This window comes from Lactuca virosa, chromosome 5, assembly GCF_052849685.1.
Source record: "Lactuca virosa cultivar CGN04683 chromosome 5, Lactuca_virosa_CGN04683_v6, whole genome shotgun sequence".
NCBI lineage: Eukaryota > Viridiplantae > Streptophyta > Magnoliopsida > Asterales > Asteraceae > Lactuca > Lactuca virosa.
Genome location: NC_136430.1, coordinates 33,140,751 through 33,212,839, shown reverse-complemented (window position 1 = coordinate 33,212,839; position 72,089 = coordinate 33,140,751). Strand labels below are relative to the sequence as shown.

The 72,089-nt window shown below is 38.2% G+C and overlaps 1 long non-coding RNA gene and 1 other non-coding gene across 2 annotated transcripts; both read right to left on the bottom strand.

Annotated features, from left to right (window-relative positions):
- Nucleotides 1-43,606: 43,606 nt before the first annotated feature.
- TRNAD-GUC (transfer RNA aspartic acid (anticodon GUC)) lies at nucleotides 43,607-43,680 on the bottom strand. The gene has a single exon. It is a non-coding gene; the product is annotated as a tRNA-Asp (tRNA).
- An 18,372-nt stretch (nucleotides 43,681-62,052) lies between these two features.
- Nucleotides 62,053-63,298, bottom strand: LOC145112511 (uncharacterized). Its single transcript, XR_013710534.1, has 4 exons — nucleotides 63,005-63,298; nucleotides 62,845-62,895; nucleotides 62,377-62,448; nucleotides 62,053-62,181 (listed from the first exon to the last, which is right to left on the bottom strand). It is a non-coding gene; the product is annotated as an uncharacterized LOC145112511 (long non-coding RNA).
- Between the last annotated feature and the right edge of the window lie 8,791 nt (nucleotides 63,299-72,089).

The window sequence follows — 72,089 nt, the reverse complement described above, 5'->3', positions numbered from 1 at the left end:
AATAATGGCCCTATTGGGGTCCAGCCAATCCATCCCGATAATAACCTTCGATCCTCGCAGAGGAATCAACACCAAATCAATAAGGTATCTCTCGCTGAACAGGTTCAGAACACACCCATGATGAACCCTCGAAGCACTCACAGAACGATCATCAGCAATATCGACCTCCAACGGGTAATCCAGAATCCCGAGAGCATTACGGAGCTTCTTGCTAAGCGCAAAAGACAAAAAGGATCGGGTAGCACCCGAATCAAAAAGAACATGATCAGTCATACCATTGACCAAAAAGGTCCCTATATAAGATCAGATATAATCATGATCATAAATAAGGAAAGCAATAAAAGATATGAATAAGACACATACCAGTAACACATCTGGTGATGTGGGGGCCTCATCGGTGGTCAGCTGAAATGCCCTGCTCTTCACCACAAGTGACTCCGCCTTACCCTGGCGACTATCAGTAATCCGCAACGTGGCTGGTATAGGTGCCGCCACTGCCCCTCCTATCAATCTTGGACAATCGGCCTTTTTATGGCCAGTATGATTGCAATGAAAGCAAATCAGAGCGCTCAGGGAGCAGTCCCTAATCATGTGGCCCGACTGACCACAACAAAAACATACAAAACCCAGCACCCGACATATCCCACTGTACGGCGTGCCGCACTTGCTGCATTGGTTACGGCCCTGCTGGCCCCTGGTACGCGAGTTAGAGGTCTTGGGCCTCTTAGCATGGCCCACTCCTGTCTGAACCTGTCACAACTAGGAATTTCTGATACGTTGTAAACACTTAACAAAGATAACATTGTAGCTAAAACTTGAAAACATGTATGGTGCTTATTCAATGACCACAAATTCCATCAAATACTCTATACAAACTTTCAAATAGTCCACAAAAGTTGGAAACCCTAAAAATCCCGGTTTAAGCCCATTTTTGGACTAGGATTTTCTTATTGGGCCTAATGGACCAATAAGCTTCCAATTTGACTATTTTGGGCTTAGAACTATTAAATGGACCCTAATTGGACCCATTTGCATAAAACTTAATATTTTGGGCCTTATAAGCCTAAAATGAACTAGGTTATATTCAATGGTCCTTATTGGGCCATAACAAAATCTAATTAGCCCTAATGAGCCATAAAACTCATCCCTTGATTTATTTTGGGCCGTGGACCATCTCCAAAGACCAATTGGGCCAAAAATCATCTAAATGGGCCATAATATTAAGCACAAAAAGGCCCAAATTCTTTTCTTTCTTCTCCCTCTCTCGGCCCAACTACAAAAAAAGGGGGGAAAAGAGTTGACTTAATGGTGTCACCTCACAATTGTACATGGGGTATCCATGCACTCTTCTCATGTTCCCATGCATGTCCACTCAACTCACTCTCTTCTCTCTCCCCTCCTCTAATTTCGGCCGAGAACCGATCACACACACCCACACTCTTCCAAATTCTCTCAAACACTCACAAGAACACCCTTACATCTTCTCTCAAAATTTCGAGAATCACAAGGGCTACAAGAAGATCTTTTCTTAATATCACTAATCTTTGGTAAGTTTTTGCTTGATCCATACTTTAACTTCTTGATTTCCTTAAAAATCCCCCTTAACTCATACAAAAATTCGTGATCTTGACTCTTAGAACACATCTAAGCCAAAGATCTTCCAAGAAGCTTGCTAGGCCGAAAATCACATCACTTTCTTCCATTTTTCTTCAAAACCGTGATCAACTAGAAAAGGTGAGTTCATACCCCTCTCTTTTCGGTTTTCCTAAGTTTTATGGGGGAGGATACAAGTAAAATGTGTAGGTCTATGTGAATGTGTATGTTATGTATGATTTCATGTATGTATGTGTGATTTTATATGCTTATGTGTTGAATATGTAAACAAAAAGGAAAGAAATCTCGAGATCTATGGCATAAGAAGGAAAACAAACATGATCTAAGGTATATTACTCTAAACAAGTCAAGGAAAGTTACCCTCTAAGATTAAAATCAACATATTGCAACATAAAACCAATTTTTGGGCTTAATTTGTCAAATAAACAAAAGTTTGGTTAAAATTGCCATTCACGGTTTTTCTTAAGGATCAAAAGGGTCAAAACAGTTAAAATACAAGTTTTTATGAATATTATACTCTTCAAAGGACTAGAAATGTAATTTGTAGCTTAATGGGCCAATTTTTGGGCTTTTCGGCCCATTGAGCCCAAAATTGCGAAAAACCAAAATTTCAAGGGATTGAATGATAAACTTCACAAAACAGGAGGTAAAAAGGGTAAACAAAACCAATTCAGGGGTTAAAATGATTTATTTTCCAAACAAGAGTCAAAAATGTAAACTTTTTGGATTTTGGGCCAAAATTGTAAAAGTTACGAAAAGTTTGGGTTTTAACTGAAAATTCTGTGTTGGAGGGGCTGAAACTGCCAAAGAGTAAATTTTGAGCTAAAAACCTTTATTTAAACAAGTCTATGGGTCAAAAATGTCAAGAAAATGAGTTAAGGGCGTAAAATGTCTTTTCTTTATGTAAGGGACTAAAATTGTCATTTTTATTAAAGAAATGGTTGAATGGGTCAAATCAATATTTTGAGTCAATTATTTTGGTTTTAAGATATTTGGGTTAAAAAGAATACCACATTACAACTTATGAAAATAGAATGAAAAATATACATATATTTTCAAATATCTTTATAAACAACCGACAAGTTTCGTGTCGTTGAGATTTTAACAATTTTTCAATCAAACTTCCGACCATTATATTACACCTAAAACAAGTAAATATTCAAATAGTTGGACTTGAAAGATCTTAATCATGCTTAATGGGCCTTCGTGACCCATTAACGTGACTTTTGGGTTCGACAATAATAACACATGTCTATTGGGCCTCTTGTGACCCAATTACATGTTTAAGGGACCCTCAATGGCTTATATGTGCTATTGGGCCTTGGTGGCCCATTACCATTGCTAGTAAGGTCCAAATTTAATCAAATATGAAATGGGCCAATGTGTCCTTCGTATAACCAACAGCCTTAAATAACACGCGTAATTAGCAGGACCTTGTATTCCTCTTCTCCGTGTCGGTTAGGCTTATTTGAAATCAAAGTAAACAAATCCAGGTCGTTAATCAACAGTAATCAATTTTGTTTGGATTAAGTGAGTAATAACGGGCGACACCTCTAAGGGTCGTTCGTAGTCTGTAGTTATAATCAAAGTCTCCTGGAAGGAGAGCGAGAGTTTGTGTATAGATCTATACGGGGGTGACTCCCCCACACCTCAGCTGTTCGCTACAGTTAGACTCGGCCAGTCTAGGGTGACAAAATCTTAAAATCAATCCCGGCATACATTAGGATGCCAAGACAGACGAACTAGTCATTATTATGCATGGTTATAACGACTCACATAATTAAATAAATCCAATACCATCCAAGTAATCAAGGAAGAGTAATCAAAACCATTCGTTGTGGTGATATAACAATTTGAAATAATTATATTATGTTATCGGAAAACATCGGGTTTTTCGAGGAAATCAACATCACTCGCTTGTATTTTTCAACGACTATAATGCAAAACTTCCCATTTATACACGTTTTGAAATCATTCATGCATGAACATATGGATCTTCACACTTTGGTAAACAACTGTCTTTTCAGAAAATATCGGATTTTCTGGGTTTTATAAATTATACAAATCATTTTTATCACAACCCTGCTTATGAACTCACCAACATATCATATGTTGACGTTTTTCAAAATAACTTGTATTCTCAGGTAACAGGTAAGCTGCAGGGTAATATCAAGTATGTTAGAATGTTATGTTTTGAAAATTCTCAAACAATGAATGTTATGGATATGTAATATTTAAACAATGTACTGGATGTGAACAATGTCAATCGTTATGTATTAATGCATGGTGAAGTTTATGTTGTGTTTCATGTATAATCATTGTGATGATATTCAATTTAAGTCACACGAGCCCTCGGACGTTTCCGCCGTCTGGTTCGGGGGTGTGACAGAACCTGCTCCGACTTTCACTTCGACCGAAGCTCTAGCTCAATCTCCTGCTCACGGGCTCTCTTGATCATATCATTCAGGGTCTTGCACCCCGAAAAGCTAACAAAATCCTTGATATCATCCCTCAACATGTCATGGTACCTCATCTTCTTCATCTCCTCATCCGCAACGTACTGCGGTATCAACAAATCTCTCTCTCTGAACTTGGCGGTGATCTCTTCCATAGTCTTAGTAGTCCGACGAAGGTCCTAGAACTCCTTCTCCAGCTGCTACACTTCAATAGCTGGTGCAAACTCCCTCTGGAACATCGAAACAAAATCCTCCCAGATCATGACTGCCACAGCCACAGACCCCACAACTCGACCAACTTCATCCCACCAGTCACGTGCCCGGTCCCTCAACAGGCAAGATGCAAACCCCATTTTTGCCTCCTCAAGGAAAAAGATCGTCCGCCGAGTATTCTCCATTTCAGTGATCCATCGCCGACTAGCAATGGGGTCCTTAGCCCCAAAGAACTCAGGAGGTCCACATGCCTTGAACTCCTGAAATAAGGGAGTCTGTGCTCCTGCCTGACCCGCAGTGACTTTGGCCCGAAAAGCCTTGATCCGTTCCTCCATAAGCTCCATGATACCCTACTTGATGATACCGAATATCACAAGGGTACCATCCAAAATGCCACGGGTAACCTCGGCCGCAATAAGCTCACGCAACCTCTCATCACTCGGTTTTGTGCCCGAGCCAGAACCTGAACCAAAACCTGAGCCGGAACCTACTCCTCGAGTAATCACCACCATCCTCAAACTCAAACACAACATAAAAACAATCAACATAAGACTCGATGGGGATTATCATTATAAATGTCTCCTTAGAGTCTCTAGGTCTATCCTTGTCTCAAGTATAGATCTTGTGCTTACAGTAGTACAAGCCCGATACTACCTTCCACACCTATCTATAGCTTCCTCAAGAATCGCCATGATTCCTCGGTAGTCAGCTTAAATGCGCGGCTCTTCACTGTTGGAGCATCCGCCTTAGCAAGGCGGCCATCAGTAATCCTCATCGTGGCGGGCGTAGGCGCCGCCACCGCTCCTCCCCCTCCCTGCAACCTCAGACAATCGGCCTTTTTATGGCCAGTCTGGTTGCAGTGGAAACATATCAAGCCCTTCTTGGGGCAATCCGTGATCAAGTGGCCCTGTTGGCCCCGCTGGACGACGTGCGATTTACCGCACTTGGCACACCGGCCCCGACCCTGCTGGCCCCTGCTGGAAGTGTATGAGGTCTTAGGCTTTTTAGCCTGACCCACTGTTGCCTGTGCCTGCTCCGGCTTCCGCTTGGTGCGGAATCATATCCATTTCCCGCTCACGGGCCTTCTCCACCATCTCGTTCAGGGTTTTGAACCTTGTAAAGCTCACAAACTCCCGGATATCATCCCTCAGCATGGAATGATATCTCGTACGGCTCATATCCTCATCCATAACATACTATGGGATCAACAAAGCTCGCTCCCAAAACTTGGCGGTGATCTCCGCCACAGTCTCGGTGGTCTGCTGGAGCTCCTGGAACTCCCTCACCATCCGTTGCACCTCAATGGGTGGTGCAAAATCCAAGTCGAATCGCCGAAAAAACTCGGCCCACGCCATCTCAGCCACACCGGCTGCTCCCACCTGACTAGTCACCTCGCCCCACCAGTATCGGGCTCTGTCTCTCAACATGCATGAATCGAAACCCACATTTTCTGCATTCGGGCAAGAACTCGTGCGCTGGTCATTCTTGATATCCGCCACCCAGCATCGGCTAACAATGGGGTCCCTGACCCCGAAAAACTCTGGCGCTCCACACGCCTTGAACTCTCGAAACGAGGGAGTTCGGGCCCCGATCTACCCTGCTGCAATCTCGGATCTGAATGACCTGAGCCTCTCCTCCATGATCTCCATAATACCCTCCTTGACCATCCCAAAGATCACTGGGGTAGCGTCAAGGATACCCTTCGTAACCTCGACTGCAATGATCTCGCGCAGCCTCTCATCGATGAGCTCTACACCGCTGCCTGATCCGGATCCAGATCCTGATCCCCCTGTCCCAAATCGTGTCACCACCATGCTGAACTGAAATGTCATAAACCATAATAATCAGGACATCTATATAGCGGATCTTCCCACACCGGTCCTCCTTAGAACTGTCAGATCTAGCAATGGCTCGGGTACAGGTCCTGTGCTTTCAGTAGTACGGGCCCAATACTACCTTCCACACCTACCTGTACCTTTCCCCAAGGCTCTACCTGATAACTCCAGTTCGTCCCAAATAACCATACCCCACAGACTACCGCATATCTCAAATCCTAGGCTGCCCTAGGATTTGCTCTACTTACGTCAATCAGACCAATCATAACAGGTTTCCTTTATGCATGAAAACTATACACAGAAAAAGATCAAATAGACTTTCGAATAAAAGATTCTACCCTAGGACCACAATCAAACGAGGAATAGGAAATAAGGCCAAATCAATCATTCTAAGGCTATAAGCTCTTGACTGTATACAACTTTAAAAGCATACACATAGCAAGTTCCATACGATTATCATAGCTCAAATATCAGTATAACATGGCTAACATATTTGGGAACTACTTACTTGGATCGACTGATCACGCGCGTTGCACTCTCATCTTTTCCATTCCTTCAAATTTTTTAGCTTTTATTTTGAAAACAATTTTACCATTTCCTTAGTTTGAGTCCTGAGACACCCGAGAGTGTGCCCGAATCCCTCAAACCAAGGCTCTGATACCAACTTGTAACGACCCAATTTTTCAAAGAAAATTTTCATTTTTAATTAATCAAAACGCATTTCCATAGACCGTGGAATCCAGATACAATTGTTTTCAAAACTCATATCGTTTACAGTTTTATTTCAAAACATCAGAAGGTCCCATAAAAGTGTCTGAGAGAGTGCACGTCGTGCCATCATGCCTTGCCCTTGCCCTTGGGCTCAGATGTACCTAAAACAAATCCACAAACTGTAAGCTAATGCTTAGTGAGTCCCCCAGAGCATACCCCATACATAATCCACATAACACATATCATATTAGCTATAAAAGCTATCTCTACCATATAAGCCATGCATACAACATATAAGGATGTCGTGGGCTCCCCCCAAGGTCTTATACCATCATGACATGGGCTCCCCCACATGGTCTTATATCCGACTGTCACAGGCTCCCCCCGGGTCTTCCATGCCTATCATATAATCAACTAGCATATCATATATCACAGAGCTATCTATCATATTGCCTAACACGTGCATAATCATAAAAGGATGCTGTGGGCTCCCCCTAGGGTCTTATACTATCATGCCATGGGCTCCCCCACATGGTCTTCGTCTAGGAATGCCACGGGCTCCCCCACATGGTCTTATATCTGACTGCCACTGGCTCCCCCCGGGGTCTTCCATGCAATAACTGTTGGATTTTAGTATACTACAACATCCTATGGTGCACATACAACCCTAAATACCTTGGATCTATGTTTTCCCTATTATACATGCAAATATGAAGTTTCCAAGGTATTACCCTATACTAGCATACAAATATCATATACTACACAAGAATCTAGTTAGGATAACATACCTTATGGTGGAGCTTGAAGTCTCTATGTATCTAGCCTTAAGATCTTAGCTCCAATAGTGTGGAAGCCTCAAGTGGAATCACAACACACCATGGACAAAGGATGAACTTGAGAGAGAATCTCCATGCACCCAAAAACACCCATGAACTCCAAGAACTTCATGTGTAACCACAAGTGGCGTTTTTAGGTCATGATGCATGTATTTATATGTGTGGTATTTCAAGAGTCATGAGTATAACCCAAATCCATACCCATGGGTTTTATGATCCATGGTTCATGTGGCCCAACTCTTTATGTATCCATTCATAAACTTGGTCCAACATGGATCATAAGCCCAACACATATAAATATAACTAATTAACTTAATTAGTTCCCATAGATTTAATTAGTCTCTTTTGATCACCAAATTAATTCTTGATCAATACTAATTAACTCATATGATTTCATATTAATATATTATAACTTATAATATATTAATAAATCATATATAACATCTTCTCTCAAAAGTCCATCCTAACAAATTGTCCTGATGATATGCAACCCAAATGGACCATGCTACTCTCGGGTCAAGTACATACCAATAATAGTTATGGGCTTAGACATCTAATCCAACAGTCTCCCACTTGGATAAGTCTAAAACTATTATTGCAAGTACGACTTCATAACCCGACTAGCAATCGTAGCTCTTAAAGCCGCTGTCGAACTCTGAACAAATCAATGACGCATCCATTAGATAAGGGATCATATATTCCTCCATTTTAGATATCATATGGACTGAGACATGGATTATAATCATTCTCTATGTCCATTTTTTTGTTTCCCGATTTCCGATTTATGACGACTGACTAATTGAACAAATCAAATTAGTCCAGGCTTGGCCAAGCACTTAGGGGTGTCATCACTAAATCATCGAGGGGCCCACAGATATCGCTTTTATCCCGAAGGTAAAAGGAATGGATAAACTTCGACTTATATGGCTTGTTCTACTACTTGTTGAATCATACACAAAGTCACGTTTTATAACATCGAGTTACCAATGCGTTTTCATGCAATCAATGTATAACCAACTCATAGTAACAACTCATATCTCTTGGTTTGAAGAATATAAGATATTATCGTCTCATGATCACTCGTGATAAAATCCATGAAGTGATTCAAATGAGTGTGGGTTGAATCCAATACTCAGAACTTATGAGTACTCATGAGTGTTGTAGCATCTCTTGCTATGTCCAACATCTTAGACATCTACAAGTCAACTCATGACAGTCTTGATTCATATCTACTTCCAACATATGACCGACTGTGGATGGTTTGAATAACTTAGTCATCCGGGAAGAATGACCTAGTTTATTCTGGAAGTCAAAACATGCAAAGTGAAACACAAGAATAATACTAATCCTATATGGCCCCAACACTTTGAGTGTAAATAAAAACACCTTTTATCTAAGCACCATATTGATTACTCATTATTTATGTTTCGATTAATCAACTTAATACTTGAATAAAGACAATAGTCATGCCATGCTCCAAGCATGCACACTATGTTTGTCCAAACAATAGATATGCCATACTCCAAGTATGCACACTATGTTTGTTTATGGTCCCTACTTTGTGAAATAGATCAATTGAACATGATTACAATGAAGCTCATATCACAATCCCAATACTTATTGTAAATGTAAGAATGCCAAACTCTTGCCATTACATTATACTTCCAATTGTCTATGAGCAACCAATCTTTGGTAGACCTCAGATTGTCCTCGACAATTGCTTAATCATTTTAGTCATATGGGAGCCGAGTCATGCTACAAAATTTTTATTTTCCATGTTCTCACAATTCGAACTATGAAGAGGTATGTCGCAATCATAATCGAATTTTGAGAACGCAAAATATATAGAATTTCCTTATGTTGAACCATTCCAACATAACATTCATATATATCCTTGACTAAAGTTGATTAAAGTCTCAATCTAAGTTTTTAGAATTGCAATGAAGTATATCCTCTCCCTTAATTATAGCAAAACAACTTTTCAAAACGAATTGAAACTTTTGTTTTCTATAATTACCATTGCTAACTTGCAACATTAGCATAATAATCATGCTCCCACTAGCACAATGATTATTATCTTACTAGCATAACACTTATGCTCCCACCAGCTTTGACATGTACCCAAAAATCAATTGGACTTCTAGAAATCAATACTTTATTGACTTCCTTACCAAAGTTCAGATTTCTGATATGAGATTGCTTTGACAAGACTTTATCAAAATCATACACCTTATCTTAGATAGCTCACAGGTGTGTCTAAACAATTTCAGAACTATAAAAAAAATGCCATAATCATAGTCTCAATTGTTTAGACCTTTTTCATTTCTCACAAGTCCATGTTAGTGTGCCGGTTAACCACGCACACTCTACTAACGACTTTGAGAATGTAAAGATCACAATTGTTATCTACTTAAAATCTACTTAGTGAAAGTGTTTCCTCGCCATCATTTTCATGAATATGAGAGAAACCTTATGACACTTAGATTTTTAATGGTGTATGTGTTCCCATCCATGTGAATTTGTCATAACCATAATCACAAGACAAGGTTAGTGACAAATCCAAACTCATATGGACTGAACTTGTTCAATCTTAATTTCTTGCCACTTGGTAGCACAAGGCCTGCCATTGCTTCCAAGTAGCTATGTAAACAACTGAGAACATGTAGAACTCAAATGCATAGCCAACTTTAACTGGAATGGGCACAGAAATAAGAATATGTCAACATGATAGGTTATAAACCTCTAGTCGTGTGCTAGTGATGAAATACAGGTTTTATTATTGATTAGTTCTTGAAACTATTTCAGGATCTTTTAGACTCTCACTGTCCTCTTGACATATAAGACTCTCTTGCCAAATATTCAAGAAATAGTGTGGATTCTTATCAAGACAAACACTTCACACAATTCGCCTTATTTGGTCTTTGTTTTATCCAAAACATCACAACTTACCAATTCCAAATGTACAAGAGTAAGAAACATGTTACTCTACATTTGAAAAGTGTTACAAACCTTTCTTAAAATCATGTCACTCAAGTTACAATCTTAGAGTATGACTCTAAGACTTGTTTTTGGAACGAAAGATGAGTTATCTTTTGATTTAACCATTTCAACAATTCACGATTCCTCTTCTTAGCCAAACAAATGTACTAAGGTGTCCTTAGAGGATCAATTGTGATATGGTTTTATAATCATTAAGATAATCATAAAACAAGATACTTAAAGTACTCTCCCATCTTTTCAGATTTGAGAAACTTTTATCTTTCTGCCTAATTTGATTCTTCTCATTCGCTTTGCCAATCATTGAAACTTTTCCAATATTTCAGAATTACTCTTAAACTTGTAAGCATAACCATATTTACTAAACTTTAGTAAATCATGACGAATAGTCTTATTGATCTTTTGTGGTGGACTTTAACTAGTGCACAAGAATGTGTACTTGATCCCTTAGTCCTTCACTTGAGTCACATATACATGTGGACAAGGACTTAGTCTTAATTTCCCAAAGATGACAATTCTCATTCATCACACAATACAACTTGCATGATTCCAAGTTTCTATCCAACTGAAACTTAGGTGATGAGAATCTTTCCTTATTTGGTAAATTATGACACTACCACAAATGAAAGAATCAAATCCATTTTCCAATATTGATATCAATGGAAACATGTAAACAACAATTTTTCACAAATGTCATTGTAAGGATACTTAAAATAAATAAATCAAAACTGTTTTTTTTTTATTTTAAAACTTGCGGAAAAATCTTATCCTTACAATGCAAATACATATGAAAACTATGTTGATATCTATTCCTAAGCAATCTATCGTAACTCTTAAGCAATTGCTCAAAATTCTGATCACCGAACCAACTTCGTGATCAGAATCAGTATACTCTTTCTTTAAGCTTTCTTTGATTCTCTAAAACATCAAAATGTAATTAGATTACATTATGTATTAAGAATCTCCAAAAGATACTTAATAGAGTTAGATAATGGACTTTACCTGAAGTAGAGTCAAACTTTTGACTTTACCATATCTTTTAGGTAAATCTGGCAGCTTCGCAACCAATGCCCCTTCTTTTGGAAAAAGAAACATATTGACTCTTTGGAAATGGTACATGAGACTATCTCAGACTTATCCTTTCTCTTTACCATTAAGTCAAATGACTTGACCATGGCTGATCCCTTTCCATTGGGAAGAGAAAGTTTTTCTAGACTTCTAATGTTACCATTGTCAATGTCCATGGAAGTTTGGGAAGTTGATCTTCATATCAAATTTTGATTTACCAGTCCCCCAAATCATTGATGATTTAGCAGCATCAAGCAAACAGGTAAGATCATTAAGGTTCATGTCTTGATCTGTCATCAGGGTGTGCCTGAAGAACCAAGTCAACAGCCAGCTACCTCGAGACTTCGACACCCGACTCTCCCGGCTTGCCAATAGGGATTGAGTGACCTTCAACTTTTCAAGTATTTGAACTTGTGGGATAGGGAGAATAATTGGAGGAGGTGGAGGAAGTGAAGCATGATTTCCAGTCCCATTAATGCTCAACAAAGGGATTAATCTTTCACCTTGATTGCCATGTGGAATATCATCTTCATCAGGAAAGCTTTTTCCTAAAGATTTGGGAAGACCATAGTTGTCTTAACTAGACATATATAATGGGAGAAATTTAAGTTTAGTTGATTTAAAGTCCTTAATATAACACCCAATATGAAATATTAAGGCTAGGACCCAACAACCTATTTATAAGTGGAAGAGGGATGCCGTAATCCAAGTTATAAAATAGTTAAAGGTAGGTAAATGACGATTTACCAATTTCCACCATGAAAAACGAAATATAATTAAGTTTTAATTGGATTTGAAACTCCTTGAAACTCCTAGATCTTTTGAGATACATTGAACTTTCAATGGCATGTTTGAATCTCGATTGTGCCCTCTCAAGTTTGTGACTGGGATGCCGAGGATCACAAACAAGGTGTGAATAACCATGCAAATTAGCTTGGTACCCTTAACTTTATCACCTAATTGATGTGCCGGTTAACCAGAAACGCTCCACCAATCTATGATAAACTTAAGTTACCCTTTGCCACACATTGTCAGTCCCATGTTAGTGTGCCGGTTAACCACACACGCTCCACTAACGACTTAACAAAGGTGCAAAGTGCAATTTCATGGGTTAGCACCATTTCACATTTTCCTAAGTAACTAAGATTGGGAATTTATAAGTGTTTAGTTACTTAGTATTTATCATTATACTTTTAATGAAGGGAGAATTATAGTCCTATCCTACCTGTTCGGCTAACGACCCTCCACCAGTCAAGGAAGCGGTGGGTGAGAGTAGACACCTATTAAACTGCCATTTTATAGGCAGTAACCTTATAACCCCCCCCCCCTTATAGACCGGCTTCGTGAATGAGGCCTACTAATGGTAAGACCAACTTTTTACTTATACATATATTATACTAAACTTTTTATATTATAATAGTATAAGGGTGTATTTTAGACATTTAAAATACTTGGTGGTTTAATCTATTAATTAAACTATACTCTTAATTTAATTAATCTTAAACCATGTCTTTATGGAATTATTAACTCTTTTAATTAAACACTTTAATTAATTTAATGAAGTCCATAAAGTTTGAATTTTAACTTTTAAAAATTCTAAGGGTTGGAATTAAAGTATACATGGGGAGTTAACTTTACAAATTCCAAAACTTGAGGGTAAATTTTGAAACTTTTCAAAACTCTTGGATTTTCATAACTTATGAGTTTAATTATGGTTTAATGAAAAACCTTTCAAGTTCCATAACTTGAGGACAAGTTATGAAAGACATAAAATCATTTAATGATGACATTAAAAATAGAGACACTTCCATTTTCATAACCTATGAGACTTAATAACATTTTAAAAAGAAAAACTCTTCATTTTCCATAACTTGAGGACAAATTATGGAGTTCATAAAAACCATTAAGATCAAATATTCCAATTAACACAATAATCAAATAATTTTTCTATGATCTAGATTAAACTTATAAGTAAAGATAATTCACATCAACAATTTTCAAGAAATTAGCTAATCATATAAACTAATACAAACCTTGAAACTTTGACAATTATCATTTGAAGACTCTTGGAATTCATAACCTAAAGAGTTAGTGAATGAGACATTTCACATCCATAACTTATGGAAGTTTCAAAACTCTTAAGATCACAACTTTTAAAAAAAACTTTTGAGCTCCAAAATTTTATGACAAAATTTGTAACTCCTTAAAAACATTTAGATCAAACTTTTAAAACTAATAAAATAATCATATCATTTTATCTTTTACTAAATTTGAAATAATTCAACCCATATAGCAAATGATTCAAATTTTACAAATAAATAGTTTTTCACAAAACAAGTAATTATCTTAAATTTTGACAAACTTCATGTTTTTTTTTCAACTTTGAAAATCAAACATTTGCATGAATATAACAGAGAACAACCCATGACTCTGATACCACTGTTGGGTTTTAGTATACTACAACATCCTATGGTGCACATACAACCCTAAATACCTTGGATCTATGTTTTCTCTATTATACATGCAAATATGAAGTTTCCAAGGTATTACCCTATACTAGCATACAAATATCATATACTACACAAGAATCTAGTTAGGATAACATACCTTATGGTGGAGCTTGAAGTCTCTATATATCTAGCCTTAAGAGCTTAGCTCCAATAGTGTGGAAGCCTCAAGTGTAATCACAACACACCATGGACAAAGGATGAACTTGAGAGAGAATCTCCATGCACCCAAAAACACCCATGAACTCCAAGAACTTCATGTGTAACCACAAGTGGCGTTTTTAGGTCATGATGCATGTATTTATATGTGTGGTATTTCAAGAGTCATGGGTATAACCCAAATCCATACCCATGGGTTTTATGATCCATGGTTCATGTGGCCCAACTCTTTATGTATCCATTCATAAACTTGGTCCAACATGGATCATAAGCCCAACACATATAAATATAACTAATTAACCTAATTAGTTCCGATAGATTTAATTAGTCTCTTTTGATCACCAAATTAATTCCAAATTAATTCTTGATTAATACTAATTAACTCATATGATTTCATATTAATATATTATAACTTATAATATATGAATAAATCATATATAACATCTTCTCTCAAAAGTCCATCCTAACAAATTGCCTTGATGATATGCAACCCAAATGGACCATGCTACTCTCGGGTCAAGTACATACCAATAATAGTTATGGGCTTAGACATCTAATCCAACAATAACATACATAATCACTAGCATACCACTTAGCATAAAGCTAACTATCATACCACATATCTCTACTACATATAGTGTACCACATATCATAAAATGGGTCGGCCTTGGTGTCGTAGACCCATTGGTATGGTGAGAAGACTCACCTCTCGGATGTTGAACTGACAAGCTAGAATCATATATATCCCACGTGCTGCTCCCACTCAGCTATCTATAATCATTATGTGATTAACTTGTCATAATCCCATAATTGCCCTTAAGGTCAACCCTAGTGAAAGTCACGGTCACCGGTCAAGGTCAACAGTCCATGTTGACCTCAACTCGTCGAGTGCATCCAGCAACTCGTCGAGTTTCTGAGTAATTCATCTACTCGCTGAGTTACCTGTGTAACTCGCTGAGTCCTTCCTTGTCCACAACCAAAAACTCTTGACAACTGAAAACACTTTGGAGACCCGAAAACGGGTAAACCCTACTCGACTCGTCGAGTCAGCTAAGGGACTCGACGAGTTCCTTCAGTCTTCTTCAAGTTCAGCCCTTTTCAGTGGGATCTAGGGTCCCAAACTCCATATCTAAGCTCTCTTAATGCAGATACCACATAAAGTTGCAAACTTTACGTGCATGCAAGGTCCATCAAGGCTATAACTTCAAAACTAGGCTTCTTACAAGGTTTTTTGTGCATGGGAAGAGACTAAACTGCATAAAGGAAGCAACTTTATGGTATTTGGGACCTAAAGAGGTCCAGATCTGGAACCCTATCCTTGTGATAAGTCCAGATCCAAGTTTGACTCCATTTTGCACCAAGAATGGCCATTTACTTCCAAGAAGGAGATCTAAGTAACTAGAGGTCAAGATCAAGACTTTATACCTTAGGATGCTGGCAAAAATGATGTAGATATTGGATCTACTGTTCCTCTCCAATATCCTTCTTCTTCAAGCTCTAAAGTTCTTCACAATCACTTCAAGGTTGCTCACAATTGCTCTTTCTTTCACTCAAGAGGGTGCAAGGTCGATCTAGGGTTTTCTCTGGCTGATAGGGTGCTAAGGGAGGCCACAAGAGGCAGGATATGTTCTTTAAATATGGTGCAAACCCTAAAAATTAGGGTTTCTCTTTACAGCTTCTACTCGTCGAGTCGCCCTTCTGACTCGTCGAGTAGGTCTCGATCCCGCGTCAACCGATAATGCTTCTACTCGACGAGTTGAACTCCCAACTCGCCGATTCCATGCACAAAACCTTAAACTTAAATAAATTATTTAAGTAATGCTTGGAATAGGTGTTACACCGACCTACCCTCCGGTTTATCTCACCCGGTTACGGGGTCTAACCCATCCATCCTACCACTATCACATAATATCATAACATACTAGAACATAAAGCATAACAGATAGTGGCATTCCAAACAATTATCACAAAGACAATCATCTCTACTATAATCAGCTACTAGTGGGCCGACATTGGTGCCTTCGACCCACTTCTACAAGAAGGTAACTCACCTCATACTGTTGAAGCTCGCTGCAAGAAATCCTTAGTTGCTGCCCTGTCAACTCCTCGAGCTATCACTACCAAAATATCACCCAATTGGAAATTGGGTCCCAAACCATGATCCATAATCCATACTTGGGTAAAATGACCATTTTACCCCTGGCCCAACAAGATTCATAACTGAGGCCTAAGCCCAAAACCAAAGAGGCCCAAAACTGTAAAATCCATAAATGCCCACTAATGGCCCAATTTTCCAAATTAGGCTCAAACCCTTGCACGGGCCTTACCCCTAAGTCCAACAACTTATTCTGAATCCAAACATACATCCTTAGCTGGTCCAACAAAATCCATGCACTTACAAGCCCATAAGAAAATCTGAATCCGAAATGGCCCACAAGGCCCAATAAGGCCCAAATCCATCATGGACCTAACCCAAGAAGGATCAATGTCCAAAAAGGCCTGAAATACTAAATGGGCTACCCTAACTAACTCCTAGTCCATGGTCCAAGGCCCAAAAGGTCATCACAACAAAGTGAGTCAACAAGGCCGAGTACGACCTGCGTACTCAACTGGTACGCCCAGCGTACACCCCTTTGGGCCGGTACGCGCAGTGTATCAGACGTACACCCAGCGTACTCCGCTGAGTCCCAACCCTCCTCCAAAAGTTCTTAATCACTTAATTCATTGCCCTAAACTCTCAGATATGATTCCCATGGATGACTTAATACGTAAAGTTGGCAACTTTACTTACAAAAATGACTTAATGGGACTCTAAAGCTCAAAAGAGCTTAATGAAAGGTCTTAACAATTGCATGAGTCCAAATAAACCATAAAGATTGCATTTTTATAACTGTGGGACACCTAACACATCCAGATCCACAATGTCAACTTCTGAAACAACTAAAGCCCATAAGAAAGACCCAAAAGATGCTAAAATGGCTAAGAACAAACCCAAAATAGGATCTATGAAATGTAAAGTCAAGATCAAAGCTTTTTACCTCCAATGGGTTGCAAAAGATGAGAACTTTCTGGATCTACAAGCTCCATTCAGGAAATGAGTCCTCAACTTTCTTCTCCTATTACACTAAGCACCATAAACACTCTTCTTCAAGCTCCAAAAGCTTACTCAAGGCACTCTAGGGTTTCTATGAAGCTAAAAAGTTTGGAGGCTGAACTAAACTGACCCAAGGGATGATATAAGGTTGCTTATATAGGGCATAAGTCGAAGAAATAGGGTTTTGGTCTGAAGGGAGTACGACCCGCGTACCCTTTTGTACGCCCGACGTACTTCATGAACCACCCACGACCAGATGACCTTATACGCTGGGCGTAACCCAGCTTACGTTGGGCGTACCCAGCCAAGCGCGTGCATGCTTCTTTGCATGCATGGGACTGATCCGCCAAATCTTTCCATTAGGGGCTAATTCTGCCAAAACCTTCAAAGTGTCATAACTCACTCGTCCTAAGTTCGTTTCCAACGAACCTTATATCAGCGAAAAGGTAGCAAGAAGCCCTACGCTCCTGGCAACATGCTCAAGCCTTAAAATCTTCCGATTAAAACCCAAAACCATTAAAAGACCGAGATATCAATTTATAGTCATGCCCTTGGCTTCCGAAGACATAATCGAATACATGGTTTACTTAGACTGTGGCAACTACACCCGATATGGGCTAAATCCTTCCTTGCACAAAGCTCCTAACCGCATGACAACCGATGATTGGGTCGTAGCCCCAAGCAACGAGGCAAATCTGAAACCGAGTGTTACACTATAATTAGGAAGTGAGTGACTCCCATTATGTAAGGAACCATTTGGAGTGTTAGACTAGAGAGAGAATTTGTACAAGACCCACTTTGTATGTTCTTTCAAGATCTAATATGAGCTTTAAAATATTTATTTACTTGATGTGTTCTTGATTTGTGTGATGATTCACTAGATCTTTTCTTATTCCGCACATGCCATCATAATCAACACCACTACAAAGTACCCTTTTATTTTTAGCAAATGGGTACTCATAGAACCATTCTCCTATTGCTTGCAACCTAGAATAGATTGCATCACCTTCAAATCTATTAGTTGGAGCTTGCTCTTGAAACATGTCTTTGAGTTGCTCGTTCATGTCGTACACCCGAAGATTCTCACAACTATTTTGAAGTTCAAAAGACATGGTCGCCAACATTAGACACAAAACCTCGATAGAGTGATAGTGATGCTTTTCATACTTATTAGCCTCTTCTTCAGTTGCATCTTCAGGAAGCTCCTCTTGCAGATACTCGTCCAAGACATACTCTTTTTTATCGTACCTCAGAGTGATCCTTAAGTTACGAATCCTATCAAGGTAGTTTAGATCGGTGAGATTTCCTCACAAGATGAGTTGGAGTAGTGAGAAGTTTGATGAAGAGGTTGGTGCAGAAAGAGGAGTGGCACCCGAACCAGGAATCATTTATTTAAGAAAAAGAAACACAATTAGTTTGATCAAGAAATCCTTTTAATATAATTACCTAATATCAAATTATTAAACAAAAATGATAGGATCCATATTTGGCTTCACAATGTAAAGTGGAGTAGCCGAAAATTACACAATGAAGTTATTTTGGTGGACAAACTATTGTTGATCTCAATCTCTATGAGATTCCTAGAAAACGAGATTTATTGACTAGTGTCAATTGCATGTTAATCTCTTCTAATGCTCACTTAGCATTCATGACTGGATCAGTTGAGGTTCATGAATCCAAATGGTGAATTGACCATGTGAAGTTACAATGAGATTCGGCTAAAGTAACGCTTGAGAATTATGATCACCATATACCTTTCTTTGACTATACTCTTCTCTTGTCGAACCGGTAAACCACACACGCTTACGTCAACAAGAATATACCACAAGGAGTAATTTTCATGGGAATCATAAGATTCACATTATTATAAAACGAGATTTTGTTTTACTGCTTATCAGGTTAACACTTTTAACTTTGCATAATTGTCCTATCAAACCCTTTTGGTAACTCTACTTCAAACGCAAGAAGACGGTGAGGGTGGCGGACACTAAATGCCACTTAAAAGCCAACCTCATTACGAATCAAAGAGACCTACCTTAACCCTTCCTTACATAAATAAAGTAGGATAAGCCTAGTCGTGGTAAGACTAACAATGCACATTAAAAAACACGTGAGGACGCAATGTATGTATTTGTGTGATACATATAAATATAATTTTAATATATATACACATTTGGAATTTATATGTCTTTTAATTCTATTGGCTAAAAAATAAGATGTAAGTCAACAATTAAATTATTAAAGTCCTAATCTTTTGCCTTTTAATTAATCTTATAATTAAATCAAATTTACTTTATTTTTTAGTATAAAGGCAAGTTTATATGTGTTTTAAAATATCGAAGCAACAGAAAACAAGAAAATAATTTTATAATTTTGGAATATCAGGTTCCACGAAGTGGGGAATGGGCAACCACATCATGGAATACTGGAATAACGATACGATTATTAAAATATTAGTTTAAGTTTTTAGCAGCTCACCACGACGTGTTCAAGTAGGGACCACGACGTGGCGACAAGGCAGACACGATCCATATTCAACATCTGCATGTACCACGACGTGGTGGAGGACCAGTCACGACATGTTGAAGGGGCAGAACGACCTGAAAGTCGATTTTCAAGTCATAAATAGATCCCATTTTAACAAGACAATTTTCTAGACAATTTAAAACAATTTAGACATAGAAATCCTACACATACAAACCCTAACATACGATCCAAGATAAAGTATAAGTGCAATAGACTTGAGTTAACCTGTAGCATTCGAGATTATTGGTATGTTTCTTTTTAACCCTTAATGTAAAATTTCTCTCATTTTAGTCCCTAGCTAGTACGCGGGACATACTTTATGAGTACGCTTAGCGTACTAGCTCATTTATGGATCGCGGATGCACCCACGTACGTTGGGCGTATGTGGGAGTATGCAAGGCGTACGAAATACAGGGGAAACCCTTAATATTTTGGGTTTGTGCCCTATTAAAACAACTTAAGACACCCTTGGACCTCCTAATGAACAACCTCCATCTCTCTATATCGTGTCATTTGTGAGATTTGATCTTGAAAGTGAGTTTTGGTGTTGTTTTTCGTGAAGTAGAAGAAGAAGAACACTTGGAGGTTGATTGGGAGTGGCTTGATCTTGTAGATCCAAAGTCTTCTTCATATTAGCAATCCATTTGAGGTAAAAAGCTCTCATCTTTATGGTTCCTTACGCTAGATCCAACTTAGGGTGTTATTTGTGCATTTTTGGGTCCTTTAAGCCATATTTGAGATTATGGTCTACTCTAGAAGCCATGGATGTTAGATCTTAGCACCTTTGGGCTCCTTTGTCCATAAAAATGCAACCTTTATGAGTTAGATTTGTCCATGCATGTGTTAGGATCCTTAATATGGTTCTTTTTTAGTTTTGGGTCCCATTAAGTCATGCATGGGAATAAAGTTGCCAACTTTACGTGTTAAGTCACCATTTAGGACCAGATCTGAGAGTTTGGCTTGATAGTTTAACCGATTAAGTGCTTAATGAGTTGAGTTGGTTTTCTGCGGAGTAAGCGGGGCGTACCCAGCTCGTAAGTTGTGCGTACTCGCCCCGGAAGGAGTACGATGACCGTAAGTCTGAGTATGCCTAGCGTACTCAGCAATTTGACTTTCAGTTGACTATCACGGGTGTGGGCCATATTTTGGACTTTTAGGGTTTGGGCCTTATTGGGCCATTGTACTTTTAACTTTAGGCTGTCATATATTTAGGCCTATGATGGATTTTGGGCCCAATTAGGAGGTTGGGCCATATTGGGCTTTGGGATGCCATTTAGGACTTTGGGTTTTTTGGGCAAATGGGTTGGGCCTTGGTTTTAGGCCAAGTAAGAAAAGGGTAAAACGGTCTTTTACCCTGGATATTTGACAAGTAATTTAGATTCTTGAATATGGGTCGAGACCCAATTATTATTTGAATATTATTTGATGGTGTTAGCGCGAGGATTTTCTGGATCAGCAGACCGAGATTTTATTTGAGAGATTCAACAGCTTGAGGTGAGTTTCCTCATTGTGTTTGGCGGGTCAAAGGCACCAATGCCGACTCATGGTTTATTATGATTAGGATGCTAGTTGTCTGCATGACTCTGCATGTATGTTTTTCTGATATGTTTACCGGGCGGGGCCCGATGTCGGGCGAGGCTTGATGATTATATTGTATGCTATTTATCTTTGTGATTCTTGCATGTGTTTATGTGTTTGCATGTATATCGGGCAGGGCCTGATGCCAGGAGGGTCCTGGTGACTGAAAGATATGTTCCGAGCGTGGCTCAATGTCGGGCGGGGTCCGATGTCGGGCGGGGCCCATTATATGTTTGATATGTATGGTATGTGGTATTTTGGGGAACTCACTAATCTTTATGCTTACAGTTTTCAGTTTATGTTTCAGGTACTTCTAGTTCGAAGGGGAAGAGCTCGGGATGACTGCATTGCACACACCATATTGTTCCGCATTTTATGTGACTCTAATGTACTTGGATGTTTATTGATAGACTGTGATTCACTATGGTTTTATGAAATTGTTTTGGATAATGGTTTTATTAATATAAAAAGTCGAAATTGTAGTCTTAATTTTTGGGATGTTACTTAACCAGACGCTCCGATACCACTGATGGGTTTCAAGCCTAGTTGAAGACCAAACCATGACAACGGAACCAACAATTTTTCTGATCTATAGACTCGAAACATGCTGGTCTAACTTAACTAAACTATACAACTTAGATAAACATAAAAAAAGTAAACATACCTTTGTGTTCTTCTTGGACTTCTTTGGTCTAGCCAGTTGATCAAAGTTGAGAACTCAATGTAGAGTTTCTCTCTTGTGATCACACCCAAGGCACAAAACTTCACATATCTGAACTTCCTCGAACAACAGCAACTACCATAATCGATCAGATGATTATGCGACGCGTTATAACGTGGGAACTGGGTTTCGACGAAACTAGGGTTTTTTTAGGGTTCCGAACTTTGGTGATTGAAGTGTACTTTTCTCATGTACTAAAACCGGGTTTATATCCCTCTTTATATAGGGATGTGATTTGAAATCTTAAAGATAATTACTAAATATAATTATAATTATATTGACTTTTCAAATCTTTATGGAATATTCCAAATCATTTATTTTCTATTAATTAATTAAACTATTAATTAACAAAACAAGTCCCTGATATAAATATCTTTTCAGATTTGCGTTATTTTATTCTTGAGTGTAACCCAAAAGGACATTGTTATTTATAGTAATGTTACCGGTTTGTTATGGCTATTAGCAATATTCTCCATCAAATTCCCCCTGAAAAAAAAAAGATTTCTCTTCGTCACATTCCATTTCTAATTAGAAATTTTAACATGGTGACCCTCATTTTCACCACACCCACCGCCACTGAAACTAGAATCTAATTCTAACTTCAAATCAAAGCCAAAACCTTAAACTCAAAATTAGACATGCAACTCAAATCTTACCCTCAAATCTAAACATGAAAATTAAAGTTAAAAAAAATCTATTGTATGAAACATTGATGAATTAAATACATACACATGTAATAGAATCCCTATATAATCCTAGTCACATATTAAAAATCACAGAGTTGAAGAGGTTTTCCCAAATTCATTGAAAATTTTAAATACCACTTCGATTTACACGATTAAACTGAGAATATGCTTCAAAGGTTGAATCATAAAGATGATCAAGGCAACAACGTTCCAGGACAAGAAAGGGATCAGGGTATTTGAAACATGCAACATCACCCTAAGATACATGACCACCAATTTGATTTATAAAAATCGAGGATGGAAGTAATGGGTGTGAAGGAATTAGACGATCGGAACAATAAGGAGATTGGTAGATCGAGAATTGGGAAATAAAAGGTGGTAGCGGTTGGTGGTAGAAAATAGGGACACGTGGAAGGTTGTTGGTGGAGGTGGTGGTGTCGATGGGGAGAGAACATCGTTGTTATCTGTATTTGATTTATCCAAGATGATGCTAACAATGGTTTTCGATTTAGGGTTCAAATGGCAGCTTTGACAATGGGGATGAATGAGGAAGATGAAGATTAGTTTCAATGGAATGGGAGGAATTAGATTTAAGGTTGAAATGTTTAAAAGCCTGATAATCCCCACATGTTTTATTAGCTTTTTAAATATATTAATAATAAAAAAAAAGTGGAAAAAAATACAAAGGGAAATTTATTCTTTTCAAATGTGTCAGAAACCAACAACACAACAAAATTATACCACAAGAGAGGTACGAAGGGAAAAAAAATATTAGGGAGCAAACACACAAATTTAACCAAACCACATGACAGTGACGGAGCTAGGGTCAAAGTAAAGGGGTATCCCAAACCGATGGTTTCGGCTTCTCGGATTTTCAAACTCGATTTCGGGCTTAAACTCAAACCCATTTGAAAGTTTAACTTGATGACACTTAAGAAGTTTGTGTTGCTTATATAACATATGTATAGGAGCTATGTGTCATGTTATGGCCGATGTGGGACAATTTTAGAATTATAAGAAACAAGTTGAAGGGATATATTGAAACGACCCAAAAATCCAAGGTGAAAATTTCATTTTCATTTATAATCAAAACACTTAATTGTAGCTTGTTCAACATTGAAAAGCATTTCACATAAAGCAATTATCAGAGTTCATTCCCAAAGATCACATAATGCGGAAAACACGGGTGTATAAGCTACAATCGTCCTTGTAACAACCCAAATTTACCAAAGAAATTTTTATTTTTAATTAATAAAACACATTTGCGTAAATCATGGATTCCCAACATAATTGTTTCCAAATCAACATTCATTACAACTTAATTAAATCATCAGAGTGTCACCAAAACATATCAGTGAAAGAGAGATAGAGTACACGTTGTGCCATCATGCCTTGCCCTTGCCCTTGGGCTCAGATGTACCTGAAATAAATCAACAACCTGTAATCGAAATGCTTAGTGAGTTCCCCAGAGCATACCACACACAATACACACGCATATCCTGTTAGCTAATTAAAGCTACACACATATCACATAAGCCATGCATACATAAAACCTGTAAGAATGTCATGGGCTACCCCACATGGTCTTTACCTAGGACAGCCATGGGCTACCCCACATAGTCTTACATCCAATGCCATGGGCTACCCCACATGGTCTTTACCTAGGACAACCATGGGTTACCCCGCGTGGTCTTACATCCAATGCCACGGGCTCCCCCCCCCCCCCCCCCGAGGTCTTCCATGCAAAACACACATTCACATGACGTACCAAAACATACATATATCATAATCACATAACGGGCCGGCCTTTGTGCCTTAGACCCATGGGTATGGTGAGAAGACTCACCTCTCAAAGGTTGAACTGGCAAACTGAAGTCAGATATATCCCACGCTGCTCCTCCCAAACTGTCTATAATCAATGAGTAAATAACTCAGCATAATCCCATAAATACCCCCATGGTCAACCCTGGTCAAAGTCAAGGTCTATATACGAGGTCAACAGTCCATATTAACCTTGACTCGTCGAGTACAATCAGTCACTTGTCGGGTTCCCTGCTTAACTCATCGACTCTCCGAGTCACCCGAGCGACTCATCGACTTCCTTTATGTTTACGACCGTAAACTCCCAACCGAACACCCTTGACCGTGAACCCTTGGCCGTGAACCCTTGGCTGTAATGTTTACGGCCTTTTCCAGTGGGACTCAAGGTCCCAAACTTCAGATCTATCCTCTACTAGTGTAGATAACACGTAAAGTTGCAAACTTTACGTGCATGAAAGGCCTCACATGGCCATAACACCAAGACTAACCTTCAAACAAGGTTTTCATGCATGGAGAGGGAATAAGCTTAATAAAAGGTGCAACTTTATGATATTTGGGACCTAAGGAGGTCCGGATCTAGAATCATATCCTTGTGATAGGTCCAGATCTAAGTTTGCTTCCATTTCCTCAAGGTTGGCCATAACCTCCAAAAAGAAATCAAACCTTAAGGTAGCAGATTAATACCTCAGACAGATGCCCAACACGAAATAGATGCTTGATCTAATACTTCCCCCTTGATACTTCCTCTTCAAACTTGGAATCCTCCCCAAAATCTCAAAGATAAGCTGCTAATTGTTCTTACTTCACACACAAGAGGGATTGCGGCCGTGAACGTTCTTCTATGGTGTTAAGGGAGGCTACAAGGGTTTATAACAATATTTATATAGGGGCAAACCCCGAATTTAGGGTTTTATCTAAACAGCTTTGACTCGCCGAGTCGGGCCTTCTGACCCGCGTCCAAGACGCCACGACCCAACTCGACGAGTTGATCTCCCAACTCGCCGAGTCCAAGCATAAATCCTTCCAAAACCAAACCAGGTGTTACAAGTCTCCCCCACTTGAACTAGACTTCGTCCTCGAAGTCTGCTGACCTAAACAAATCGGGGTAATGTTCTCGCATCTCCTCTTCCGGTTCCCAAGTCCATTCGGAACCCTGCCGATGCTGCCATTGCACTTTCACCAGTCTTACTTCCTTGTTTCGAAGAACCTTGGTCTATGTAATTCAAGCTCTCATCCACCTGAATGTCATCCAACGAGACAACCGCAGCCTCGTCGGTGACACACTTCCGAAGCTGCGACACATGGAATGTGTTGTGAATCTGACTAAGCTCTGCCAGCAAGTCCAAGCGGTAGGCTACCTTACCTACCCGGTCAACAATCCGGAACGGTCCTATATATCGGGGCCCTAGCTTGCTCCTCTTCCGAAACCTGATGATCCCCTTCCAGGGTGACACCTTCAATAATACAAAATCCCCCACCTGAAATTCCAGGTCTGAACGTCGACGGTCGACGTAACTTTTCTGACGACTCTGCATAATTCGCAGTCAGTCGCGCACTGTGCTGAATCAGTCTGGTAGTCTTGAGCACTACCTCAGTGCTCCCCATGACCCGGTGTCCAACCTCATCCCAACAAACCGGGGTCCTGCACCTTCGACCATATAACATTTCGAACGGGGCTCGCTCGATACTGGCATGATAACTGTTATTGCATGAAAACTCTTCCAATGGAAGATACGTATCCCAACTCCCTCCAAAATCCAACACGCATGCCCGTAGCATATCCTCCAGCGTCTTAATCATCCTCTCGTTCTGACCGTCGGTTTGGGGGTGATACGCCGTGCTAAAGTGTAGCTGAGTGCCAAGCTCCTCGTGGAATTTCTTCCAGAACCTAGATGTGAACCGAACATCACGGTCAGAAACTACCGACACAGGCACCCTGTGACTAGCCACCACCTCACGCATGTAAATATCCGCCAACTTCTCTGCGGATATACTCTCGAGATATCGGAATGAAATGGGCACTCTTCGTCAGTCTATCCATAATCACCCATATGGAATCCACAGCCCTCGCCGTCCTTGGCAACTTCGTAATGAAGTCCATCATGATCTCCTCCCACTTCCACGTGGGAATGGGTAGCGGCTGGACCTTACCATGAGGCCGCTGATGCTCGGCCTTGACCTTCCTGCAGGTCAAGCACCGTTCTACAAACCAAGAAATTTCCCGCTTCATACAGGGCCACCAATAATTGAGCCTCAAGTCCCTATACATTTTCGTAGCTCCTGGATGTATAGAGAACCTGCACTTATGCGCTTCCTCCGATATCTTTTGTCTCACTCCCCCAGTCGTCGGTACCCACACCCGACCACACTGTGTCAAAAGGCCTCGACTATCCTTAACAAACAAAGGATATTGTCCTCGGATCCTCTCTACCTTCCAATTCTCTTTCCTCACTCCCTCAACCTGAGCCTCTTTGATCATCTCCAACAATGGAGAGATCACCGTCATCCTCAAACACACATTCCCAATTGGGGAACCTGCCGTCATACGGCTCAAAGCGTCGGCCACTATGTTGGCCTTCCCTGGGTGGTATAGAATCTCGTAATCATAGTCTTTTAGCACGTCCAACTACCTTCTATGTCGCATGTTGAGGTTCTGTTGGTCCATCAAATACTTCAGACTCTTGTGGTCGGTGTAAATGGTACACCGCACTCCATACAAGTAATGCCTCCAAATCTTGAGGGCAAACACCACTGCCCCCAATTCTAGGTCGTGAGTTGGGTAATTTTACTCATGAGGCTTCAACTGCCTCGAGGCGTAAGCTATTACATGCCCCCTCTGCATTAGTAACGCACCTAACCCTGAAATCGACGCGTCGTAGTACACCACCAAATCATCTAACCCCTTAGGTAGTTTTAGAATCGGAGCCTCGCATAACCTCCGTCTCAGGATCTCAAAAGCCATCTGCTGATCCGCACCCCACCGAAAAGTCACATTTTTCTTGGTCAAGCGGGTCAATGGCACAGCAATCTTGGAGAAATCCCGGATAAATCTTCGATAGTAGCCCGCTAAACCCAAGAAGCTATGAATCTCTGATGCATTCCTCGGTACTTCCCACCGCATTACAGCCTCAACCTTGGCTGGATCAACCGAAATACCCTCCTGATTGATGACATGCCCCAAAAACTGTACTTCCCGCAGCCAGAAATCACACTTGAAAAACTTCGCATAAAGTTTCTCCGCCCTCAGGGTCGTTAATACCTCCATCAGATGCTGCTCATGCTGCTCCCTGGTCTTAGAATAGACCAGGATATCACCAATAAAAACGATCACCGACCGATCCAGCATCGGTCTGCACACCCTGTTCATAAGATCCATGAACGCTGTTAGGGCATTGGTGAGACAAACTGTTGGGTTTTTAGCAAACTAACACCCCTAAGGTGTTCATGCAACCCTAGAAACCTTGGATCTATGTTTGTCTAAAATACATGCAAAATAATTTTCCAAGGTTCATAACCTATCTAGCATACATGGGGTACTTTTAAACATAAAAGATACTAGAAGAATTACATACCTTTGTTAGTGAGTTGATTCCCTGGGAGTTTGAGAGCCAAGCACCAATAATGTGAATGCCTCAAATGGAAATCACAAATCACCACAAACTTGGAAAACTTATGAGAGAGCACTCTAATACTCTAGAAATCGGCCACACCTTATGCACACACACATAGTGTCTTCTCAAGCACCATAAGCCTCTTTATATAGTGTAGATGATTAGGGTTATGAACCATGCAAACCCTAATAACCCATGTCTTTTCCTATTCCAAGGATCCATGGGTTAAAAGCTCCATGGATCATCCATGGACTCCCATTCAAGCTTAGCCCATTTCCTTATGAGTGTTAGCCCACACTATATAAGTACAATAGCCCATTATTTAATTAGTCACCTTATGATCACTAAATTAATTCATAATTAATTTAAGATCAATACTAATTAAATAATACAATTTCATATTAATATATTATAACTTATAATATATTAGTAGGCCGCAAATATACTCTTCTCATAATGTTATCCATATAAATAGTTCGGGTGAAGTGCAACCCAAATGGACCATGCCGGGTCGGGTCAAGTATATACCAAATAAGTTATGGACTTAGACACCTTATCCAACAGTCTCCCACTTGGATAAGTCTGATAACTGTATTTGCCTATATAGCTTCAGGAACCAACCGGCAATCGCAGCTCTCGAAAACTCTGTTGAACTATGAAGCGCCATTTTAGATAAGTGATCACATAATCCTCTGCTCTCATGATATCAGCCGGACAAATACATGGAACAATGTCTTACTTATTGTCCAGCAGTTTGTTTCCCGATTTCTGATTTGTTTGACAAAGAACTTAATCGAACACATCAATTTAGTTCTGACCGGGCCCGGTACATAGGTCAAAACAAAATCATCGAGGGGCCCAGATATCGCTTCTATTTCTAGAAGAAACAGATAAACTTCGACTCATATGCTTGTTCTACTACTTATTGAATTGCACACAAAGGCACGTTTTATAACATCAAGTTACTGATGCGTTTACGTGCAATCAATGCACAACCAACTCATAGGTAACAACTCATATCTCTAGGTTTGAAGACTTATATGATATTACCGTTTCACGATCACTCGAGATAAATTCCATGAAGTGATACAAGTGAGCGTGGGTTTATTCCAATACTCATAACTTATGAGTACTCATGAATGTTGTAGCAACCATTGCTATGGCTAAACACCTTTAGTCATCTACAATCTCAATTCATGACAGTCTTGATTCATACCTACTTCCGACATATGACCGACTGTGGAGAGTTTGAATAAACTTATTATTCTGGAAGTCAAAACATGCAAAGCTGAAACAATAGTAAATAATTGACAATGATAGCAACACGTTACTCATAAATAAATCACAACTTTTATTCATCATCAAACGTCGATTACATTTTACAACTTTCAGTAATAACTATCTAATCTATAAAACTAATATCGTCCCTCAGCCCGATGCGTCTCGCATGCTGCAAATGCTTCACCCTCGTCAGTCCCTTCGTAAGGGGATCCGCAGGGTTCTCATCTGACGATACCCTCTTTGCCATGAGGAGTCCCTCTTCTATCTTGTGTCTTATGAAGTGATATTTTCTGTCAATGTGTCGGGATCTGCCATGATCTCTTGGTTCCTTGGCTAAGGCAACCGCACTATTGCTGTCACAGAAAATCTCCATAGGCTCCTTAATAGCTGGTACAACTCCACGGTCTCCGATGAAGTTCCTCAGCCATATCGCCTCCTTTGCCGCTTCACTCGCTGCTATGTACTCTGATTCACAAGTTGAATCAGCTACAGTCTCCTGTTTGGAACTCTTCCAAGTGATTGCCCCTCCATTTAAGGTAAAGACCCAGCCCGACTGAGAGCGGAACTTATCCCTATCAGTCTAAAAGCTAGCATCACTATACCCTACTACTCTCAAGTCATCACTCCCACCAAGGGTAAGGATCCAATCCTTAGTCCTCCGCAGGTACTTGAGAATATTCTTTACCGCAGTCCAATGAGCCTTGCCAGGGTTCCCCTGATATCTGCTGACCATGCTCAAAGCGAAGGCCACATCAGGACGGGTACAAGTCATAACATACATGATCGAACCAACAGCAGAAGCATAAGGTAATCAACTCATCTCAGCTATCTCATCTTCTGTACTCGGGCTCTGAGCCTTGCTCAGTTTGGCATTGCTTTGGATCGGTAATTCTCCTTTCTTGGAATTCTGCATGTTGAACCTTTTCAACACCTTATCCAAGTAGATACTCTGACTAAGTCCAATTAGTCTTTTACTCCTTTCTCTTAATATCCTTATCCCTAGGATATAGGCAGCTTCTCCAAGGTCCTTCATAGCAAAGCACTTCCCAAGCCAAGACTTAACCTCCTGCAAGGTTGGGATGTCATTTCCTATGAGTAGTATGTCATCCACATACAGTACCAAAAAGCTAACTATACTCCCACTAGCTCTGACATACACGCAGGACTCATCTTCACTTCTTGAGAAACCAAACTCTTTGACCTTCTCATCAAAACAAAGATTCCAACTTCGAGATGCTTGTTTCAATCCATAAATGGATTTCTCAAGCTTGCACACTCTATTGGGGTACTCTACACTGACAAAACCTTCTGACTGATTCATGTAAACATCCTCAGCCAACTTTCCGTTAAGGAAAGCGGTTTTGACATCCATTTGCCATATTTCATAATCATGAAATGCAGCAATGGCTAGCATAACCCTAATAGACTTAATCTTTGCTACTGGTGAAAAGGTTTCATCATAATCAATACCCTGAGTCTGAGTAAAACCCTTCGCAACCAGTCGAGCCTTATAAGTGTGCACCTTCCCATCCATGTCGGTCTTCTTCTTGAAGATCCATTTGCACCCGACTGTCTTACGGCCTGGTACATTGTCAACCAAGTTCCAAACTTGATTGTCATACATGGACTGTATCTCGCTGTCCATAGCCTCCTTCCATTTAGCAGACTCTGGGCCTGCCATGGCTTCCTTAACATTGTTAGGTTCATCCAGATTTACCAGTGTACTGTCACTGATAAATGTATCACCTTCCGTAGTAATATGAAATCCATAATAAAACTCAGGTGTGTTTCTAACCCTTGTGGAACGCCTCGGAAGTATAGACTCGTCAGCTGGATCAACAGGAATTTCCTCCTCAAGTTGATTGCTAGTGTCTGAGGTTCCTTCAACAATTGAGTCTTGAATTTCTTCAAGGTCAATTTGCCTCCCACTGTCTCCTTGGTTTATAAATTCTCTCTCTCGAAAGACCCCTCTCCTAGCCACAAAGACCACATTCTCACTGGGTCTGTAGAAGAGGTAACCAAAGGATTTTTGTGGGTAGCCGATGAAAATACACCTTTCACTTCGAGGTTCGAGCTTGTCATGAGTCTCGCGCCTCACGAAAGCCTCGCAACCCCAAATCTTGATATGGTCCAAATTGGGAACTTTCCCAGTCCACATTTCATGAGGTGTTTTGGCAACCTTCTTTATAGGGACTAGATTAAGGGTGTGGGCGGTAGTCTCTAAGGCATACCCCCACAAAAAAAAATTGGTAGCGAAGCTCGACTCATCATAGAGCGAACCATGTCCAACAAAGTTCGATTACGCCTCTCAGCTACACCATTCAGCTGTGGTGTCCTGGGAGGTGTCAATTGTGAGACAATCCCACACTCCTTAAGATAGTCGAGGAACTCAGTACTAAGATACTCACCACCTCGATCAGATCGAAGCATCTTAATGTTCCTTCCCAATTGATTTTCTACTTCCTGTTTAAACTCTTTAAACCTTTCAAAAGTTTATGACTTATGTTTGATTAAGTAGACATAACCATATCTACTAAAATCATCAATAAAAGTCACATAATAGCGATTAGCATCCCTTGTGGCGGTTTTGAATGGTCCACATACATCAGTATGTATAAGGTCCAACAAACCCTCACCCCTTGCACAAGTACCAGTGAAGGGTGATTTTGTCATTTTTCCAAGTAGACCAGACTCACAACTATCATCCGACTTTAGGTCGAACGACTCCAAGACTCCATCCTTTTGGAGCTGGCCTATGCGTTTCTTGCTTACATGTCCAAGACGACAATGCCATAAAGATGCTTTATCCAAGCTAGTAGAAGAATCAATACATAATACATTATTTCCTAAATTATCTACAACCGATACAGCTTCATACACACCATCACAAGGTAATGCTTTAAAATAAAGAACATTATTAAAGAAAGCATTAATACTACCAACTTCATTATCAAAAGAAAAGGTAAAACCTTGTTTGTACAAAGCATGAAAGGAAATAATATTCCTCGCCATTTCAGACGAGTACACACATTTATTCAAATCTAACTTTAACCCACTATCTAGCAACAAAGTATAAACTCCAATCTTGGCAACAGGTGCAACCTTCTTGTTCCCCATGATTAAGTTTAACTTTCCGTGCTCCACATCCTCACTTCTTCTTAGGCCATGCAAGTCATAACAGATGTGAATACCACAACCTGTATCAAGAACCCAAGAATTAGAATATGGTGCGTTATTAGACAATATAGTGTAAATACCTGCATGGGATGGTTTCACTTTCCCATCCTTGACATCCTGCAAGTACTTTGGGCAGTTTCGCTTCCAGTGCCCCTTATTTTGACAGTAGAAGCATTCAGCATCCTTAGGGATGGCAGAAGGAGTGATAGAACCACCTTTGGTTCCAGATGAGGAGCCTTCAAGGGACTTTCCCTTGGTACCCTTCGAAGGGTGCTTCCTCTTCTTCCCTTTGCCTTGCCCGATAGCCAAAACAGGGGTAGTAGTAGGAGTAGGAGTAGTAACCGACTTACTCTTAAGACCACTTTCGGCAGTCTTCAGAAGTCCTTGAAGTTTACTGAGTGTGACTTCCACCTTGTTCATGTGGTATGTCATACGAAATTGATCATAACACGAGGGCAAGGAGTGCAAAATGATATCAATTGCCAACTCCTCAGGGAAGTTCACATTCAGTTTCATTAGACGGTCCACATACCTTTGCATTTTCTGCATGTGGCTCATGATTGGTTCGTTATCCTTCATACGGGTGGTGATCATGGAGGAGATTATTTCATACCGCTCTTGACGAGCACTCTGATGGTACCTTTCCATCAGATCCTGATGCATCTCAAAAGGGTAATAGTCCTCATAGGACTTTTTGAGTTCAGCTGTCATGGTGGCCATCATGATGCATGCCACCTTGGTGGCATCTCTTTCATGTGCCTGATACTCAGCGACCTCCTCAGGAGTAGCAGTGGACTCATCAAGCTCCTTTAGCTCCTTATCGAGGACATATTCCTTGTCCTCGTAACGAGTGACCATCCTGATGTTCCGGATCCAATCCATGAAGTTGGAACCATCAAAGATGACCCTCCCACAAAGGTTCATGAGGGAAAAGGAGCCGGTAGGGTTAGAGCCCGAAGCATTGTTGTTGGAAGACATCTGAAAAGAAGAAAACAAGTTTAGATTAGATATATCGAATCCTTAATAATACACCCAAATGTAATATTAAGGCTAGGATCCAACACAATATATTATAACTTAGAAGAGGGATGCCGTAATCTAAGCTATAACATATTTGAAGGTAGGTGAATGACGATTCACCAATTTCCACCATGAAAACGAAATGAATTATTAGGTTTAATTGGTTTTGAATTTCCTAGATTCTTTGGAGATTCATTGAACTTTTCAATGGCATGTTTCAATCTCGATTGTGCCCTTCAAGTTTTGTGACTGGGATGCCGAGGTTCACAAAACAAGGTGTGAATAACCATGCAAATTCACTTGGTACCCTTAATATTATCACCTAATCAATGTGCCGGTTAACCACACACGCTCCACCGATCTATGATAAACATTAAGTCACCCTTCGTGATCCTTACTAGTCCAAGTTAGTGTGCCGGTTAACCACACACGCTCCACCAACGACTTGGTAAGGTACAAAGTGTGAATTTCATGGGTTAGCACCATATTCACATTTTCCTAAAGTAACTAAGATTAGGAATTTATTAAAGGTTTAGTTACTTTATAATATTCATTATACTTTTAATGAGAATTTAAAGTCATTGTCCTACCCGTTCGGCTAACGACCCTCCACCGATCAAGGAAGCGGTGGGTGAGAATGGACACCCATTAAGTTGCCATTTTATAGGCAACAACCTTATACCCCCCCCCCCCCTTATAGACCAGCTTCGTGAATGAGGCCTACTAACGGTAAAACGACTTAATCTTATACATATATATATATAATAATTAACCATTAATGTTATAAATAGTATAAGGGTTGAATTTTAACTTTTAAAACTCTAAGGGTTTGGAATTAAAGTATATTAAAGTGTGTGTAACTTTACAAATTCCAAAACTTAAGGACAAGTTTTGAAACTATTCAAAACTTTTCATTTCATAACTTATGAATTAAAGGTTCATAAAATGAAGACTCTTCATTTTCATGTAACTTATGTGTTTTAAGTGTGCATAAATGAAAGTGACCTTTGGAAATCCATAACTTGAGGACAAATTATGGACTCCATTAAAACACATAAATGATCAAGAATTATCAATAAACAATTTAGCAAATAATTCCTATGAAGTAACAATAATTCATAAGAACATGAACATCATATCAAAAATTCAAAGAACATATGAACACATATCATCATGCAATTTTGATATAAGCCATTGTAAATGGATTAGCATAAACATTACACCATCTAAAACAGGTTTTATAACACCAAAACAGTTTAGGGTAATGTTTCTAGTCCATTTCCAGCAGCAAAACTCGAAAATCTACATTCTGAGGCTTCTACTCGTCGAGTGCACGAACCTACTCGACGAGTAGGATGAATTTACTCATGGACTCGGCGAGTCCCCCCATGGACTCGGCGAGTTCATGCTGCAGAATGCAGAAAACTTGATTTTTTCAACAAGTTTGCAACAAGTATCAAACAAACAAGCCTACGCTCTGATATCACTGTTGGGTTTTGAGCAAACTAACACTCCTAAGGTGTTCATGCAACCCTAGAAACCTTGGATCTATGTTTGTCTAAAATACATGCAAAATAATTTTCCAAGGTTCATAACCTATCTAGCATACATGGGTTACTTTTAAACATAAAAGATACTAGAAGAATTACATACCTTTGTTAGTGAGTTGATTCCTTGGGAGTTTGAGAGCCAAGCACCAATAATGTGAATGCCTCAAATGGAAATCACAAATCACCACAAACTTGGAAAACTTATGAGAGAGCACTCTAATACTCTAGAAATCGGCCACACCTTATGCACACACACATAGTGTCTTCTCAAGCACCATAAGCCTCTTTATATAGTGTAGATGATTAGGGTTATGAACCATGAAAACCCTATGTCTTTTCCTATTCCAAGGATCCATGGGTTAAAAGCTCCATGGATCATCCATGGACTCCCATTCAAGCTTAGCCCATTTCCTTATGAGTGTTAGCCCACACTATATAAGTACAATAGCCCATTATTTAATTAGTCACCTTATGATCACTAAATTAATTCATAATTAATTTAAGATCAATACTAATTAAATAATACAATTTCATATTAATATATTATAACTTATAATATATTAGTAGGCCGCAAATATACTCTTCTCATAATGTTATCCATATAAATAGTTCGGGTGAAGTGCAACCCAAATGGACCATGCCGGGTCGGGTCAAGTATATACCAAATAAGTTATGGACTTAGACACCTTATCCAACACAAACAGCATCACCACAAACTCATAATGCCCATACCAAGTCCTGAAAGTCGTCTTCGGTATATCCTCATCCCGAATCCTCATTTGATGGTATCCCGACCGAAGATCAATCTTGGAAAACCATGACGCACCCTGCAGCTGATCGAACAAATCATCGATCCTTGGAAACGGATAACGGTTCTTCACCGTTAGTTTGTTCAGCTCCCTATAATCAATGCACATACTGTGCAATCCATCCTTATTTTTCACGAAAAGACTCGGTGCTCCCAACGGGGAACTGCTCGGACGAATGAACCCTCGGTCTAGCAGCTCCTGAAGCTGCGTAGAGAGTTCTTGCATCTCCGGTGGTGCCAACCGGTATGGTGCCTTTGCTATCGGAGCGGCACCCGACACCAAGTCAATGTGAAACTCCACCTGCCTCTCTGGAGGCACTCCTGGTAACTCCTTAGGGAAGACGTCCCGAAAATCCTGTACCACTGGCATACTGCCCACATCCATCACGGTCTCTATTCTTGTATCCGAGACATATGTCAGAAATCCCGTGCAACCCTGTTGTAAAAGCCTCCTAGCCCTCGCAGCCGAACAGAGGGTCGGTCCCTGCGATGCCCTCTCACCATGAATAACCAGTTCTCCCCCACTTGGGGTTCGAACCTTGACCAACTGGCGCTCGCAATCAATCATGGCCTCGTTGGCCCCCAACCAGTACATCCCGACAATTACTTTCAACCCTCACAACGGTATCGGAACTAGATCAACACGGAACCTCTCACCTAACACATTCAGGACACGGCGCTGATATACCCTCGCAACACTAATGATGCGATCGTCAGCAATCTCTACCTCAAGAGGGGAATCCAAAGTTCCCGGCACGTCTCGAAACGTCTTGCTAAGTGCAAGTGACACAAACAATCGGGTAGCACCTGAATCAACAAGATATGAGCAGACATACCATTGACCAAAAAGGTCCCTATGCAAGCATAGATCACACATAAGTCATACCAAAAGTAATATAGGCAGGGAATATTAGGTACGTACCAGCTACAACATTTGGCGTTGCTCGAGCCTCTTCGGTGGTCAACTGGAAGGCGCGGCTCCTCATCGTTGGAGCATCCGCTTTAGCAGGGCGGCCATCTGTGATCCTCATTCTAGCGGGCGCGGGAGCCACCACTGCTCCTCCCCCTCCTTGCAACCTCGGACAATCGGCCTTTTTATGGCCAGTCTGGTTGCAGTGGAAGCATATCAAGCCCTTCTTGGGGCAATCCCTGCTCACGTGGCCCTGCTGACCACAAGAGTAACATCCCGATATCCCAGCTGTCCGACACTCCCCACTATGAAACTTCCCGCACTTGGCACATTGGCCCCGACCCTGCTGGCCTCTACCCGAAGAATCAAAGGTCTTAGGCTTCTTAGCCTGAGCCCCTGTTGCCTGCACCTGCTCATTCTTCCACTTCGTGCGGGAATCCAACTTCATCTCTCTCTCACGGGCATTCTCCACCATCTCATTCAGGGTTTTGCACCCCGTAAAGCTCACAAACTCCCAGATATCATCCCTCAGCATGGAATGATATCGGGTCCGTCTCATCTCCTCATCGGTAGCATACTGTGGGATCAACAAAGCTCGTCCCCGAAACTTGGCGGTGATCTCTGCCACAGTCTCGGTGGTCTGCCGCAAATTATGAAACCCTCGCACTAGTCAAACTCCAAATCAAATCGCCGGACAAACTCGGCCCATGACATCTCAGCCACCCCGGCTGGTCCTACCTGTCTAGTAACCTCGCCCTACCAATCCTGGGCCCTGTCTCTTAGCATGCAAGAAGCAAACCCAACCTTTTCCACATCCGGGCAAGAACTCGTGTGTTGGGCGTTTTCGATATCCGCCACCCAGCGTCGGCTGACAATAGGGTCCCTGACCCTGAAAAACTCTGGCGCCCCACACGCCTTGAACTCCCGGAACGAGGGAGTTCGGGCCCCCAACTGGCCCGCAGAAATCTCAGCCCTGAATGATCTGAGTCTCTCCTCCATGATCTCCATTATGCCCTCCTTGACCGTCCCAAAAATGACTGGGGTAGCGTCAAGGATGCCCTTCGTAACATCGGCTGCAATGATATCGCGCAGTCTATCATCAATAGGCTCAGTACCGTTGCCCGATCCAGACCCTGATCCTGATCCCCCTGCCCCAAATCGTGTCACTACCATGCTGAACTGAAATGTCATAAACCATAATAATCAGGACACATTATATATAGGGGATCTTCCCACACCGGTTCTCCTTAGAGTGGTCATATCTAGCATTGGTTCGGGTACAGGTCCTGTGCTTTCAGTAGTACGGGCCTAATACTACCTTCCACACCTACCTGTACCTTTCCCCAAGGCTCTACCTGATGACTCCAATTCGTCCCAAAATAAATCATAACCCACAAACCATTGTATAACCCAAATCCCAGGCTGTCCTAAGATTTGCTCTACCCATATCAATCATACCAATCATAACATGTTGCCTTTATGCATGCAAATTATACATAGAAAAGGATCAAATAGACTTTCGAATAAAAGATTCTACCCTAGGACCACAACCAAACAAGGAACAGGAAATAAGGCAAAACCAATCATTCTGAGGCTATAAGATCCTAACCGTATACAATTTTAAAAGCATACACATAGCAAGTCTCATACGATCATCAAGCTCAAATATCAGTATAACATGGTTAACACACTGGAAACTACTTACTTGGCTCGGCCGATCGCGCGCGTTTCACTCTCTTCTTTTCATTTCTTAAAAGTTTTTAACTTTTATTTTGAAAACAATTTATCATTTCCTTAGTTTGAGTCCTGACACACCCGAGAGTCTGCCCGAATCCCTCAAACCAAGGCTCTGATACCAACTTGTAACAACCCAAGTTTTCCAAAGAAATTTTCATTTTTAATTAATAAAACACATTTGCATAAATCATGGAATCCCAACATAATTGTTTCCAAATCAGCATTCATTACAACTTAACTAAATCATCAGAGTGTCCCCAAAACATATCAGTGAAAGAGAGATAGAGTACACGCCACGCCATCATGCCTTGCCCTTGCCCTTGGGCTCAGATGTACCTGAAACAAATCAACAACCTGTAAGCGAAATGCTTAGTGAGTTCCCCAGAGCATACCACACACAATACACATACACATATCCTGTTAGCTAATTAAAGCTACACACATATCACATAAGCCATGCATACATAAAACCTGTAAGAATGTCATGGGCTACCCCACATGGTCTTTACCTAGCACAGGCATGGGCTACCCCACATGGTCTTACATCCAATGCCATGAGCTACCCCACATGGTCTTTACCTAGGACAGCCATGGGCTACCCCGCATGGTCTTACATCCAATGCCACGGGCTCCCCCCGAGGCCTTCCATGCAAAACACACATTCACATGACGTACCAAAACACACTTATATCATAATCACATAATGGGCCGGCCTTGGTGCCTTAGACCCATGGGTATGGTGAGAAGACTCACCTCTCAAAGGATGAACTGGAAAACTGAAGTCAGGTATATCCCACGCTGCTCCTCCCAAACTGTCTATAATCAATGAGTAAATAACTTAGCATAATCCCATAAATATCCCCGGGGTCAACCCTGGTCAAAGTCAAGGTCTATATACAAGGTCAACAGTCCATATTGACCTTGACTCGTCAAGTACAATCAGTCACTCGCCGGGTTCCCTGCTTAACTCATCGACTCACCGAGTCACCCAAGCGACTCGTCGAGTTCCTTTATGTTTACGGCCGTAAAATCCCAACCGAACACCCTTGACCGTGAACCCTTGGTCGTGAACCCTTGGATGTGAACCCTTGACCGTGAACAAGGAAACCCTCTCGACTCACCGAGTCTCTTGCACGACTCGCCGAGTCCTTTTAGTCTGTTATGTTTACGGCCTTTTCCAGTGGGACTCAAGGTCCCAAACTTCAGATCTATCCTCTACTAGTGTAGATAACACGTAAAGTTGCAAACTTTACGTGCATGCAAGGCCTCACATGGCCATAACACCAAGACTAACCTTCAAACAAGGTTTTCATGCATGGAGAGGGAATAAGCTTAAGAAAAGGTGCAACTTTATGATATTTGGGACCTAAGGAGGTCCAGATCTAGAATCATATCCTTGTGATAGGTCCAGATCTAAGTTTGCTTCCATTTCCTCAAGGTTGGCCATAACCTCCAAAAAGAAATCAAAGCTTAAGGTAGCAGATTAATACCTCAGACAGATGCCCAACACGAAATAGATGCTTGATCTAATACTTCCCCCTTGATACTTCCTCTTCAAACTTGGAATCCTCCCCAAAATCTCAAAGATAAGCTCCCAATTGTTCTTACTTCACACACAAGAGGGATTGTGGCCGTGAACGTTCTTCGATGGTGTTAAGGGAGGCTACAAGGGTTTATAACAATGTTTATATAGGGGGCAAACCCCGAATTTAGGGTTTTCTCTAAACAGCTCTGACTCGCCGAGTCGGGCCTTCCGACTCGCCGACTCAGTTCTGACCCACGTCCAAGACGTCACGACCCTACTCGACGAGTTGATCTCCCAACTCGCCGAGTCCAAGCATAAACCCTTCCCAAACCAAACCAGGTGTTACAGTCCCGAGCTCCTTCACTTAAAAATTAGAGTACCTTAAACATAAACTAAAAACAGTAAGCACAAAGCTGAGTGAGTTCCCCAAATACCACATACCATACACATAATCACATATAGTGGGCCCTGCCCTGTCATCGGGCCCCGCCCGGCATCGGACTATATCCGGCATCGGGTCCCGCCTGGAATTGGGCATTGTCGGACATCGGGCCCCGCTCGACATCGGGCTCCGCCCAGCATCGAGCTGAGCTCGGCATGCATATAACACATATCAAATATTCACATACAACAATCACATAGATATAATCATATAAATAATCATCGGGCACCGCTCGGCATCGGACCTTAGTCCGGAAGCATACAAGTACAAACACATGCAAGAGTCACAAATACATAAAGCATACAACCATTCATCGGGCCCCGCCCGACATCGGACCGTAATCCGGAAGGCATATAAATAACCATCGGGCACCGCCCGACATCGGACCCTGGTCCGGATCATACAATCATAAACACGGGCCGACATTGGTGCCTTCGACCCATTCAAACCAAGAGGAAACTCACCAAGAATGCTGAAGCTCACTACACAAAACCCCAGTTGCTGACCTGACGACTGCCAAATTAGCAATACCCAAACAACATCCAATTAGCAACTGAAATCCAAACCATGATCCAGAATCCAAACTTGGGGTAAAATGACCATTTACCCCTGGCCCATCAAGACTCACAACCAAGGCCCCAACCCAAAACCAACAAGGCCCAAAACTATAAGATCCATAAAAGCCCACTAATGGCCCAATTTTCCAAATTGGGCCTAATCCCATATGGGTCTTATCCAAAGCCCATATTTTCTTTGAGTACAATTCAGGTTACCTCAAACACCCCTTGGGACAAATTTAGTCAAAAGCATAAGTCAAAAGTCAAAGTCAACATTCCAGAAGACCTAACTCGTCTAGTTACCCCTTCAACTCGCCGAGTTTTCATCAATCACAGAATCTTGATATTTCGATCAAACTCGTTGAGTTCCTCTTTTTCCAACATAATTGGGACAATCCCAAACCAACTCGTCGAGATCTCCTATGAACTCGTCGAGTTCATCAGTCTGCCAACCCACTTAATGCATTAAGCCACTAATCTTCAAACCAAAGCCCTATCTTCCAGAGCTAGGCTGAAAATACGTCTAGAAGGGTAAAGTTTCCAACTTTACCCATTAAGAACCACCCCGAAGGCATTAAGCTCAAACCCTAATCCAAAAAGGCTTATGCCTTCAACTAAAAACCATCATATCATCAAGATAAGGCTTCAAAATGCAGATCTGGACCCTTAAGGCTGAATAGATGAGTAAAGTCTCCAACTTTACTCTTAGGCAAGGCTAGAAAAAGCTTAAGAGGTCAAAACAAGGGCTTAGAAGGTGCATGGAGCTCTTAGGGCAATAAAGTTGGCACCTTTATACCATGAAAGCTCCTTAAAACCCTAGATCTGAAAGGGTTTGTCCAAATGGGACGTCCAACTCCCAACAACCACACCATTTGGACCATAACATGCAAAAGAACTAAGAAGGAGATCTATGAATTCACAAAGCAAGGTTGAGACTTTTTACCAGAAAAGTGTCGAAAATGAAGCAAGGATTCGAGATCTAGCAGCTCCTTCATGAATCACCAACTCTCACCAAGCTTCCCTTCCTTCCAATGGCTCCAACACACCACAAAAGAACTCAAAATGGCTCACAACACTAAAAAATGCCTTGGGGTTTCGAGGTTAGGGTTTAGGACAATGGTGGCTGGAAATGAGGTCAACGCATGGGGTTTAAGTCGTTTAAATAAGATGCAAAATCCCGAAATTAGGGTTTCCCAAACCATGTCCAACTCGTCGAGTTAGTCCTCTTCAACTCGTCGAGTTGGTGTTCAGAAACATGCGCGACTTATACTTCCAACACGTCGAGTTTCTACCCAACTCGACGAGTTGCCCTTTTGAAATGAGGTTTTATTCCATAATTGACCTTCTAGATTCCGGATGTTACATATATGATAGAATCTGATAAACAAAATAAAATACACCCATGTCAAGGCCGAGATTCAAAATAGGGACATCCACGTTAAAAGTTCAGCGCTTTACCACTTGGGCAACTCAATACTTATGTTTAATTTTCACAACATCATAATATAATAGGTAGAAAATCTGTATATTGCTATATAAAATCCCTTTATATAGCCGCGAAAATAAAACAGAAAGAAGATTCGTGCAACCTCCAAAAAAACGTCTTAACACCATAACCATCTAAACAAACTACAACTTTTGTTATCATTTCGCTAAACATATTTATATTATTTATGTATAAACTACATAAAACGAAATTTTTCTAAAAAATTATACTATCGAAAAAAAAAATTTAGGAGGCATCCCGAGCTACACCGGGCTTTACATGGGATCTGCCCCTACCACATGAACAATTTTTGTAATCTACTCTTAAAATAAGGTGCTTAGTAGTATGAAACAATAAATTGACATCATCTTATGTCATTGGGTTAGATTTTTTTGGTGTACGTAATTAGTAATTTTTTAAACAAGTATCTAGTACAACTAAAAAAAATTAAAAACTCGAGTAAAAGATGTGTCATTAAATTTCTAGAAAACATAATGACAATAATTTGACCTAATAAGTAACAAACAGTATACATGATTTCATATATTTTCCTAAGAATAAAAAAACGAAAGTATTCGATATAACGAAATACTAGACGCATCAGGGTGAGATGGGCCAATGAGTCTCTAGAAAAGGTTAAATATATAAATCGACGAAAATTGAACAGTAAAAATTAACAGCGCCGTTGCCGGGGATCGAGAACCCGGGTCACCCGCGTGACAGGCGGGAATACTTACCACTATACTACAACGACAACTTTGTTTTGTTTATAACAGTTTCTGTTATTAATCATTTTGCATAAAATGTTAGACATCTAATAGTTTAAACATTTCTTAATTTTTTGGAAATTGTTCTATATACCTTCAACTATTTTCTAATAAGCAATAATTAAAACACATTTATGTGATTTGTTCACTTGTTGTATTTCGTAACTCTTTCTAATTTGATATTACTAACTAGTTTTTAGTTATTTCATTAGTAAATCATGCTTTAGTTTTGATGATATAATATTTAACATATAGAGTAAATTACACGAATGTCCTTATGATTTGGGGTAATTTGCGTGTTTAGTCTCCAACTTATTTTTTTAACTCGGAAGGTCTCTACTGTTTGTTTTTATTACGTGTTTGATTTCTACTGTTTGTTTTTGTTACGTGTTTGGTCTCTGTCTTACCTAAAAAGACTATTATTTAAATAGGAAAAAATATTAGGGTAGGTAAGGTAAGGTGAGGGGTGGGGTTGGAGGTGTGTTTATTTAAATAAATTAAAAAAATCAAGAGCAAAATAATATTTTTAGGTAAAAGAGACCAAACGCATAACAAAAACACAAAATCGCAAGAATAGTCCCTGTGGTTAGGTCGAAATTGCCACTTTGGGCCAAACAGGTTTTGACTAGCACTCATTGTCCAAAGGTTTTCATTTTTTTGTCAATTTGGTCCAATTTACTTTAAACTTTTTTATAATGACTATTTTGCCCTTGGTATTTGCTTTTTCAGTTTTTATTTATTTATTTAAATACTTTTATAATTAAAAAAAAATAAAAAATACATCTATCTCTCTCTCCCCTTCTATTCTCCTTCACCAGTCAACCACTAGCAGCACCACCGGTTATAAAAAATACATCTATCTCTCTCTCCCCTTCTATTCTCCTCCACCAGTCAACCACTAGCAGCACCACCGGTTACCACCGCCACCACCCTCGACTTTTCGGTAAACACCGCCACCACCGGTGAATACCTCTCTTTCCCTCCATCACCTGCCGGAAAAATATGAACAGCCACCACTTTCACATGCCGAAAACCACCGCCACACACACTCTCTCTCTCTCCCCCCTCTTTCTCCTGATGAACCCACAGTCTTTCTCCAGATTTTCTAACATACAAGAATACAAAAAAATCTGAAATTTAACATACATGAACACATAGAGACAGAAATGTTGATCGGAGATCGGAGCTACAAACTTTGCTTGGTCCGTTATCACTTCAAACCTTCACAAATGTAGATCGATCTTCTGCCTCGTATCACCGTCTTTGCCTATAAAACCCTAATCGTTCTTCTGCCTCCTATCGCCACCGCCCTTCGTGGTGAAAACCTTGGTAGTTTTTATGCCTCTGATCTATGAAAGGGAATTCCAACGACTAGACGAGAAGGGAGGTCCGAAGATCTGTTTGTGGTGAAGGGGTAAAGCAAGAAAGGAGAGAGACGCTCAAACCCGACAACGTCGCTCAAACCTTTACGTTGGCGGCTAGGGTTTTCATATGGATTGTCCTCTATGTCCTCTGCTCCGATGACGACTTCACCTCTGCAAACCCTACATCGACGAACACGAAGAAAAATCCGGCTCAGTTCGTCCCTCTTTCCCATTTTGTCCTTCACCTTCATTGCCTTCATCGAGTCGCATATGGAGTGTATGTGTTTGCTTTGAGATCTGAAGAAGAAACGAGGTGATGCAAACCCTAGCAACGTCGAAACCCCCTCGTTCCAGCCGCCACCATCGCCTCTTTAAACCCTAACTTTGCATTTCCCCTTCTCCAACGATGGTGCCTTCTCATCAGATCTTGAAGAAGAAAACCCTAGTTTCGGATCAGAAGGGTGGCGGTGCTAGGGTTTCGTACAAGTAACGTTCAAAACAGATTGATGATGGTGGTGTGGAAATCAGATCAGGTTCAAAGGTTGCATAGTCGTGGTGGCGGCCAAGAGTTAACAGAAGAAAGGAAGAGGGCGTCAGAGGTTGGTGAGGGCGGCGGTGATGGCGGATAGTGGTGGCAGTTAGGGTGTTACTGTGTGTGTGTTTCCCTAAGAGAGAGAGAAAGAGAGGTGACGGGTGAGGAGATGAGAGGGTCCACCAGAGAGAGAGAGAGAGAGAGAGAGAGAGAAAGAAAGCATTTTTATTTTCTTTTTTTATTTATTTTGTAAAAAAATTGAAAAAACAAAATACAAAGGGCAAAATCGTAATTTAAAACCATAATGGACCAAACTCGCAACAAAATAAAACTTTTTGGACCATTGGTGCTAGTCCAAACCTGTTTGGCCCAAAGTGGCATTTTTCGACATACCACAAGGACCATTTTTGCAATTTTGTCTAACAAAAACACACAGTAGGGACCTTCCGAATTAAAAAAATAAGTTAGGGACCAAACGTATAAATTAACTTAAACCATAGGGACCATTCGTGTAATTTACTCTAACATATAATCCTAAATCTAAATTTGCAACTTTAAGTCAAAGTGATAGGTGTAACTATATCCTATGTCGAGCGAAAAGGTATTAAAAAATAGTAAAAATTTGCCATTATAATTATATACTTATTTTTTTTAATGGTAATAGTTTTTATAATGAGATACTACATACTAATTTATATAAATGTGATGGTAATGCCGATATAAAATAACTTCGTAGTATCCCACTATAAAAGTTATTATCATCAATAAGAATAAATATTCAACCCTATATTATAAACGGAAAAATGTTACTTTCTTTTTCAAACCGATGAATACGAAATCGAATCGGTAAAAACCAATGAATACGAAACCGAACCGGGGAAAAATTGAAAATTGGGAAACCGAACAGATCGGTTTTGGGCTGTGTTCGGTTCTAATTTTTTGAAAACTATAGATTTAGTTTTAGGTCAAAACCGACCTATGTTCACCTCTAGCGTTACCTATGTAAGATGAATGTGATGGACTATTTCATATTGACATTATCTATGTAAGATGAATGTTATATCAGATATTTGAGGGATGAAATTGCTAATCTCTCTAAAGTCTCATGGAAATTTTATGTATTCTTATATTAGGAAATTTCAAATTTTATAAGATGTCGTTTGACTTTTTTTTTTAACCAAACGTTGGGAAATTTACAAATGCATTAATTAAAGTATTAACTTCATTTTGAAATTTATTAAAGAATAAAAATTCATTCTTCAAATTAACAAAATGTGTTTTCAGTTTGAAAGAATATGATTTTTTTTTTGGAACAACACATTAATAAAGGAATATCAACGGGAAATAAATAAAATCTACAAAAAAAAGATACATTTATTGAATAATATGAACATATTCTTAAAAGAATGAGATGTTCTAATGAGAATGAAATACAAGAAAGCATTCTTTTACAATTAAAAAAAACAAAAATTTCATGCATAATTCTTAAAATCGATCATCCTTCATTCATTCTTGTAAATAAAAGAAACTAAATAAAGAAAACAATGGTAGCTCCTAGATGACACATATCAAGTAGCATATAGTTGAAAATGTATATATGAACTTGGTAATAATATGTTCCTTTATCCTCATCTTTCATAACCTGCATTTATAAAGGTGAGAGTCTTAAAAATTGCTAACATCACATTCTTATGAATTATTGGTAGAAAAAAAAATCTTCAAGTTGTAACATCCCAATTTTTAAGAATGAGTTTTAAGCTTTATATGTATTTTCCCAGGGCAACTCGACGAGTTGGGTGGCGCCAACTCGTCGTGTTGAGTTTTAATGACCACGTACTTTTCAAGACCTACTCGACGAGTTGGAAGGCCCCAACTCGACGAGTTGGAGGGCCCTAACTCGACGAGTTGAAGGCTGAACATGAAAACCCTAATTTTTAGGGTTTGCGTCCTATTTAAAGGCCTTAACTCTCATTGTTGGCCTCCCTCATCGTCCCCTCAGTCCAGAGAAAACCCTAATCGCGCCTCTTTCCCCATTTTGAGTGTTTGTGAGCTTAAAGAGGGTTCTTTGGTGCTTTTTTTGAAGGAGCTTGAAGTTGGTGGTGCAAGGTTGAAGGGGGAAGCTTTAGATCCGGGATTTTCAGTGTTGTTACAGCCACTTGGAGGTATAAAGTCGTTATCTTGATCATCCCTTCTTCTAGATCTCTTCTTTTAGAAGTTATGGCCATTATTAGCTTATTTTGGGACCATTCTTGGATTTGAGCATGTTATGAAGCCATGGTTTCAGATCTGGACGTTTCATGGCCCTTTTTGACACAAAGTTGTCATCTTTATCAAGTATCGGCTCTCCTTCATGTCCTAGGTCCCTTGATAAACCTTATTTGAGTGTTTTAGCCCTTTGATGCCATGCATGGACGTAAAGTTAGCAACTTTACGTGGTATCTCAGTCCTAGGGGACCATATCTATAGTTTGGAGCATTAAACTCACTTGGAAGTGTCTGAATGCATTAAGGCTAGGAAAACTCGACGAGTTGCTCTACCAACTCGATGAGTTGGTGAGGGTTTTCCCGCTTTTCTGGATGCTGAAGAACTCGATGAGTTGCTCTGGTAACTTGACAAGTTGACTCGAGCTTTTCACGACTTTCTGAACACAGAAGAAACTCGACGAGTTGCTAGATGCACTCGACGAGTTGGGTCAACATGGACTGTTGACCTTGACTGTTGACTTTGACTTGGACTATGGTTGACCAAGTTTGACTTCTGAGGGTATTTTGCTAATTTTGGATTTTAATGGAATTAGTTATATGGTGGTTACAAGCACTTGAGTTCGGAGCCATGAGTTGGGATTCGATTTTATCGGTTCAACACTACTTGTGAGGTGAGTTCTTCTCACTATATCAACAGGGTCTAAGGCACCAATGCCGACCCTTTTTGGATTGTATCATGGTTATAGGATGATGCTATGTTTAGTGATCTGTTAGATCTGTATCCTGGTTATAAGATGATGTTATGTTTAGTGATTTGTTAGATCGGTATCCTGGTATATAGGGTGATGCTATGATTAGTGATTTGTAGATCTGTATGACTGTCTGTACATGCTAGCTAGCGTATGATATTTATGTGTTGATTATGTGATTGTGGGTAGGTTGAGGCGGTCCTGCTTTGTGCTCTAGGCCAATAGACCCAGGGCGTCTCGGATAGAATGAAGGCCCATTGGGGCGTACCAGTCAGGCCGAAGGCCCAGAGAACGGTCCGGACAGGCTGAAGTCCCGGTAGGGCGGACCAGACATGCTGAAGGTTCTGAGAGTGGTCAAGATAGACTGAAGGCCCGGTGAGGGCGGTCCAATCATACTGAAGACTCTGTATGCATGCTGTTTATTATGATATTTTTCTGGTTTTTTTGGTGTTGGTATTTTGGGGGAACTTACTAAGGCTTGATCGTGCACCTCCTCACATTCTATGATTACAGTTTTGGGGGAACTTACTAAGGCTTGATCGGGCTTACAGTTTTGGATTTTGTTTCAGGTACTTCAGATGATCGCGGGAAGGCGAAGGCTTGATCGTGCACCTCCTCACATTCTATGATTTTGATTTCTGGGATTCTCTGATATGAAACTATTTTGAAAACATTTTGTAAAAAATGAATGGTTTTTATGATCTTTAAAAAGTTTAAATTTTTATGAATTTTACGGATGTTTCATAATTGCAAAGTTTGACTGGATACATAAGTTCAAGAAAGATTAAGACCACAATTGCCTTTAATATTTCTTGAAATCTCGTTTTGTGGTGTGGGTCATCCTTATTGGCATCTGGATTCCACTTCTTTGCTAGCTAGAAATACATATAGAATTAAATTCACTCTATGATGATAGCCCTAAAAGGAACAAATATGTACAAAAGACAACGCACATTAGAAGTTTTCATTATTTACAACCAATATGTAGAGAAAAAACAATAAATGATAGTTTCAAGAAAGATACAAGTCACACAATCTTCATTCTTCAAAAAATTCAAGAATGTGCAATGCATTCTTCTATTGAAGAAAAAAACAATATACACTTTCACAAAATAATGACATAAAATCCTTAATTCCTTTTTCATATACTAATGCAGTAATCATTTCAAATGTTTTAGATGGATATGCTGATAAGAATAACACACAAACTATAATCTTTCAGAATGCATACAAATTAAAGTTTTTTAGGAGCTGATGTAAACAACAGTTATGTATTTCAACACTTTTTTTGGGCTATTTTGAGAAGAACAAAACACAATCATCATTCTTTTAAAATACTTTTCCATTATAATCTACTATTCTTCCTAAATTTTTAACAAAATGGTGACGTATATATTATTCTTCAAGAATAAGCTACAGGAACCAATTACCCCTTTTATATACGTCCACAAGAAATATTTTACAATTTATGTTTCATTCTTCAAGAATCAATTTCAAAATACAACCCAATAAGAGGATTGACGAAGTCATCATCAGTTAAAGCCACTCGATTTGTTGTTGTATTTATGAATTTGCTCCGAAATATTTTTACCTAGATTGCAATCATCCTTACAATGGTTTCACCCAAACCCATTCTTTTCTACATTATCTTCCAATCGACCTAACAAACGGAACTTATGTGCTCCATTCTTCTGATTCTTTAATACATTTTCCTCCAATTAACCCTAACAATGTCGTCGCCTAAACCGATTGATAATAATCTATACTGGAATGTGAGAATTTCATAATAATTCATGTAAACCGGTTGGGGTGAGATGGGATATATATATATATATATATATATATATATATATATATATATATATATATATATATATATATATATATATATATATATATATGGCTGAGTTATTATGACAACTAAAAAAAACATATGAACTTGCGAACTCATAATCAACTCATCATTTTTCAAAACCAAAAACATCAATATTCTTCAAATGGTGCGTCTACGTCATATCGACGCTCAAAAAAAGAGTAGATGATTTTTTTTATTTATTTTCGAAATTTACATGTATGTGTAACGCTCGCAGATTCCGGCTAGTCAGTTTAGAGACAATGAGCGTCAAAAATGACTTTTTGGTGGAAGATTATTTAGAAAGAGTAATCTTAACCAAGCTATAGTATATGTCACAAGGGCTCAGTACATATAAATAATGCCGAAATCCGAGTTATAACGAAGAAGTTATGGCCCGTCGAAGTTTTACGGCAAAACCGACACGACACAACGCGACGTAAATAGTGAATTTACGATAGAAGACTTTTTAGCCTTAGCAATCTAAACAAAAGTCGTCTTATACGTCAAACCGAGAGCGTACATAAAAAGAACGCCCAAATCTGACTTCATATGAGGAAGTTATGATTTTTCTAAGATTTGGCAGAGCAATGCACGGTCCGAGACTCGAATTTTAGATCGAGCGGTTTTTGGCCAACGCGACCTAAATGAGAATTGAATATCTCATTAATAGGAACTCAACGACAAAAAGACAGATGAAAACGGAGTCCGTATGTAAAAGTTATGAATTTTACGCGGACATTTAACAGTGTAATCACCTCCTACTGTTAAATTTAAGATCGGTCAAGAATTAGCCAACGGATTCTAAATGGAAGTTGTAGATCTTTCTTTTACCTACGCGTGGATATAAAGAATGGCGAAAACGGATCTCGTATGCGAAAGATATGGACGAAGCTTAGTCTCTACTTTTCGAGGGCGACGAATTCGATACAGTTTTGTAAATCTAAGATAGAATGAGAATTAGCCAACAGTGTCTAAATGAAAGTTGTAATACTTGTAAATACCAACGCGTGGATATAAAGAACGTCGTGAATAGAGCTCATATGAGAAAGATATGGACAGAACTTAGTCTCTACTCTTCAAGCGCGACGAATCCGATACAATTTTTTTTGAATCTGAGCTACAATGAGAATTAGCAGACGGGGTCTTTCCGAAAGTTGTAGTACTCGTAAATACCAACGCGTGGATATAAAGAACGTAGAAAACGGAGCTCGTACGCAGAAGATACGGACGAAACTTAGGGGCTACTCTACGATAAAACCCCTATAAATAAGAGATGAACTCTTCATATTTTCTTCACACCATAAGCTTTTCTTTCTATCTCTAACTTCTCTCTAGCCTCCCTAAACCCCTACCAAGTCTAGGGAACCTCCCTAGCACGAGAAGGAAGCCCCGGAACGCCCGACGGCTCAGAGAAGAAAAGCTCTCGGCTAGGAAACGTTGCTCCAGCGAAGCCCGGTTTTTAATGAAAACCCGCTGTTTTGTCCGAGGGAAATTGTTTTGAGATAACGAAGTGCTGTCCGAGTACCGAGTTACCACCTGATCAAGTGAGTGCATAGTTACTTTCATCTTACACATAGATATGAAGTATTTAATATAAATTACGTGTTATGTGTGCATATTATCTGTGTTCTTGATATCGATGAGGGATGAACGATTTATACATGTTTTTAATGATTTAAACTGCATATGTATTTTATATCTACGAAAATGTTGGGTAAAACATGGGTAGATGAAATATTTGATGTGTGATAAAATGATGAGAGGCCTCAATGTTTAAGATGATCTAGCCATCTAGCGGAGTATAGATGACGACCACGGACTATTCTAGACAGTCCAGTGGAACACTAGCAGACTCGTAACTTGTAGGTGTTTTTGAACTACGTATTCACTAGGTATTTTTGAACTAAGTGTTCACGATATGTTTTGAACTAAGTGTTCACCATATGTTTTGAACTAAGTGTTCACCAGATGTTTTGAACTGCGTGTTCACCAGATGTACCCTATTATATAAACCCTGGTGACTATGCGACTTAGTGCCTGTTGAGTAAACCCTGACAACGATGGATTTCATGTCGATTCCTTAGGATGATCCTTAGGAATGAATGAATGAGGAATAGCTAATTCTTAGGGTAGATCCTTAAGAGTAAAGAAGATAATGGGGATGGGTAATTGGGTTGATTATTTGATGTTTAACATAATATTTATATTATTGTGGGTTGAAAACCCTATGTACTCACCAGGTTTCCCAACCTGAGCCACTCAAGCTTATTTGTATCACAGGTGGTGATATGAAGCTACTTTACACTGAGGGATTTAAAAGAGATGTAGATCACTAGTGTAAATGAATGTAAGATCTGTTTATGCTTATGTTTCTGTATTGACGATGACATCCCAAGTGTTTTAAAATGGATAAAAATACATTTCTTCGTAAATGCTTTGATAACGTATTTATCATGTTTTTCTGGGAACAAATTCCACAACATTTTTATTAAAAGAGGTACTCTGATTTTTTAAAGCATAAACAAAATCGGTCTTTTATGGCCGTGAAAATGGGGATGTCACAGTTGGTATCAGAGCATTAGTTTAAGCGATCTAGGAATAAGAATTTATTTCTAGACTTAAACTTAGAATGCTAAGCGATGATCGTGAGGAGTGTGTCTAATGTATTTTAGGAAGTACACCTGAATAGACACGGACACTAGCTCATTTAGGGAAGATGTCTAAATTGCTTTTATGTGCTAAATGATTTGTGATGCTTTATGATACTATCGTTTAATCGGATCTATGGTCTGTTGCCGACCGGATCTGGAAACTTTATGTGTTCAGATTTCTAAACGTTTAATTACGATATTAGAACTGGCATGTAATTTTTCGAAGTAATAAGGAGGAATATGCTTCTAAACCTTCGTCTATCTATATTCTCGTCTCGGCACACCAAACGACTGCTTTGCTGTGCAAAACATCATGGTGAAGACTCGTAGTGAATTGAGTAAATGGAGGAAATGAGAAGGCTTACGATACTGAGTGGTACCTATCGGAAGATATTGTAAGAGTGATATCTTGCCTTTAGAACGCGTCTAAGAAATAATACGTCTAGTACGGGAGAAGTACACTTTCGATTAGCAGAAAGAAAGATTTTTGGTATAATCCATGAAGTTATCCCATCGTCTGACATCTCCATCACCAACCGAGTTGAAGCAGAATTGATGACTGAAGATACGCATGGAAGAAGTCCTATTAGAGTCTAGGGAAAATTATATGATTGTTTGGACACTTGTTTTTGTGATAATGACTTGGAGAACTGAAAGACAATACTCGGGACGAGTATGAGTAAGTGTGAAAGGTAGTAGAGGCCAGTGGCGTAGCCAGAATTTTGTTTTAGGGTAGGCCAAATAATATACAAAATATGAAAATGATAACAAAATAACTATATATGCATTCTTAACTAAATTGTTTATTTAAGTTGCACACGATGTTGTTTTACAACAATGTATCCCCTTCTACTAATTTCAAGTTTTGATTTTTTTTTGGAACGGCAAATACAAATAGATATTAAACTACTAATTTCAAGTTTTGAATTGAATGAGCCATATCACAATCCTAAATCTTTTTGTTTAACAATATATATATATATATATATATATATATATATATATATATATATATATATATATATATATATATAGATATATATATATATAGCCTTAATTTTGTGTGGGTGGGCCAAGACCCACTCTTGCCCTATATTGGCTACGCCCCTGGTAGAGGCCTATACTACCGGAAGCACTGGACTCACGCTTGGATCAGGGAAAAGTCACAAGGTTACCAATACACTAGTAATTGATTATGTTTTGTTCATGCCTGTCGTTACCATCGTTTCGGTAATGACGAAGAAGATGCTTGTTAATCTGACCCTAGTGGTCATATCAAATCGAGTCCGACTAAGATGAGTATGTTACATGGTTCAAAGAACCAATATCGATGTAGCATCTGACTTAAGTCAGAAGATTGAAGTGAAAGATAATTAAAGCGATCAATAGAAGTATCGCAACTCTTGTTAAGGTTAGAAGCTTGTACCTAGAAGTGCTACATGTTAGAATGTGATAATATCACGTTAGAACATGAAGGAAGGTATATTCCGTTCTGGAATTTGACTCTAAAACACCTGAGTCTAAGCGTCGCATCATACGATGAGAGGTCGTTAGAACATGACTCATTAGTCCATGGTCGTAATCAAAGAACTTATATTAAGCTTGTTAAGAAGAAGGAGTATCCAATAAGGAATCGAGATTGTGATTCGAAGGTCATGATTGGAAGACTAACATGAGATAGAGAGTGGGTGCACGATCGAGTATTGCTTGCAGTCAATAAGTCTAAGAGATATATACTGTATCGAAGGAATATAGAAGTTACGATTATTACCTAGGATGAAGATATAACGTATGGAGTCATTATACAAGCCATGTTTTGTTGATGATTCTGGGACGTAATCATCCTAAGGGGGAGATAATTGTAAAGCACGCAGATTCGGGATAGTCAATTTAGAGACAATGAGCGTCAAAAATGACTTTTTGATGGAAGATTATTTAGAAGGAGTAATCTTAACCAAGTTATAGTATATGTCACAAGGGTTCGGTACATATAAATAACGCCGAAATCCGAGTTATAACGAAGAAGTTATGGCCCGTCGAAGTTTTACGGCAAAACCGGCACGACACAGCGCGACGTAAATAGTGAATTTATGATAGAAGACTTTTTAGCCTTAGTAATCTAAACAAAAGTCATCTTATACGTCAAACGAAAGCGTACATAAAAAGAACGCCCAAATCTGATTTCGTATGAGGAAGTTATGATTTTTCTAAGATTTGGCATAGCAATGCACGGCCCGAAACTCGAATTTTAGATCGAGCGGTTTTTGGCCAACGCGACCTAAATGAGAATTGAATATCTCATTAATAGTTACTCAATGAAAAAAAGACAGATGAAAACGGAGTCCGTATGTAAAAGTTATGAATTTTACGCGGACATTTAACAGTGTAATCACCTCCTACTGTTAAATTTAAGATCGGTCAAGAATTAGCCAACGGAGTCTAAATGGAAGTTGTAGATCTTTCTTTTACCTACGCGTGGATATAAAGAACGTCGAAAACGGATCTCGTATGCGAAAGATATGGACGAAGCTTAGTCTCTACTTTTCGAGCGCGACGAATTCGATACAGTTTTGTAAATCTAAGATAGAATGAGAATTAGCCAACAATGTCTAAATGAAAGTTGTAGTACTTGTAAATACCAACGCGTGGATATAAAGAACGTCGTGAATAGAGCTCGTATGAGAAAGATATGGACAGAACTTAGTCTCTACTCTTCAAGCGCGACGAATTCGATACAATTTTTTTAAATCTGAGCTACAATGAGAATTAGCAGACGGGGTCTTTCCGAAAGTTGTAGTACTCGTAAATACCAACGCGTGGATATAAAGAACGTAGAAAACGGAGCTCGTACGCGGAAGATACAGACGAAACTTAGGGGCTACTCTACGATAAAACCCCTATAAATAAGAGATGAACTCTTCATATTTTCTTCACACCATAAGCTTTTCTTTCTCTCTCTAACTTCTCTCTAGCCTCCCTAAACCCCTCCCAAGTATAGGGAACCTCCCTAGCACGAGAAGGAAACCCCGGAGCGCCCGACGGCTCCGAGAAGAAAAGCTTTCGGCTCGGAAACGTTGCTCCAGCGAAACCCGGTTTTTAATGAAAACCCGCTGTTTTGTCCAAGGGAAATTGTTTTGAGATAACGAAGTGCTGTCCGAGTACCGAGTTACCACCTGATCAAGTGAGTGCATAGTTACTTTCATCTTACACATAGATATGAAGTATTTAATATAAATTACATGTTATGTGTGCATATTATCTGTGTTCTTGATATCTATGAGGGATGAACGATTTATACATGTTTTTAATGATTTAAACTGCATATGTATTTTATATCTACGAAAATGTTGGGTAAAACATGCGTAGATGAAATATTTGATGTGTGATAAAATGATGAGAGGCCTCAATGTTTAAGATGATCTAGCCATCTAGCGGAGTATAGATGACGACCACGGACTATTCTAGACAGTCCAGTGGAACACTAGCAGACTCGTAACTTGTAGGTGTTTTTGAACTACGTATTCACTAGGTATTTTTGAACTAAGTGTTCACGATATGTTTTGAACTAAGTGTTCACCAGATGTACCCTGTTGTATAAACCCTGGCGACTATGCGACTTAGTGCCTGTTGAGTAAACCTTGATAACGATGGATTTCGTGTCGATTCCTTAGGATGATCCTTAGGAATGAATGAATGAGGAATAGCTAATTCTTAGGGTAGATCCTTAAGAGTAAAGAAGATAATGGGGATGAGTAATTAGGTTGATTGTTTGATGTTTAACATAATAATTATATTATTGTGGGTTGAAAACCCTATGTACTCACCAGGTTTCCCAACCTGACCCACTCAAACTTATTTGTATCACAAGTGTCGATATGAAGCTACTTTACACTGAGGGATTTAAAAGAGATGTAGATCACTAGTGTAAATGTATGTAAGATCTGTTTATGCTTATGTTTCTGTATTGACGATGACATCCAAAATGTTTTAAAATGGATAAAAATACATTTATTCGGAAATGCTTTGATAACGTATTTATCATGTTTTTCTGGGAACAAATTCCGCAACATTTTTATTAAAAGAGGTACTCTGATTTTTATAAAGCATAAACAAAATCGGTTTTTTCTGGCCGTGAAAATGGGGATGTCACAGTATGCACAATCAACAGTCGTATGGACTGCTGATAAGCACAATCAACAGTCATATAGACTGCGCAATTTGGAGAAGATTGATGTTGAAAAATGATGAGCTGATTATGAGTTTGCAAGTTCTCACAAATCTTTCGGTTTCAAAAAAACCCTGGTTATATATATATATATATATATATATATATATATATATATATATATATATATATATATATATATATATATATATATATATATATAGGGTGAGGTTCAATAGAGAACCATATTAACAAGGAACTAATGAACCAATCGTAAGCGTCGAAAATCATAATGATCAACGGTCAAGGAAATAGATGTACACTTTTATATTAGACGCACACACACCGGATTATACCAAAAAATTCACCTCATTACCAAAGAACTCACATCTTTTTTTTTTCGTTTAAAAGTTTTTTTAGGCCACATTTTTTATCAAAAAAAAAAACCGAATATACCGTTGTTCTCGATTTTTCGTCATCTTTCAAAGCGATCCATGTTGATATATAAAAAAACGATTTTTTTTTTCGAAAAAAACCCACTTCATTTTGTTAGTTTTTTCAATATTTAAGTTTATTTTTATAAAAAAAAAGTAATTATACCAAAAATATTAATTTTTTGGTATAATTAGTTTTTTTTTATAAAAATAAACTTAAATATTGAAAAAACTAACAAAATGAAATGAGTTTTTTTCGAAAAAAAAGTTCGCTTTTTATATATCAATATGAATCTCTATGGAAAGAGGACGAAAAATCAAGAACAACGGTATATTAAGTTTTTTTTTTTTATAAAAAATGTGGCCTAAAAAAATTTTAAATGAAAAAAATAGGTGGCTTTTTTGATAAAGATGTGGATTTTTTGGTATAATCCGGTGTGTGTGCGTCCAATATAAAAATATGCATCTATTTCCTTGGTCGTTGATCATTATGATTTCCGACGCTCATGATTGGTTCATTAGTTCCTTGTTAATTATGGTTCTTTATTGAACCTCACTATATATATATATATATATATATATATATATATATATATATATATATATATATATATATATATATATATATATATATATATATATATGGGATAGTTCATGTGAGAACAAACTTTAAAGTGAGAACATGAGGACAAATTTCAGCCCTTAGATTTTTTTAATTAACGATTAAGATGAATGAACCAGGTATTAGTTGTATTCTATACTGATTGAAGTATAAAAATATATTCCACACAGATTTATAGGCGTTTAGGGTAATTATGTAAATGACATTTGTGATAATGAAGGTAACTCTAGCAGAAGTCAAACATACGTCAATAATCACTCCCACAAAAATCTCCCCAAATATTTTTCAATTCCGTTAGCAAGGATTGACAAAATCTTTTAAAGATTTTAAAAAAATTTCAAAAGATTCATCCATGTTTGTAGGTAAGATCGTATATACTGTGTGGGTTTTTTTTCATTCAAGATGTAATTTGGAGTACCAGAGCTTCTGGAAAGATGAAGTAAAAGAATTCTAACAAGAATGTTGAATCCTGGGATTTATCATATGATAATTTGGGTTAAGGGTTATGTATGGAATTAAGAATGAAGAATCGATGTCACTTTTCTTTTTTGAATCTTGTTAGGGTTTTTGTAATTGTATGTATGTGAGTTAGATTGAATATGTGTTGGACAATTCGTCACAAAATTGCGAAAAGGACAATGGATATTCTTAAAGGAATTTGTTCATGTTGTACATATTCATTACGGAATCTGAAAAGGAAAATTTGTTGCAAACTTTTACAACACATATATGGTTTAGAAATTGATATTCTGAAACGAATTTGGTCATAATTAGTGTATTTCATTCAAAATTTCGTACAATATCATTCTTCTTTTAATAGACACAAAATATACAATATCTTTCTTCTATGAATATAAACAAAATTGGGGCCGATGATGCTTATGTGTGTTTTTTCTTGTAGCCCTAGAACTTCAGCAAAACAAAGTGCAGAGTTCCAACCTCCTTTGACGCATGTTCATTGCAGATCATACCTTGAAGAAATTCTTGTTTTCTGTCATGAGTGATAATTATTTATTTCAAAAATAAACATCAATGGAGATTTTAAATCACTTGCACTTGAGCTCATGTTCACCTTAAGAAGATAAGAAGTTTACTGCCCCTGTAATAATGCATATATAGCAAAAGAGTGAAGTTCTAAAGACCATAAATAGCATTAGAAGAATATTCAATTTCTCATAAAAGAGTCATCAAGCACTTTTCTTCATTGCACAATAATAATCCAGATACAAATTTACAAAATTCATCAACCTTTTTCCAAAAATGTAGTAAGTCTGTACAATAGCTCCTTAGGAGCCAAATTTCTAGCTTTTTGGTGGATTAATTTCTTTGAGGCAATCCATCAAACACTTGATATGCACTATACATAAACAAAAACCATGCGACACTTGTTTTCATCTACAAGCCAATCAATCTAAATAAATTAAGAGAAATAGAATCGATGTGAAATCAGAATTTATGAGAAATAGATGTTACCTGTCAAGATGAAGAGAAGCCAAGGACGATGGTTGGATTGACAATAATGGTGGCTCGTACGTCATGTGCTAGTCCACTCAATGATGTCTACGAGACCGGCCAAATAAGAGGGACATGAGATCGTAGATTGATTGGTGGTGGTGCGATTAAGAGATATCGGAGGTATGAATTTCTACGTTGTCGTCCTGAGTGAAGAAGATAATAATTCGACGATTGTTGTGTGAATCTTGTGGGTAGAGGTTACACAATATTTATGGTTTAGGTTAAAAAAACAAAATTACCGTGTTTCTATAAATAAAACGAAATTTAATTAATGTGGTAATTAATTCTTTAAGTAAAATGTCACAAATGCCCTTTTTATTTTATTCATTTTATAGGATTAATTATATAAAACGATTGGCTGAGAATTATTCTCACGTTCTCACAATAAATATTGTTCTCAAATGAACTTAATTATATATATATATATATATATATATATATATATATATATATATATATATATATATATATATATATATATAGGGGTGAGATTCGTTGAGAACTTATAGTTTCCCGAGAACCCGAGAACTAAAGGTGGAACGTTAGATCAACATTAACTCATTAAGGACATGATCGTCATCTTACCAATCTCGTTTAATGTTTATTTTTTGTGTTATTGAAATATTAATAAAAATGTCTAAAAATTACCATAATAAATCAAAATTTCAGATTTTTTTTAAAATATTAATTTTTGATTTTTTTTAAAAAAATGCAGGTTTTTAATTTCTTTTTAAGAAAACATGATTTTAAAAAAAAAAATCTTTAATTTTTTTAAAAAACAGTAAATTTTTAAAAATCTGTAAACTTTAAAAAAAACTGGAATATTTAAAAAAAAAAACTATAATTTTTTTAACAAAAAAAAATCGACGTTTTAGGTGCATATATGCATATTTTTCAATTGCATATATTCATAATTTTTATAATATATTATCGTAAGTAAATCATAAAAAAAACTCATTTTTATTTACTAATCTATAAACACAATACTACAAGTATTTTGTTTGATACAAAATAAAATATAAAAAACAAAAAATGCTACAAAATTTCTTAGACTTTTCATGTCTTCGTGTCAAGATTTTCATATTTTCTTCAATTGATCACTTTTCACATCTTCAATATTTTCCACGAATTCTTTCAAATCTACAAGAAAAATTAAAAAAAAATTGATTAATGCAAGAACACTCATAAAAATGCATGTGTATATATCATGCTAGATTCACATGTGATTGTATCTTTTTAGATTAAAATGTGAAATTCACAATAAAATAAAAAAAATTAACGAAGAACACTCACACAAAATACATGTTTCCATATAGACTTTATTCATATGCGATTCACTTGTGATTTACATGTGAATCACATGTAATTCATATGTGATTTACATGTGAATCACGTGTAATTCATATATGATTCACTTGTGATTTACATGTAATTCATATGTGGTTCGCTTGTGATTTACATGTGAATCACGTGTAATTCATATGTGGTTCACTTGTGATTTACATGTGAAGCACGTATAATTCATATGTGATTTACATGTGAATCACGTGTAATTCATATGTGATTTACTTGTAAATTACGTGTAATTCATATGTGATATATATGTGAATCACATGTAATTTATATATGATTCACTTGTGATTTACATGTGAATCACGTGTAATTCATATGTGATTTATATGTGAATCACATGTAATTCATATATGATTCACTTGTGATTTACATGTGAATCACGTGTAATTCATATGTGATTCACTTGTGATTTACATGAATCACATGTAATTCAAATGCCCAAAAGTTGTTATGTTGTGAACAATAAGAATTCAAGTTAATGATTTACATGTGAATTACATTTAAGATGATGTCTCTAAAAAACCAATTTATATATAGCAGTGTACTTTAGTATTTCTTTTTTCTTATTTTGACATTGTACATTAAAAGATCTACAAATTATAGCGGCAAAAATTTCTTTGTATTTAGATAATGTTGCTAAATATATTAGATTTTTCAAATAAGATGAAATTAAAGTAAGATGCTAGGATTGGATCGAAATAGCTACCAAAAATAGATGCTATTTCTTGTATAATTAGATCCAAGATGGTGATAAGATGAAGTTGGCATAGATCATATGTTATTTCCTACATTTACCATATATTTCCAACCAATTAAATCCAAAAATATGTCAGAAACATCTAAATTGGTACCATAAGCATTACATTGTCAACATGCATTAAACACATAAAAAATGATGAGAAAATAGTTCACGTGTTTAAGGTAATTTATGCATTTAGGTAATAGTTTAATACTTTCCAGCAAATGCACTAATGATTTTTTTCCAGGTAAGCTTAGTTCTACACACATCTTCTCCACCAACAGTAGGTCAGCATTAGAAAGGACCTGCACTCAAATGAATAGAAGCTTACATATCGTTAAGTGAACCTCGTAATCATTAAAAAAACTAGAATATCCATTTGAATAAAAATCATAAAAATCTAATAATCATGAATCTTATTGAATTACGTGCATTTGAAAAATTTTGAAATTAAAATATCAATTTGATTAAAAAAATATCAGCAAAGAAACATTAATAACCTTTTTTTCATACTCCTTGTCTTCATATATATCCAAGATATCTAATTTTGTAGCAGATAGCCCAAAGAGGACCTGCTGCCAAATCCATAGATCAGATCATAAGTAAATTAATAAACAAGTTAATGGTTCATGTTGATAAAGTATAGTCCAACACATTATTTCTATTGCAATGTTATAAACTTACAAAAACACTATAAAAGAGGTACAAAACTAATTTCAAAAGAAAGGTTGGAGATCCGTCATCGGATATTTCCTACTGTGTTTCTTCAAAATGAAATTAAATATTGTTAAAATGAAATTCATCAAGACAATTTGCATGAACACAAAGACAAAATGGACTTTGTGTTAATTATGTTAATCTTTTTATATTAATATCCACATTTATTAATAAACAATTTGACTCTTTGACACACAGAAGCTATTTGACTTCCAACTATTTGATTTCAAATTATGATTAAGCAAACCTACCTTAACGATGATATGCACCAGTCGAAAGAATTCAATTTGCTACTCTTTAAACTGAAACAAAATAATACAAAAAAGTTGGATGTAAATTTAAGATGTTATTAAATAAAAATAAACAGAATAAAACAAATTTATACCAGCGGAATGAGAAATTTTTGGTGACCTAATAATTCGAGGAAGAAGACATGAGAACAAGATATTAACCACCGGAATGAGCGATATTCGGCTACCGTCGATTCAAGATACATGGCCGAAGGCGTCAAAAAATCGATTCGTAAGAGGAATCGTAATACTGGATCAACAAAGAATCGTCTTCTTCAACTGGACATTCGATCAGATCTACGATTGATAGGGGATCGACTTCTCCGTTAAAATCTTCAATCGACAGAGGAGGACGAAATAAGGTCGGCGATGGAGGTATACTCCGACGAATTGACGTTGAAGATGTGTATCAAAATGTGAGAGAAAAAAAGGGATAAAATCATAGAACAGTAAACGATTTTATTTAGAATATTAATTTAGCTACTTTTTAGATATTTTTAGGTTCTAATACCCAAATTAACCTCGTCATTTTATTTAAAAAACCAAGCGTGCCATTTATTTGAATCATAATTATAATTATGCCACTTTTAATCTAAGTCGTCAAATTTTATGATTTAACGCTTCACTTTTAGTTCTCGGGTTCTCGGGAAACTATAGATTCTCAAATGATCATTCTTTTATATATATATATATATATATATATATATATATATATTAAAATCATTACGAGATCACCCGTCATTTTTTAAAATCATTACGAGATCAAAAAAAAAATTCCTAATTACTTACATAAAATTCAAAATATCGTTTATAAAATATTGTAGAATGAATAGCTACTTATAAATTAAAATGAGAGTTGCGATTGGCTTGGGGTGCGGTGGTGACCACTGACCACTTAACCTTCACGAGATCCTTGGCTTCGCTTCCTTTTGACTACTAACAACTTTATGCCTAACCACATAAAATAACCATATAATGGTTTAATTTAATATCGTAATTTTTCAAAAATTAATAATATCAAAATCTCACAATAGATTATATATTTATTATGCGTGCACATTAATTAAATTGAAATTTATATATTTTTGTTTTTTATAATGACTCAATATTTATTTAATAACTAAAAACTTTAAAAATCAAGAGTTTTTTTTTTAATTATTTTTTACAATTTCGAATTAATTACTTTATATTACAAAGAATAAAAATTTATTAATTTTTTATATGTTTTTAGATGATAAATAAATTTTAAAAATTAAAAATAAATAAAACTATAATTATTTAAATATCTGTTGTTAAGACCCTGTCATTTTTTTGGGTTATTTAACTGTGAATGATATGTTCTTAAGATCCCAGGTGTCAAATGCATTATGATTTACTAAATAGGATAATGCTAAAATAAAATAAAAATCATAAGCTTTTAATTATTTGGAGTAAACAACATGAATCATATAAGGTTTTTTTTTTTTTTTTTTTTTTTTTTTTTTTTAATAATTTACCAAAATGAGGATACGGAAATGTCATATGTACTCACATGAATATAGTCTAATATGCATTTACTATAAAACATAAGAAAAGGACAACCCCAAATGGCATAATGATGCACATTTAAGGTTCTATGTACTATTGAGCAAATTTGTGAGTGGAATGGTCATTGATAATAGCATTTTAAGGGCGTCTGCGTCATTTCACATGATATTTGATCTTTAATACATCAAATTTCCATGTTCATATATCTCATATAATATAATATATTTGAATAAAAAATAATGAGATAAAATGAATATATGTCCCAACATGGATTGATACCTACAAGTGGAACCACCTACAAAATTTAAACTCCTTTGATCCAAAATCTATATTTTTGTTAGGTCTGTGATTTTTGATAAATAAAGATTTGTAAATATTTACAAATTGCAATCTACATGCAACGGGATTCATTTGTATGGATGAATGTTCCTCCTCAAGCTTAGAAGTTAGAATACAATATTGTCCCCGATTCTTGGAGACAGACATAACCGACCTATTAAGACCCGGACGGAGGCTAATGTGGTGGGAACTGTGAAGGATAGTAGGATTGGTAGTTGGAAGGATAATAAGGAGACCATTGGGATGAGACTGTGATGGTTGTTGCTGCAGTGGTAAAACGAGGGCATGGTGGAGATCACTCATCATGTAGTGCATGTTTCGGTTGTGTTGCTCCTGTGCGGCCCACCGCTGGTCATGCTCGTCCCATCGTAGCTCTTGTTGGGCCCACTATTCTTCCTGCGTGTCACTATAATCAGGAAAGACAGAGGTATGCTCAGTGACACTGTTGTATATCTCTCCCACTTCTTCACGAAGACTCTCGTAGTGGGCATTTGGCGTGCAAACTCACCCATGTAGATATTGTGTTCGGCGAAAGGGATTGGGACAACAGAACATGAGGTACCCGTGGATGAAACAGATGGATGAGCCCTAGTAACAGGAGGGACGGAGAAAAAGAAGCACCTAAATTCGACCTTAGCATCCAATTAGTGGATGAAACGTGACTTACGAGGTCGAGTATCTTCTTGTTGCGATTATCAATGTACAATTATTCTTTGCCATCAATGTAACGTCCGCAGATTCGGGCTAGACAATTAAGATATAATAAGCAACAAAACGACGTTTTTATAGAAGATTATTTAGGATAAATAATCCTAAAAAAGTTATAGTATATGTGACAAGGATTTCATACATATAAAGAACTCTGAAATCCAACTGCGTATGAAAAAGTTATGCTTCTTCAAAGTTTTGTCGATTAACTGACACGGCTATGTGTGTCGTAAATAGTGAATTTTTGATAGGTTACTTATTAGCCTAAGTTGTAACACCCGATTCAATGTACTTTTCATTTTTGACCCTTAGTGTGTAAATAATTTGCAAATTTGGTCCCAAGGGGTGTAAAGTGTAACTTTAAGGACAGTGTGTGTACGTTGGGCGTACTCCTAGTACGATGGGCGTACGTCGTCCAGGGACAAACCTTAATTTTTAGGGTTTGGACCCTATTTAAGCATCATTATGACCCATGATTCCCTAATTTCTCAGCCTTCATTACCCTTTGAGCCTTATTTCGAAACCCTAATCCCTCTAGAGAAGATTTGACCCTCTTTGTGTGTGTTTTAGTGTGTGTTGGTGAGCCTTGAGGAAGAAGAGTCTTGAAGAATAAGCTTTGACCAAGGGAGAGCTTATAGATCCAGATTCTACTCATCATTTCCAGCTTCATTGATGTATAAATCTTGGAACTTGCTCATTGTATGCTTAGATATAGTATTATGGAGTTTTGTTCACCTTTTAGTCCTATGAATGAGATCTAGTGGGATTCTACCACTGCAGGAGTTAGGACTTGCTTCTCTTGATGTTTCTGAGGTCCCTAGTCCATGAAGTTAACATATTAATGTTGAGGATCAACCATGTAGTTTATATCCATTTGGTGAAAGTAGGATGCTAAATTTAAGGTTCGAGTTCATTTGAGCCATGCAAAGGCTCCAAGTTAATGAATTTATGAATTAAGACATTCCACAAGGTCTGGATCTGAGATATGAGCATTTTGTTTTAAGCAATAAGTGCTTAATGGAAAAACCGACTTAATGGGTGTGTACGTCGGGCATACGCAAGCGTACGCGTCTGGATCCTCGACTCCGTGAAGCAACCTAGTATGTCGGCCGTACTAGGGGTACGCTTAGTGTACTTGACTAGTGGGCTTTTGTGGTTTGGGCCATTTTTGGCCTATTAGGGTTTTGGGCCTTGTTGGGCCACTAACCTTTCTGACTTTAGGTTATTGTTAAGCTTTGGGCCTTCTTGGGTCCGGACCCATATTGGGCTTTAGGTGTCCTTTAGGAACTATTAGGCTTTTAGTGCCATTGAGTTTGGGCCTCGATTTTGGGCCAAGTGAGGGAAGGGTAAAATGGTCTTTTACCCTGAGGGTTGGACAAATGAACTAGATTCCCGGTTATGGTTTATAACCCAATTATTAATTGGGGTTTTATTTGGTTGGTTAGTGTCGGGATTCTCCGGTTCAGCAGCCCGAGCATCTATTTGACTGACAGCAGAATGAGGTGAGTTTGCTCACTATACTGTAGGACACTAGGATATGTTATGTGCTTGTAGTCTTTGTGACTCCTGTTGTATGTGTTGTATGCTTGTGTGCCTGTTTGCTATATGTATGTGGGGTGAAATAAACCTGATACGGCCTTGTGTTGACATATGAGTTGAAATAGAGTCTGGGGTGAAATAGACCCGGTACAACCTTGAGCTGGCATATGAGTTGAAATAGACTCGGGGGGGGGGGGGGGGGAATAGACCCGTCACAGCCTTGAGATGGCATATATGTATGGCATGTGGTATTTTGGGGGACTCGCTAAGCTTCGTGCTTACGGTTTTTCAGTTTATGTTTCAGGTACTTCCGGATCGAAGGGGAAGAGTTCGATATGATCGCATCGCACACATAATAACTTTCACTTATCTGAACCTGATGTGTTTTGGATGATTATGAATACATTATGATTTCCCTTTGGCTTTACTCAACACGTTTGGTTGATGTTTTAATTGATATGAAAACAAAAATTTTGGTTTTGAATGTTGGGACGTTACAAGTTGGTATGCGAGCCTTGGTTTGAGGGATTCGGGCATACTCTCGGGTATGCCTGAACTCAAACTGAGGGTTTGGCAGATTTTTCATAAAAAGAAATGTTTATAAAAAGGAGTTTTCTAATAAAAGAAAGGGGTGTAGTGCATGCAATCGACCGAGCTCAAGTAAGTTTTCCTAAAATACCTATACATGTTTTGTGTTATGCTTTGACTTGAGAATATGTGAATCGCATGCTAGATTAGGGCTAAGGATCTGCTTAGGATTGCATGATAAAATGCTAGGAGAGATGCCTTTGTATGACTACTGTATGAGCTTGTAGACCTGCATGCTATTACTGATTAGTCAGTGATAGGATGGCCTGTTTAGGTTATGCCCTAATTCCGATTACTCAATGCTCGAATGTTTCTTGCTTTGTGCTTTTAGGAGTTTCCATTAACATCAGCTAACTAGTAAGCAAATACGCTAAATTACATATTACTGAGAGTAGATAATTTTAGAAGGTTAGGTTTAAACCAATTGCGCTGCTCTTGTTTGAGTCCAACCGTTGTAGTGTGAGACCTTTCATTCGAAGAATTATCTGGTGTCGGTGGTATGTAATTATATTCGTAATCTAGTTAGAGGGTGTTAGGGGGAGTTCCTTCTGCAGCTGATGGCAGAGAGTGGTGTGGTGGTGGCCCTAAGAAAACCTAGGAGGTGATTCGGTGCCGGGAGCCTTGTTTTGTTGAGGGTTGTTTGGATTGTTAGGGAAGTAACTTGGGGGATTCGGGGAGATCCTTGAGGAAAGTACGGATAGATGTGGAAGGTAGTATATGTCACACCCCCAAACCAAGGATGGCGGAAATGTCCGGGGGTGGAGGACTTCATGTATAGTATCATAACAACAATTGTAATAGTAATTCAAGCAAACACAACCAACATATATATAATTGAAAAAGTTACATCATTGTATGAATTACATGTTTACGAATCAATTACAATATGTTGACAAAATATGAAATAGTAGACGCCTTAGCGTCCCATCCTCAAAAGCACTTGGTTACCTGTTTAATGATTTCCTGAGAATACAAGTTGTTTGAAAAAGTGTCAACACAAAGGTTGGTGAGTTCATAAGCTTTTGTTTGGTATTATTAAAAGCCTTTCGTTTGTAAAAGTAGTATTTGTTTTATAAAAATCCAATATTTTCCTTAAAATGTATATGTAGTCTTAAATCCAAAGACCGAAATGTATAAGTAACTTTTCTTACTTATAATAAATAATGTAAGTTTAAATCGACATAAACTCGTTTAATTTTAATGAAGTTCCCGTAAATTCCAATATTCATTAATACTTTATGTGAGTTTATTAAAGCCTTTTCTTGTAAAAGTAGTGTTCGTTCCAGAAAATCCAATATTTTCCTTAATGTGTAAATGTAGTCTTAAAACCCAAAGACCGAAATGTACAAGTAGTGTTCGTTCCTTATAGTAAAACAATGCAAGTTTAAATCGACATAAACTCGTTTGATTTTAGTGAAATCCCCGTAAATTCTATGTTTGTTTATATTTAATGTGAGTTTATGAAAGCCTTTTCTTGTAAAAGTAGTGTTCGTTCCAGAAAATCCAATATTTTCCTTAATGTGTAAATGTAGTCTTAAAACCCAAAGACCGAAATGTACAAGTAGTGTTCGTTCCTTATAGTAAAACAATGCAAGTTTAAATCGACATAAACTCGTTTGATTTTAGTGAAATCCCCGTAAATTCTATGTTTGTTAATACCACATGTGAGTTATTATAACCATGCTATGACCTAGTTGGCCTGAAACGACGTTCTTCAGGCGTCCGAAATGTTATGACATTTGTCACCCCAGACCTATCGGTCTAACTGTTGCATGCAGTTTAGGTGTGGGTTTGTCAAACCCAATATAGATCTATACACAAGTATCACGCTCTCCCTCGAGGAGACTCTGGTTATAATACATGACTTATTTGTAAATTGAATCGAATGTCTCACAGAAGTCATTAACGAATTTACGTGTAGTGTAATGAAAACTTGGTACCGTATGGCCGTACCTTGCTTAATGAAAATATCCTTTGTATAAATGTACCCTTTTTAAATGTATGTGTTATGTAATGTTTCATAAAGTCATTAACGGAATTACGTGTTATGAAAACTTGGTACCGTATGGCCGTACCTTGCTTAATGAAAATATCCTTTGTATAAATGTACCCTTTTTAAATGTATGTGTTATGTAATGTATCATAAACTATACCTATTATAGTTTATCAACCAAGGGTAGTACGTAGTAATGTATGCAAACTATATTCAAAATAGTTTATTAAATGTTTGAATGTATCGGTTGTACTTTGATTATAATCACTTGTTATTCTTTATATTTTATATGTCCAAATCCATTTGTAAACTGATGTGTGTCTAAATATTAAGATAAAATATCATATATTGCAATAACATATAATCACATAAAGATATACACCTTGCTCAACATGTTACAAGGTGAAATGAAATTGACAGCAACTTTTTGTTGAATACAGTTTCTGTTGCTGTTCTTAGAAAATTTATAGAAAAATCATCAAAGCTCCAAATCCAAATCCGCAAATTCTGAGACTTTGGAATATGAGTCTAGTTTGTTCGTAAATTTTATCATGATTTTTAGTGATCTCTAACAGAGGTGAAAATGTTCATAATTACAGACTGGTCCGGGGTTGCCTCTGAAATGATAGGCAGTTTTGTAAAAATCACCATAAATTGTAGAAAAATCATATGGAGATGTGCAAGTAGCCATTTTAAAGCTAAGAGTTTGAAATACTTGAACCTAGAACCGTTTTGAAAACTAAAATATTTAAGTTGACCAAAACAGTCCGTGATCGAAGTTCATATTTTCTGATGTAACCTGATAGAAAAAGTTTAATTGTGTTCTTGATGATTTTACTTGTATTCCCCCCTTAAAACTTAAGAAAAACATGTAAATGTAGGGGTATGAACTCACCTTATGTGATCTCAGTAGATGAAAGTGAGATAGAGGAAGTGTTCAACCGAAGAACACTAAGAAGATGTCTTGATGATTCGAGAATCTAACACCGAATAAGATGGAATTTGTGTAAGATATCAATGATTTGAGTAGAATGGAGTTTAATAATTATGTGAATGATGAAGATACTTACTAATTGAAGAAAGAAATCCCTGGAGAAAGCCTTGAAGTTCTTGAAGTTGAGAGAAAAGATGAGAGAATTTTGGAGAGTGTTCTTGGTTGCTAAGTGTAGAATGAAAGGGCTTTTAAGGAGAATGAGGAGAGAGGACCAATCCTCCAGCTCTTAGAACGTGGGAAGAGCTGGAGATTGGGTGTAAAGGTCCACTAAGGTGACAAGGAGTAGTGGGAAAGAGTGGCTGATCATAGAGTGAGGTGGTGGTGGTTTGCTTTTGCCATAAATTAAGGAAAAGCAAATATTCCCTCAATAATTAGTTCAACCACTAATTCTTTTAATATATTTTTATAAAAACCCTGGAGATTTATATATTTTAGGGCCTTAGTTTATAAAATAAAGTTTTGGGTGAAAATACCACGTTAAAATAATGAAAAACGGAATTAAAACGAAGTCGTAGTCGAAAAACCGGTAAAAAGGGGCCGTCTGCGAGACCTCTCGCATGGGCTGTCTGAGAGGCTTCTCATGCGAGGCTTCTGTCCTGAGAGGCTTCTAATGAGAGGCTTCGGTCCTGAGAGGCTTCTCATGAGAGGCTTCGGTCCTGAGAGGCTTCGGTCCTGAGAGGCTTCTCATGAGAGTTTTCGCTTCTAATAGGAGGGTTTTGGTTCCTTAAGGTTATTTTACCCGTTTTTACCCCGTTTCAAGTGGTTTTTGACCCGGTTAAAGGTCGGGATGGCCCGAATGATTACAAAAAGTTAAAGTAACTTTTGAGAGAGATTTGGGAGAGATTTCAAATAGAAAGAGATAGAGTGAAAACGATTTAGAGAGGTTTCGTTTGTGATTAATTTGAGTGTCCGGCTTCACAACGCAAGGTTCGTAAACCCCGTTAAACCGTGTTTTAGTGTCGTACACACTCCCGATGAGTGTGCAATAATTTTTTTATCGTTTTGGTTCAATGTTTACTGCATTTGAGACTTAGGAAATTCAACACACGAACTTTCCAAATAATGTTTCTCTCATTAAAATATTGCATTGTACAGTAATTACATAGTGTAAACCCTAATATACAAGGGTTAATTGAGTCGATTGGTTTTGACTTGTTGACTTTGTTTGACTTTGACTTGACTCAATTTTGACGGTTGTCACAGTATGGGCCCGTACTACTAGAAGCAGAGTATCCGTACTCGAGTCAAGGAGAGTCACGAAGATACCGGGAAGCTTGTAGACTATGGGATTCTTCGAGTATGTTCTAATAGTTGATGTGGTTTATATTTAGTATGGTGATCATTCTATGAGGTTCTGGTAGCGGCTCTGGTGCCGGTGATGGTTTGGATTCGGGCTCTGGAGCCGGGTTTATGGATGATCAGATGCGGGAGTTTATTTCAGCAGAGATTACCCATAGTATTCTTGAGCAGACTTCTGTGATCTTTGACACAATCAAGGAGGGTATCTTGGAGATTATG